Raw genomic sequence first — 72089 nt, forward strand, 5'->3', positions numbered from 1 at the left:
ATTGATGCCTTTCCTTTTGTTAGAAATAACAGATGAAGCACATTCCTTAAAGTCAATGATCATGTTATGTCTTATTTCGGTCACATTGTACTTTGGAGGATTTTGTTTTGAGTTTTTAATCCCAAGAACCCAATCTTTGGGACTGTAAATTTCCAAACGTTCTGTAGCATTTTCAAATGTTGTGTGAACAGAGTCCCCCTCCATTTGGGAGTGACCTCTTTCAAAGTAATTGTGTGTAATGGTTTCGATAGGTAAATTTGTGACAGAGTACAAAACCATAGTACAAAACTGGATATTTCTCTGTTGTCCAATGCCACTATCAGAGTAGTAAATGACTTCCTCTTTTTCACCTGCGCTCCTGTTGTGCTTAAGAAGACATGTTGCGATTTCACAACTGCCTCGTTTGGCCTGACTCTCATCCCAGACATAGCAGTCTACATTTCTGCTGTTCAAATCGTAGGTGGTAAAATTATATGTTTCTACTGTAGTAAGCATCGCTTAGGTGTCACAAACACCTTCTGTAAATCAAAATTAATTACTTGTATATTCTTATCAGTCAAAGAGCGCATTTTGTCTTTAGCTTTCTGTTCTCTAGCATTCTGTTTTCTTTCTAGATGTTTCTCGTGTTCATGTATTTTTTTCCCTTGTCCTCTGGGGATATTTTTTCATACGAGTCACAGAATGTACAAAAATCTTTTTTTGGATGATGGAAACCAATGTTGAATTCATTTCCAAATATTTTGTCGTATAGCCAGTACTCTACTGGCGTTCTTTCTTCTTTCTGACATTTTTGTTTGTACAAATCGTACATTTATTAATTGACAAATCTTTTTCCAAGTATTTTCTAGATGTGTTTTTCCTACAATAATGTCATTCAACTGTAGGAAAAGGTTTACTGTGTTCTCTAACAAACTGCCTGTCGTCCTTCGAGCTTATTTCGTCTTTTTGTGTCAATGTGTATACTGTTTTTTCATCAGTGCCCAACGTTTTCAAATAAAGGTTCTGCATACTTGAACTGTTTCGTTTGAAAGCCTGTATTGGCAAATATTTTTTTCCTGGAATTCCGTTGTGTTGTTTTTCGGGATTTTTCTTTTTTTGGTCACATGGCGTTTAATAAAGTCTCGTTGACTACTGTAAATGTTCTTCCAGTAATTCTGAAAGATAGTTTGCTGATTTTCTTCTGAAATTTTATCTGCACATTTATACTTGCATTTACAATTTGGTTTTGCATCTTTCGTCTTGCATGATAGATACTCTTCACCAGCATTACGTTTCCATTTTCTTATATTTTGTTTCCATTTTACTGGATCTTTCTTGTGACGACGTGATCTAAACGGACTTTCTTCCTGCTCCGATTCCATCTGAGAAGTGTCTGTGTCATCCTCATTCTCGGGTTCTTCATTTTCTTTATCACTTTCAAGTGTTGAGTCAGTTCCGGTGGTCAAATTCTCATCATGAACATTTAATTCAGGCATAACTTCATTTCCAAGTATCATGTAGAATTATGTGTCCGAGGCACTTTCTGGGATGTCAAACAATGGATGCAGTACATCAAGGTTGAGAGAGACATCATATAACTCTTGAACTTCATCATCAACAACATGAGTCTCATTCATGTCAAAAATTCCGTCACACTCCATTGATTCAATGTGGTTTTTGTTGGAGACAATTACAGATAACTCAGTGTAGACACTGGTTTCTTGAGAAGTAGCATAGTTGACTTCCATATCACCATTTTCACATGTCGATCGAAAATAATCTAAATGATCTACAGTATGAACACTAGCTTGTTCTTGTTCATCAAAAATGGGGTTTTTTACTAGTATTTTGATTGGTTTGATATTCTTTTAGAGTGGTTGCCAGTATATTAAGAGGGATATCATCTTCAGCATCACATTTATTGTTGTTCGTTACTTTGTTTTCAATGTACTTAGTGTTAAACTTTCTTCATCATCTGAATCCATATCTACAACTGACATTTTGCGCTATGTTTTTATTAAGATGGAGCCTTATTTCCTTGTTTATTTGTTTTTCTTTAGATTTTATAATGTCTATTCGATTTTGATCATTAAATAATTGTGTTATCCACAAATTTCGAATGTATGGATGTACATCATCCTGATGGATTGCATCCCTAGATCGTTCAAAATTTTGCTCAATAATACACAGTTCCTTTTCTAATATTTACAGCTTGTCTTTTGTTTGTGAGCAGTATTCACAGGACAAATCTAAAAATTGAAATAATTTATGTAAAGTGTATCGTTACAAAACCACACTACATTGTAAATAGTCTTTGTGACCGAAAAACACTTTATTTTTTAACAGTCTCTTAATTATTCATCTTAGCAATATTAAAAGCACTAAAATGGCATTGTCGTCAACAAAATTGTAAGTAAAATTTGATTTGAAAAAGTATACAATTTATTTTGATTTTAAAAAGTAATAGAACGATGTTTTGAGTTATTAACAATTTTATCAATTTGCATATCAACATTTTACATGCTCCTGAATACCTATAAATTAAATTACCTATAATTAAATATGACCCCTGTAAATATTTATATTTTATAGTTTAGAGATGATCAACAATTGCAATCAGTGAGTACTATATTCTGAAATATTTAGGCATTGTGCCTAAAATTTGATTTAAACCATTTATTGTTTATTTGCAAAAAGCTTATTTTGTTCTTATTGCTTTTAATGGTCTCCGTACAAAGTTTTTGCAACAGAGTTATCTAAAATACTTGTTTTCTTTAAAACTTTATACAATATACCTATTGCTATACATAAAATGTGCTTTCATAAAAATGTAATATTTCACTTACCATTCATATTTTTTTTTCTTCCCCCCCCCCCCCCCTCTTCAGCAGCACGACATGTCAATGTTTTTTGTGATTATTAATTATGAATCGTCGTAACTGTCACTTATGACGTAAATAAATTATAGTTTGAAGCGTTAAAAAGTCGTATTTGTCACTTACAACCTTTCATTTCTTTATCATACAGATACGACCAAACTTAATGTTATTTCCCCGTAACCATGGTTATATATAGAATATGATTTTATTATTTTGATATACCTTGACAACTTAAAGCCTTAAAAACGTTTAAGAAAAATCGACAATAGAGTGTTGGCTTTTGAATAACCGTTACAACAAAATTCCGCAGTTTGTACAACATGTAATATATTATTTTTTTGGTTAAAAAGGTCAATCGTCGAATTTATATTAAAAAAATGTCAAAAGAAGAGTTTAAGTGTCTTTCCAACAAATTGAACTGCGATCAAAAATTGATATAAAAATCATGTCTGAGTTATTCAATACTCTGCTTCTCGAGGTCCGCCCGTTAATATATGTTATATACAACATATTAAATATGGGCTTCGTTCTGTTTTCCATCATATGTCGACAATTTTGGAGGAACAAGAATGTGTGCTTGTGTCTTGTCAGATTGACACCTGTTGCTTGTGTATATATAATTTGGAGTAATGTGATTATTCTGTGAAGCAATTTCTTTATGGTCAATTTCTCTGTGTTTTAAACGCATTCTTTCTTTCTTTTTGTTTGCCTTCCACTACTGGCCTATTTTAATTCTTTTTCAAAATTGTGTTCTCATCTTTCTTTCTCATCTTACAATCTGATAATCTCTTTTTCATTAATAACTTTTTATAGTTTCATATAATATGTTTTACGGTGCGACCGTTGGGGCGAGCACAGCATGTGATCAAACAATGAATTATAATAAATTAATAAAATAAAATTAACAACGTGAAATTTGAATGCCAAAAAATAAAACATACCTATTTTTCAGTAAATTTTCATTATTCATAGTTTATAAGATTTGTTATAATTTATTTATTTATATGTAGAACAATAGTTTAATCTCAGATACAATGTTGTTAAATAATAAAGATTTTAATATATAAATATTCATTGCACTGCATCTCCTCTTTTAAAGTGATTGTGATTATGATTGATTGATTGATTTCCCCCTTTTTTTTTTGCAGTAGACATTTTTTCTTAAACTTACATATAAAACTTGACTCATCATAATAGAGCTCCCCCCATGCTAAAATATTTTCATTTTTGTCAATTTATACATAGAAAATCGACTTACCATGGATTTGCCCCTCCACTTGAAAAAAAATAATTAATGTTTAATTTTATTTTTAATTTACGCTTAAAATATTTGCTTATCATGTTAAAAGAACTTGGTGTCCCCCCCCCCCTCCCCCCCGCATGTAATAAATGGAAGTGAAAATAAAGAAACCATTGAACTGCTAAAGAGCTGAAGGATTAGAATTTTCATGATTTATTTTTCTTTTTGCTTGCAAAGATTTTTTGGATGAGGCTGCCATCCACCCACCCACCCCCTTTAAAAAAAGGCGCTGCTACGTATGACGTTACGTTTCAGGAAATTACCGTAATTATAGTGAATAAAATATTTGTGAGCATTCATCCAAATTAGTGCAATTTACAACTGTTTCCTGTATCTGAAGAAATGTCCTTATTCGTCAGCTGTTCTTTATCTTAGCCTTTGCAAGATTTTAAGAGGATTTTGGTCATTTCAGCAGATTTACAATAACTTCAATTAGAGTAATTTCCCCTTATCAGTGCTTATTGTGACGTCAAAGCTGACGTTGGTTAAGTGTCGTCTTACTCTTTAAAACTCCCCTGAGAAATAAAAGTATGCGAAGTATACTGTTTTATTTACTTAAAAAGCATGATGTTCTTAAAATTACACATCTTATAAGCTTTTCAAAGGTTTTACTTTGATTCTCGGGAGAACGTGATGTTGGAACGTGAGGTTGGAAACCATTGGTACTATGAATTGTGGGTCAAAATTTACTGACTCCGAAAAAAAATATCGGATCAATGTGTAAACGTTTGTGACGTCACACGATTATTTTTGATTGAAAGTGTACTGAGGTGAACTTTAAAGGTAACATTGACTGTATGTCGCTTACATCGTTATTGTTTTTACTGTCTAAATTTGTCTTGCTGATTCTCGTGAGAGTGTGAAGTGATAAAAATTGCCATGATTACAGGGAACTACTGGGACGATTAAAACGATGCATTACTGGTCCGATTTACTGACGCCAAAAAAATCCGTTGAATGAATGTGCAACTAGTCCGAATTTTCTATTCACACATGCCTTGCCGGTAGAGCTCGCTTCGCGCCGGCGCTGCGCTCGCTATAAATCCATATACTCAATCATTCAAATCGAGCTCTGTGTTTTTCTCTTAATTTTTCCTGTGTACTGTAAATTATCTTTCTTCATCTTATCTATACTCACATTTTTCTCTTCGATCACTTTCTCCATTGCTTTTAATGTCTCTTCTTTTTTTTTTATCTCTCCACTGATCTCTTTCAACATACTATCTTTCTCTCATAATTGATCTTGTAAAGATTCAATTTGAAGTTGACTACTAAGATCTTGTGTAAATTCGTTATGTTATTGTTTGATCTTCAGGGTGGTATGATGTATCAAGACTATGCGAACCTGAAAGTGAATTAGTATCCAAAATAGTTCTAAAATCGACGGTTGCCTAACCATTCTAAACAATAAAATAAAAAATTTGAGCTCAAATCGTGTACCAATAGCTGGTAAATTCCAGCTATTAAACTTGATGATCCCCATGAGTCATTTCCACTTCAGGCGACACAAAAATAGGCCTTATCAAACCATAGGTTACACATTGCAGGTTCATATCAATATTAAGAGTTCGCAAATGGATTTAAAATACTGTTCACTCAAAAGAAAACCTGGTTTCCGTCATATCTATAGCTTTTCTCTTGGTTTTTTTTTCAGCTCATCTAACTTGTCTATTCAATGACTTGCATATCTTAAAACATGCTAAAATCTATATTTGTCCTTCTATTGGTGCGAACTACTTTATCTTTGGTGTAAACATTCTACTAGCCATTGTTTTTTGTTTGTGTTGCCAACGATATAAGCAAAGGTGACATTCTCCTATCTTAAACGCTGGAACATAGCTTTTCACAGTCATTAATATACTTGTAATAGAACGGGTAGGGTCAGAATCACACTCTGAAATATGTATACCGTTTTCTATGTGTTGTAATTTATTTCCCAGGTTCTTTATGATTTGAGATTCTGCTTGGTCTAAATTTTAAGTTAAATAATATATATTTCACCTTTTGACACCGTTCAACACACTGTAATGAAAAACACCAGCTTCAACAAACAACAATATTTATTTACGACTTTATAGAAAATAACAAAAACAAAATAATGATAACAATTGTAAATTCCTGCCGAGTATAGACCAAAAAAATGTTACTATCAAAAATTCCTATCAAAAATCCCTGTGAACACCACCATCAAAATAATCATCAAAAATCCCCCCCCCCCATCTTAGCCGGGGGAAAGGCCTAGGTTTAATACAAAAATCCCTTTTAATAAGAACCTAACACCTAACTTTTAGTTTAAGGGCCAAAAATAATTCAACAGGAGCAAATGACGACGACAAAATGATCAAATTATTCTCCTAACGGGTGCAGCCTGTTAAATATCTAATAAACCATGTTAGAGAAGTGAGAAACTTACAGCAAATCAATGCTTAACAAGTCCCCCAGAAACTACGAATTTTAGGGCTTTATATAGCAAACCACGACAATAGAAAAATATAACGTTAAATCTAGTGAATAGACTGTAGGGGTATGACCTTTGACTGTATTTAGCACCACCCGAAAAAGGTTACTTCCGGTATATTAACCAATAGAAAATATATAAACAAAAACTGGATATTTCCTATGATGATCGAACACGTGTGAAGGATTATTATCTATCTATATGTCGAAACAAACCTATTTATAGTAACCACGGAAGTAACTATATAAACTAGAAACTTCCAAATATTATTAGAAACAAAAGTAGGGGCAAATAGGGAATATATAACGTGAATTAAACCCATTCCTACTACGTACTTGTCACTTATTTTCAGAGCTTTTTAAGATAAAAATCGTTCTTGTTTTCTTCTACAGAAAAAAGATTTGTTTAAAATCTTTACTCAGTTGTCAAAAGCTAACAGAATGTTTTTCCAATGACTTTTTGTTACTGTGTTGAAAAAAATATAGATTCTTCACGTTCTGATTGATACTATAGTATAACTTTTTGGGACAGAAAAGAAATGCTTCAAATTTAAATACAAACAGTTGAATGATTTGAATTGGTATTCCGTTTTATGGATTTATGGTTGACGGTTTGTTGTCATTTTCATTGAAATGCTCAAAATTTAAAATTAGTCAGTTCCCGGTCTGTCTCAAAACAAACATAACAAAAAATGAAAATTCTGCTTAAAAGTGAAAAACACTATATGCATTTATTCATTCATTCATTGTTTTAGAATATCGGCTTTTGATTTCGATCTCACTTTCTTCCCCTCGTCATTGATTTCCTCGTCGTTTATTTCTTCAGGCTCGCCTACATTTTATAATTTCGGTTTTTGTTTTATTTACATTTGATTCAGTCAATTCTCCTTTCATCTGTGGGGATAAAAATTGAAGGATTTTTTGTTTTCTGTTACTTAGGCTGTTGTCCCCTGACAAAAATACAGATTTGTTTAAAAACGGTTTAAAAAAACAATATATGATTGTACAAACATTTCATTTATTATTCTTTGGTTAACAACACAATGAGTGACAAAGGAAAGTTAGCGGAAATAGGCTTTGTCCCCCCCCCCCCCCCCCCCCCGGAAATATGGCCACCACCACCCTCCGTCTTTCAAACACACATCCAAATAATGCTGGTTCAACACGCGCATTAATTAATAACAATGTTAACATATACATTTGCATGAAAAAAATATATAATATGAATGTATTTACTGTAGACAAAAGAGATACACAAAGCAACAGGCGCAAACCCCGTGTTTATCTAAAGAGCCCTGGAAGGAGAGAATAGGATGAATTTTGACTTAATAATAAATGGATAATTATCTTATTTCATATATAAATACTGTATGTATAAACGACATTTAAAAGTCTAATTATTGTTTAAAATATACTTTTTTCCATGTGCTTTTAATTTCAGAAAAAGGCCAATGTTTAAGATGAATCAAACAGAAAAAATGATAGCCACGTGCTATCTAAAAGCTCAATGGGACCATGGGCCGTCACTGTCACTCACAAGAAGCAAGATGTGCCACACAAGGACGCAGACATAGTCCTCCTCAGCGGTTCAGGAGTCTACACGGTGAAAATTTTGTGGAGAAGGGAGGAAAGATACAAAGGCTCTATGGATTGGGTGCTCGCATGTCGTGTGAAACATACATGCGAGTAGTGGGCTCATGCCCTGTGCCCTGGCATTACAGCTAAAATCAATGCAACTCTTAGCAGAACAGGATGGAAATGCCCTCACAATTTCATGATTTCTAAGGATAAATATAAAAAAGGTCAATGAGTTATTGTTTTTTATGCCCCCGCATTGTCATTAACCGTTGCACAGCTCAACAATTTACACATGGATGTATCTTATGAATATAAAGGCTGAGTTGGAATTTGGTTTTGGTCCGGTGATTTTTGACAGAGTTATGCTTTTTGAACTTTGTAAAAACTTGGGAAACGCTTAGTTTTCGCATTTTAACTTTTGATGAAATGCATACATAAAGCCGATAAATGATATGTAGCTCAAAAAATACAAATCAAGTTGGAATTTTGTTCCGGTCTGCTGATATCTGCCCGAGTATTGCTTCTTAAACTTTGCAAAAAATGGTAAATCTCCCCCCCCCCCCCCCCCCCCCCGATGGTAAAAGACTATTTTATGGTTAATTTCCTTATAACTGATTTAAATTCAAAAAATTATGACAAAATCAATTGATAAATAAAAATCAAAAAAAAAATTATTAATTCATTTACAGGCATATATAACAGTTAAAACCAGATATTTACTCAAATATTGCTGATTCAGGAAAAATCAGCATATAGTCAAATGAATTTTCATTTATTGTTTGACGGCAAAGTTTTTTTTTAGATCAAATACATGTATCTAGAGTATGGATATTTAAAATGAGTAAGAGTTTTATGAATCATTGCTAATACACATGTATTTACAAAAAGGCATATCAAAAAGACATACATGTTCATTGAAGATTGATATGTTGCTTTTAGCATCATTTAAATGTTATTCAAAATGAAATGCTTTGAGATCACTCATCATTTTCCGTTATTTAAATGTTCAACCAATCTGATAATTATATATGCAGACTTAAGGATATAAAGTCTAGGCTGCTTTAAACCAGGAAATTCAGCGGACGATTCAAGATTGCACCAAATAGAGGACCTAATAGTTAACACTATATGACCGCACACTGCAGCAGCTTGAACAATATCAGATGTCCTCACTGAGTTAAAAACTCAGGTGTTTGAAGTTTTCTTAGTAACATCTTCATTTTACCAAAGTGTTCATACCACATCTGTTCTTTACTGTTAGGAATTGACAAAACCAAGTTTTTTCATTGCCAACAGTGTCAGAAAAATGAAGTTGCGTGCAATTGATTCAGGATAAATTCATAGGTAATCAGCTAATGTAATGAACTCCCCAATCTGCCTGCTTTTTCAATAACATGTCTCTTCATGTGTTTCTCCTTTTGTCCAATTCACAAAGAATGATTGCATATGATCATGATGATGGTCCGACCATTATCAACTTGAGAACTTTTAGCCTACAATTAGACATAAACATGAATGTTGATAAAGTCTACAAACAATTACGAATTTGTATAAACTTAGTTTATTATGTATAAAGATTAGTAAATAGATATGTTCCAATACATTGGTCTAATAATGATACAAAACAGACATAACATTTCTAAAGTTTATTTTTGGTCTTGTTTTCAGAGTTTGACGTGTAGTAGTTTTAGGGTTTTTCATATATCATCTAGCAGATGCTATATTTGCCATGGAAAAAACCGAATGCGATTACACATTAAAATATCATAAGTAAAGGTTTTGGCCACATGCAAGTGCAAAACCATTTGGTATTGACCTTGTATCGTCACAGTGCTGTCCCGTGAATTGCTATCACCCCTTGCTTTATATATACGTTGGTTCAAAAAATATTTTTTACTTTCTTCTCGAACCGAGTGTTTTACATATATAACGGGTTCTATTTCGCGCAGTGTAAAAAAAATCTATAACGGTAAATTCCGGCTTCCGGTTTAACACGAGTAGGCACCTACTTTCATAGCATAAAAAAGTTTATTATATTTCAGAAAACATCATAGGATATAACATTGCAAATACCTTTCTAATTTCAGCTCAAAATCAGCTGTTTAAAGTGGACACCCCTATAAAATAATTCAGACTTGTCCATACAGGTGAATAACACACCTGAATGACCACCCATCAATGCTTTTCAGTTTTAGCTCTCGGAGTGCGTGGACGTGTTCCACGTTCTCTGTCCTATTCCTGGGTAAGTTATGGCACAGTCAGCTTTTTACACCCGAAGCTACCGGGAGACATGCGCCTTCTTCAGATAGATTGAATGTTCAGGTAAATTTGTCAGAAAATAAACGGATATCCGACTTATCTTCGGAGGAAGAGTCACACTCGCAAATTCAGGGCACACATAATACGCCATTACAAAGCAAAAAAATGCCAAGACAGGGCAAAGATAAACTACCAAGCGTATCCTGCGTACAGGGTCACAATGAATCTTCTTCGGGAGGCGAGGAAAGAGAATGGCTCAACGAACGATTTACTGAAAAGAAAACGTACGAGTTAACTAGAATGTAAGTAAGAAGAAACGTAAACAAACAAAGATCAGATTCAGGGCTACGTTCAAGATTGTAACAGCTAGCCTAGCCTCTAGGTCGTAGATATCTAGGTCTATTGAACGGAACGCTAGGTTAGCCGATAGGTCTCAGATTTGAAGTTTGAAATATTCAACTAAAGACTAATTACATCGACAAATTTGTTAATTTCAACCGGAAATATACATGTTTAAATTTTTTATACCTTAAGGGATAAACAAAATATCACGAACTAAATAGATTTCATGTTTGTTATAAAGTGGTAACGAAGGTGGTCATCTGAATTTGATGCTTAGCATAAAATATTAAGGCAACGAATATCTACCTAGTGGCTAGGCTAGCTTACCGTTCAACTACGTAGCCCTACCTAAGCTACAATCTTGAACGCAATCCAGATTCTAATTCAGAGTCAGACAGTGGTGAAGATGATGATTCAGAGCTCTCCGGCTCAGAATTGTATAATCCTTTTTAAGTTTTGCAGAACAAAGGAGGTGAGAAAATTAATCGCAGAATTTCCAAGTACATAGAGAAATTTGCAAACGGTGGAATCTCTAAAACAACAAGTTTTAAAAAATTACAAAGGAGGTGAGAAAATTAATCGCAGAATTTCAAAGTACATAGAGAAATTTGCTAACGGTTGAATCTCTAAAACAAGACAAGAAATTTAAAAAATAATGTAAAACACAAAACGGCGGAAATCAAAAGAAACAGATCGATTCATTAAAAAACTCTATAGAAAGAAGTTTAATACCCCAATGTCAAACAAGAAAGAGAAAGTTATCATAAACACACAGAATCGAATCCTAGATGCTACTGGTCCATTGGCTATTCTCTGGCAAGAAACTGAAAAACTCAAGTCCGCGAATGAAGGCATTGACCCAAATGATGTTATAAACATTGTTCAAAGAGCAGTAGTGTTAATGGGGAATGCCCATTACATTTATATGTCAGATCGTCGTAAAACTTTACTCAGCAAATTGTTCCCAGAATCAGTTGATTTGATAGATGACAGTTCTGGTATAAAAGCCTTACGTTAATCAAAGGACAAACTCTTTTGAAATAAATTTAGAAAAATTAATTGCTAAGGACAGCAAGGATAACAGAGTATTGTCAAGAAAACGTTTTAAATTTTACAAATATGCATCTGATAAGAAAGACTTCTTCAGAACTGGTGACAAATCTCAGCAGTCTTTTTCGGACAGGGCCCTCGAAAAACAGATTCCAATTTTGGGGCCACAATTACAGAGGGCAGTTCAGCCAGAGAGGGAGGGGTTACAGAGGAGCCTCCAGAACTGCAACAATTACAAGAGAATAACTAAATCAGGTAAGCTTTTTGAGTTCAGTGTCTTACAAACCAATAGAGGAAAATATTCCTGTAGGGTGTAGAATGAAACATTTCATTTACAATTGGGAAAAGTTATCAAAGGATCAGTGGGTATGAGGAACAGTAAAAGGACTCAAATTAGAATTCATCCAGATTCCTGCAGTCCAAACAAATTATCAAATTGTCATATAACATCGAAAGAGAAACCCAAAATAGCGAGAGAAGAGATAATATCTATGTTAGAGAAAAAAGCCAATTGCGAAGTAAACCAACTTAAGATCAATTCGATGTAAGAATCAATAATTTATAAAAGGGTCTGGCCACGCATAGTCACCAATTTTCCTTATATTTCATACATGGACACACCTAGGTGTAAAACGCAAAAAACCACTAAAAGTTGGTTGCTGGGGGTAACTGTTGTCATGGTAATCGTGGCTAAAGATGGGAAAATAGCAAAACTTACCTACATTGAAGCCATATTAGGTTTTGCCCACTAATGTAAACTATCAAAGACATAAAACAGCCTTTGTTCTATTTTCAATTATTTAATTATATAAAAAAATTGATGGAGAAACCAATACTTTTAAAATGTTACCATGGAAACCGTTACAAATTTTTGAAATCAGTTTTCTGCGGTTTTTTAATAAGCCCAAATGGGAAACTGTTAAATTTTTACATCCATATCAATGTCCATGAAATATATATTTTATCATGAAAATTGACATCCGTTGCTATGGCAACAAGGCCAAAACTTAAGGAAAACTGAGAAAATGAAGATTATTTTGATATGCTTTCATTCCTGATTTTAGAATTTATTTGCAATTGTTTTAGTTTGAACTTATAAAAATATATCTAAATTTTCATTATACACCACAAAAGTCTTTGTTATGCAACAGAGAAGTGTTGTTGCTATGGAAAATTAAGTTGCGTAAAGAATCACACTGAAATTCTTACTTTTTGAAAAGTCCATAGCAACGGCAGTTATTGCACTTTTTATTTTAATTAGATGAAGAAAACAGATTTTAAAATTTCTGTTTAGTAACCATGGAAACGCTCTAAAAATATGCGTTTCTCCATGAATTTGTTTCTTTCTTTTGAAATATGACAACTATTTGTAATAATATATTCTACCCTGGAAACCCCAAGTTCTTAAATAAGCATTAAAATGTCATTTTTACATCTTTACCCTCGGTTACCATGGCAGCGGGACCACATAGCAACAAAAAAATGTTGTTAGGCTTTTTTACTCACCAAAGTCTATCAAATTGTCAAGCATGAAGAAAATCCGTGACTATGCGTGGCCACCGAATTTTGATTCTTACATAGAATTGATCTCGTCGGAAATCGGCTTCATAAGCCCTATTTTTTTGGTAGAGAAAAAGGGAGGGGGCACAGACCTATCATAAATCTCAGGGATCTAACACTACTGGCTCTGAAAAGTACTGAAAGTGCCAGTTTTTACTGATAATTTCTGATATTTACTGATATTGAACTGTCAGTGCTGAGAATTGCTGATATTTACTGATAATTTTACTGTTGTTAGTGATAATTCCTGTGGGTTCTGATATTTACTGATATTTACTGAGGCTTTTGCTGTGAGTTCTGATAATTGCTGGTATTTACTGAGAATGGCTGTCGGTACTGAGAATTACTGATAATTACTGATATTTTTTCTGGGACCAGGAGAGGTAGAAAAATGCCAACAATATGATATTTTTATAGATAAATGTACATGTACATATCTATTTTTCTTTATGAAAGCAAAATAATTACATTTTACTACTTTAGACGACACCACAGACACTAAACACTTTATACATGATTAACTATAATTTTTAAAACAACTCTTTGTGCTATTTGACAAGTATAAGGATTTAAATTATTTTCTTCATTCGTTAATTATCGGTATTTATTATTTATTAGCAATAAAGATCCTCATATTTTCTCCAATTCACCTGCGATAAATCATTTTGATCGGCATCGGAATACCGATAATTAGGCTTAAATAAAATAACTGTGAAGGCCGATTATCTATCAATATTTATTTCATCTATTCTTTCTGAATCACAAAATTGCCAAAATTCATTAGTTTTCACACTAAGAGTAACTGCGTACAACTTGGAAATTTGATTGATTTAGACTTTATACTTTTATGCACTAGTATTTTAACACAGTAGTCTGTAAACCACTGCGCCCCTCTCGAATGACACTTATATTCTGCAGAAATATTACACATTATGTTCATTAAAAATTTGGGTTTGGTTTTTTTTTTGACATATATAAATAATCATATCCATTAATTTCTGTACTTTCTTTACTTTGATGACCAAATTAAAAAAAAGGAAAGCTCAATCATCCAATATTATGAATATACGCCCCTGATCCAACAGCTTAATGATTAATTTTAAATACCGTACAACAAGACTCTTTCAACAGTTTTATTTATACACTTTTTGTTGTCTATGATGTTTGAAAATCATTGCCAGTATAATTTTGATTAATGTTGTTTCCCTGATCAATAAATAAAAGAAACGAAATATTATAAGTGCTACTTATATTAATTTTTATACTCCATATATCTAATAAATAACATACATGTAATAGAAAACATCACGGTACGTGTATCAATTCTCTTACAGCCAGTATGAAATCAAACAAGAAACAGAGAAAAAAACCAAAACAGAAGACAATCATTTTAAATATAATGCAGCAAGTATTTGAAAAGTATACTATTGCGTGAATAAAAAGTAAATAATAAACACTTCATTTGTAAATGGCTGTGGTACATAAACTATTCTTAAGTTCTATGATTAGCAAGTATATGTACACTATCAGAAAAATGAAATCAATTAGAGATGGCTGAGTCCTACCCATGTAGAGGGCATCTCAACAACAAGATATGGCGTACGCACCATCACCTAAATTGAATTGCATTTTTCATTTTCACTACGTAAATGTTCATTCAATAACTGTAAAGTCACAGTTGGTTTACCTTTCAAACCCTTTACTTATGAATATTAACATGAGTAAAACATTATATTTTCTGTTGTCTTATGTAGTTTCACACTTCACTTTAATTGTTTTTCAAAATTGCATTTCCTAAGTGATGTTATATAAACATGAATATTTTCCATCTAGACACTTGTGACATTAAGTAAACTTTATATTTAATAAACATCATTTGTCTGAATACATTCATGTACCTACCTACCTACATACTACATTGCTGCATGTAAAATTATACATTAAGGCTTCATTTACAGATTTTTGATATCGGCATCATTTAACACAGATACGAAGTTGTCTTTTTGTACATACACTAGTGGATCACTAATCAAGGTAATGTGAACAAGTCTCTGGTAGAGAACGGTATTTTGAAATTTGCACAGTCCATCTTTCCTTTCCCCCAATGGGAAAACATCTACAACAGCCCATGTCTGCAATGTACAATTCACATTATGCTCGAGAAACATCCTCACTTCCCCGAACTGGAGGTGGCCACTTAACTCTTTCACAATAGAGGAATTTTTTCTTGAGTTGTGATGTTTTGTACAAATCTTTCGATCTTCTGAGCTGTATGAGTATTTCTCGCTGGCATATTCATTGAAGAAGAAGATGTTGATTTTCATTGAAGTCTCGTAGAACTTTCGCATATGTGCAGACATAGCCTCTGTAAGGATGACATCCTTGTCCTGGGATTGGCTGATCTGAAAAGTGGTGACTTCAGGGGAATGTTGGGCTCTGTTCATCACTTTATCGGCACCATGCGGAGGCTTGTATTTCTGACTCATCACCATGTACATACACCAGTCATACACCTAAAATGCGTATTGTAATGTGTCAATGAAACAAATCACATTTTTGCAGCAAGTAATGTATAATGGAATCACCATTATCATTCTGAATATTAGTAGATAAAAAGCTTACGAGATACAATTTACCTCTGAAATATATAGAAAAGCTAATTTGTTGAAGAGGATGCAACTCTCTGGAATTTGCATGATTAGAATAATCCAACTCAACATTGTCAATGAACTCTATTAACTCCTGTTATATTTCAAATAAATAAATCCTCTTTAATTAAACAGAGTTCTAATAAAAAATAAAGAATGCGAAAAATGTTCAAATTTTAAAGCTAAAATATTGTTTTTCCTTTTAACTACTACATAATTTTTTGTAGAAAAATTTACATTTAGATTTTATGAATAATCAGACAGATAATTTGTTGACATCCAGCCTCCTTAATACTGCAATCAAACTGCTCTCTCAATAATGAACACTCATCCTGCCTTCATAAAACTTGGAGGATCAAAAGTCTGATCATAACACAAGTACTCACAACATATGTCTCCATCACAGTTGCTTCTTCAGCTCCTTTCTTTAAACACTGTCTACTAATCCATCCATTGGCCCTTTCATAAGGAAAGAGCCATCTCCCATACAGAGGACCAAAGGTGGGGAAGCCATCCACGACATGATGCAGCAAATGAGTGACCAGATTCTGTTCAAAACAAGAGATTTTAACATTCAGATCAGATGTATATTATTTTTTTTTCCTCGTTAAAAAAAATTAAAACAAGTACTGAAAAAAAACAACGTAATTATTGAATATTCACAGGAAAATAATCTTTAGTAAACCTTTAAAATATTACCTGTATGGAAAGGGGGAAATCTCGTTCAAATAGACTCAAAGCTGAGTGTGCATCTTCCTGCAACTCGGGAATATCTTCTTGTTTCAACTGCGGTGAAACCATTCTCTTGATAATATTCAAGACCAATAGCAGGGTTTCTTCTTGTTGCTTGGGTAAAAATCCGTTGATACACCAAGCAAGAGCACTACTTGTTACAAACTACAATACAAAATACCTACATCATTACACAAACTACAAAATTTCATAGAGGTACACTTACGTAACACCTTGAAGTTGACATACACTCTTTTAAGTTTTTATCCATGTAAGAGTTATTAAATGTTTTCTTTCACTTTTATGTGTTACAGCATAGCACTATATGTATACTTTTAACTATAAATACCTATATTATATACAAGTCAAGAATTTGAAATCAATGGTGCTTTTTTTTTATCTCAACAAGATATTAAATGTATTTTATGGTTACTTATATATTGTACAATTTGAAAATCTTGAAACAAACGGTATTTCATATTAATGTAGTCAGACATATGAAATACTAGTATCCTACATTACACAGTTGAATCAATGATCATGAATAACAATCCACAAAACCTGAATTTAAAAAAAAAAAACTATATCTATTTAGAATCTGTTATTACAAATACATAATGGTTATTCAATTGAAACTATGTTTAAAAAAAACCTGAAGTTTTGCATTCATCGTCCGTAGTGTCCACGGCTTGTCCCGGTGAAATATTGTGAGCTATGCTGTAGGTGATTGACGCTGCTCTGGCATCCGCTGTCTTTATTTGTTCCTTTGATAGGGACCAAGGTGTAGGGTGCAATACGATACTTTCCTCTGGATTCACATTTTCTTCATTCAGTCTTCTTTTTTTGTTTCGTTTTGTTCCCTGGGATGGCAAGGCTTCAGTAACTGCTGAATTTCGCTGAACCCAAATTTCAGGAAATCGGTTGAATGACTTTTCACAACTTTTTACATTGACTCCATCATGCTTGCCAATCAGCATGTCCATCACGTGTGAAATGAAATCTGCAATAGTATGCATTCCGTCCGGCTGCATTTGATGTAATCTGTTGTGGTAGGGGAGTTTCATGAGTGCATATGTGCCCTTCAGTCCAGTCTCCTTCTGGTGTTTTTGCTTCTGAGTTTTGTTTGGCAATCTGTCATACTTGAGTCTCATTTGTTTTTCCTGCTCATTCGATATTGTCGTTGGATATTTGGTTTCTCGGTCCTGCAATGCAAAGCCAGTCCCTTCCCTCATCTTGTCACCAATTGGCAGGAAATGTCTGTTGGATACATGTATGGTCTTCTTTAGAGAATGGCAGTAATGTCCAACTTCATTACAATATGGGCATGATCGAAGAGCTGAGTGTCCAGAGAGATGAAGAAGTTTTGAGTAGGCGGGAATGTCACAAAGGAACTGCAACAAGGCTACTTTAACTGTTGTTGGTGCCCCAATGTAAGCATTCTGTAGTGGAAACTCTGTCAGATCTAGGAGCTCTTCAATAAGGATTTCTAGGTAGGGTTCTAATGTCTTTGGTTCACATCCCTTTGGACCACTAGGAATGATACCCATCAAAAGCATAGGTCCCATAACTTGGCGGATAGTTCTTGGCAGGTTGATCCAGGTAAGAATTAGTGGCCACATGGATTTTTGGCTGGAAGTGTGCTTGTTCGGATTAACTCCATCCGTAAATAAGGAGAGTGGAACACATGATGGCTCCTCTGTAGCTTCGAATACACCACCAGTTTGAAACCATGAATTGTATAGTGATCCATCTACAAAGTCAGTCAATGTTCCCCTCACACTGATTTTTTCTGCATACAGAAGCTTACAAAGGTTGAATGTTCCAAACCATCTTGCTAATCTAGGTCCAAGGGGCATATATATAAATGATTTTCTCACTTTGCCATTGAAGTATCGTGGCTCCTTGCACTTAGGACAAGCCTGTAATCCAGCAAACTCTGTATTGTCTCTATACACAACACAGTCATTAACACACACATCATATTTATATAATGGAATAAGGAGATGTTTGATCAAATCTTTCGCCTCCTTATATGATGCTGGCAAATTATTAGGTTGTGGGAGAGTCCTTTTTTCAGTCTTCAGTACATCTGTTAAAGCACTTTTCGACATCCCGTGATTGGTAGAAAACACATGTAAATGTTGTGTAACAGCTTCCAACAGAGTAGTGTTCGCTCCCGAGAAAAGAGGTGAAAGGAGATTTTCATCCCTGTATGCAGCCTCATCAAACTGATACTTTGGAAGTAAGGGCACTGTTTTGTTGCTGAAGACTTCATCTGTGTGGCGATGAAAAGTTCTCTTTGGTACCCACTTGCCATTGCATACTCCACACTTGCAGTACCACTTGGGATCTGTAATAAGATAAAATCAAAATAAGTAAATCTAAATAAATCAAAATAAGTAATCTAAAAATTGATTTTGCTTTTTTTCCCTACTTACAAATCATAGTTAGTACATAAAACTTACTATTAGACTGAGTGTTTTCAGCAGATGAAAACATTTTAAGTAATGTCAAAAATGCAATACATAGTATTGCTCCATTACAGATCTTGCTACATGCTGACATTGAAACCTAACTAACAGCAACCTCTGAACCCTGTCTGTCCCCAAGCACTGCGATTTGAGTGGGGGTGGCTTTGTCTTAGCTGATTGGCTATTTATCATTAATGAGCGATTTCATAGGCAACAGATAGTCTACCACATAAATTCAAGTCATTTTTGTTTTTATCATCATTAGAATTGACAAAGGAATAAAAACTGTTAGACACTCAGACCCATGTATGTTACATGTATAGTTGCAGTTTTCAACAAGAACAATACATATATATTTGATCATAACATTTTAGCAGTGGTTAGCCCGATATACAATGTATCTTAAGAAATGATGGATTAACAAATATTCTTGAATAAGATTAAAAAATAAAATATTTTTGCACATTGACCACAAATAAATAAACTTATGAGTTTAGCTTGTGCACATGAGTATACTAGACATACATATATTAGTTACACATGAGAAGTTAAGTTTCATTTTAATTATCAGCTTCATAAAAAGGGGTGATAGAAATCTGTTGATAAATATCTGAATATTCATAAACACTATATATATGTATAATGTTAATTTAGAGAGTTAATTAGTTAGCTCCTTTGGTTAATTACTTGTAAATCCAACTTTTTCAACCTTTAATGCATGTACTATTGTTTGTAAGACTACATTTGTTAATATTCTCCACCCAAAAATGCATGCATGCAGTTCTGAGAATGAAGAATTTTGCAGTCAATTATTACATATTTTAACCACTCTTCTTTCCATATGGAAGCTAGTGTAAAAGTATAATTATCTTAATTTAACTGCTATCCAATTAAAGATCAAAAATAATAGACCTGATAGATATGATTACAAGGTAGACCTATGTGACAATTTAAGTTTGCCAATTATTAAAACAACAAATAATTTGTTATAATTAGGAGTAGTTAATTGATCATGATTAATGAGCAAATTTTTAAACATGAACATGTTACATATTGGTCAGAGTGTGCAAGGACAGTCTGGAAGTAACAGTGTTTTGTATTAACTGACATCATGAATTCGTTCAACTACCAAACTTTGTCGTTTAAAAACGCGGACTACAGCTATAGTTCAAATGGATCTATGCAGCAGAGTACATCATATTTGCCCCAAAGCGTTTCCAAGACTTGTGACTATAACTGCATTTGTTGTGCCCGTTTTCACGTTGGAAACCCTTGCCCTTGTAATACACCGAAGACATCCATTGGGACCCAAACAGACCTTGAAGTTCCCCAGGGACTTGATTCTGAGCGTTTTTGGAAACGTGGAACCTATGAGCATAGCATTTTACAGGTAATTTTGTAACTGATATTTTTTTATTTTACAAACCTTTATTGTCCCATATATCATTCCAAAAAAATGAAATGTTTTCTCTTATAATATGGATATAGTAGTTAATTCATATATTATGACAGACATATGAGGTACATTAGATTATATACATACTTGTTTGTATATTTAAGTTTCTCCTCAAATGAAAATATAATATTTTTAATGAATATCATACAGTTATGAGTGTAAAATATAAATATTTAATTTACAAGTACATGAAATGTGTATTTTGTGAGAAAGTGTAAAGTACGGTACATGTGTTCTTAATATAAATTAAATACATATATACATGTATAGATATTATATGTATATTATTCTTATATAAGCCATGAATTTAATTGTTAAATAAAATAAGATGATTGAAGCAGATGCAATTAAAAAATTACATGTGGGCCAAGAACCATAGATTGATAATGTTAACAAAATGTCGATTTAACTGCATGTCAAGTACATGCATGCATTTATGTAATATATTAAGATAAATGTTCATGTAAATGAGATATCTATATTTATATCAATTTGTTGGGTAAATGTACTAAAGAGCCCAGAACATTGGATTTGTTGTTTTTTTTATTCTATATCTTATTATAGCAATTTACATGTAGATGTTAATATTGCCCATGTGTTTCTGATAGAATGAGCTTATATATATATAAAAATACCTAACATTTTTTGCTTTTTTGTTAATTAACCATGGAAATGAAAGTCTAACATAAAAATATGCAAATTACATGTACATGCATGTACCTAAAACACCATCCAATGCTATGATTATGAGGATAACTAATGAAGAATAGTTTGATAAAAACTGTTTAGGTTAAGAAGTATTTTATTCATAATGTATTATGATATTAGTTAATACAGTTGATATGGAGTTATTTAAAACAGCTGGCAAAAGTGCCTTTATAAGTCCTATTTAGTTCTTTTCATTATAAGGTACAGATGTAAGTTAAACCTACAATAGTAATCTTTGTGTGTTTGTTGTTATATATACATAGATTTACCTTAATAATAGTCATTAACGTCTCAAGTATATGAAGGCAAATTTATATACATTAATAGTGCAATGCATGTTTCAATACACCCAATCTCTAAATTTGTGTGTGTGTGGGGTGGGGGTGGGGTTTAATCAGCTGGTACAAAATATCTTCACAAGTATATTTTAATTATGTAAACATAAGCAATGTGTGTTAAAGCACTTTCTCTTAAACACAAGTATGATTTTGAGTAATTTTTTTTTTATATAATTTTATGTTTATTTCATTTGTTTTGGAAATCCGTACATGATGTTGTTCAGAAGTACCACCTCAGTGGGAAAGCAGATGCTAGTTGGGAGCAAGCAACAAGTGAGATCATGATTTCATTTACAAAGGGCATGCCAGAAGAAAGCGATTTATTGGCTTAAATTCTATGGGAAGAAAAAGTAAGTTATTCATGTGTCATTTTACTTTTTCAATGTATTAAAAACTTTAATTATGTATAAAAGTCATCATTTTTTTAAAATCTTGAAAAATATTTAGGAATATTGTTAGACAATCACATTCTGTAAGACCTTAAGGTATTAATTTGATTTATTTTGATTTAACAATTAATCCAAAAATTTTCCCCAAGTTTTCACACACATTTATTGATCTCGCAGGTGTCTGGGGGGTCTGTATATTTACACCTAACAAATGTCTGGTTAGGACAATAGGTGTGAAACTCTCTGAGCTCCACTGGTCGCTACAATTCGCACAGAATATACAAGAAACTAACAGTGACTGACCACACAGACCAATCCAGAATTCTTTAAAAAACAATTAATGACAACCACACTTTCTCCTACTGTTTGTTCACCACTTTTTATGCTATGAAGTATTAAAGAAAAGAAATAAAATTCATGTTGTAAAATAAATGGTCAACAAAATATTAAATTTGAGCAGTGACATTTTTTTATATGTTAAATGACAGTCTTACTTATAAGTTTACATGTTAAATAAAATATTAATGCAGTTTTTAATTGTACGTGCTGTACTTAAGCATTTGCAATTTCGACTATTTAATCAATTAGTTATTAATATGATCAATTGTCAATGATACAATTACCAATGACTATTGTATGCTAAAAATAATTCATGAAAAAGAGACACGTTAGTTTTGTTGTTCAATATGCACAATATGAGGACACATAGTAACCTGATTAAACCACATTCACCACTTATAGTTTTCACTTCTTATTTTTCATGTATTCAATTTTCTCAACTTTATTTCAGAACTCAAGCCATGAAGGATGGGCAGAAGTCGGTTTTTCGATTCTTGTGCAAGTCTAGCAAAGAGAAGTCTCAGAGCACACCAGCTGCAACCAGCACATTGTTTAAAGATGCCCATGATATGCAAGTGATTAGAATCTGTGGTTTATTGACTGTCATGAAAACCTAGCCTCTTTTATTGCTTTTTAATATTTGTTCCTGATAATGACATTCACGATATATCAATATTTCAACACATTCTTGCATTATAACTAAATGAACCTGATATTTAAATTATCATTATAATTATTTGCGAATTGTCTTCAATTTTATTCGTCAATTGCTTATTCATATTGAAAATTGAAAAATTTGTGGCCACATGGATGCTTGAAGATACATTATGTGTTTTAACATGTTTAAATCACGTGAAGTTACATACGTCATGTTACCAAAAAATGTAAAACAAATATCAATTCAAAAATAGATGGAACTAAGAAGTGATTATAAAAAAGAGAAAGAAATGTCTGAATGCTCCCCCCCATCTCCTCTCCACATGAAAAATTATTAGTAAATATGACAAGATCTATTGTTTAATTCATAATTATAATTGAATGAATTACTGACTTAAAAACAGACATGATAGACTTATTAAAAATTATGCATATTTCAGAGGAGCAGACAATCGTGGAGATGACACATTAGAGGAGATGATGTCCACACCTCCCTCTGAAGATGATGACAGCTCCGACAGTGATGTCCCATTGTCTACGTACATCAGGAAAGGAAAGACAAAGAAAGGACAGTAAAGATCACAGACATTATATATGTGTGATGATATTCCAGTGACCCCATGATTGTGCGCAAAAGACTGATTCACTTAACTACAAGCCTGTATCATGTCTATTTACTAAGTTCTTGTATGGGCCTATGTGTATTTAAGTGTATAATTTGGCATGTTTACAAATAAAATGAAATAAAATCATATGAAAATTAATGTATCATTTTTGCTGAAATAAAGTCACCATTCTCTAAACTTAAATTGTAGAGATTATAAAGATGTTGACAGGAATAATTTGCCTAGGAATACATAAACTTCTGTTTCACTCATGGTTGAGGAAATTCGAGAGTTCTAACGTTAAGAGTCTCGAATTTCCTCAGCGTTGAGTGAACACCAGTTTCACGCATACACGTGAAATACATCAAAATTAATGTAAAATTACACATACCTGCGAAGACTATTACAGTTCTGTTCAAGCCACAGCTTTAGGTTTTCAAGTTGTCTTCTTCTTGATTGATTCTTTGAATGTACACTCGAAACAAACGATAGGCTATCAGTACTCGTGCTACATGTTGTATGGTTTACGTTTAGAAGCCTTTTGAGCTCCATAGCAAGCATTCTGTACTTTTATGGCTAATTACAAATGCTCTCAGTAAATGGACACAATGTTCAAAATAATTCACGGTATCCGTTGCTGATCTGAGGCACTTGCAATATAGTACATTTTGAAATGCCATGTATTTTCGAGGTTCAAATGAAATCGACGACAGACAATTTCGGCACCTGCTGAATAATTGGCCCCTTTTGAAAAAAGTTAAAAATGTAAAAAAAAAAATGATTTTATCTTTTGACAACTCTTTACTACTATATAACACAATATTCTATTTGAAAGTTCCAATTCTTTTTGCCATACTATGTACCACGTATTTGTACCGCCTACTATTGAGTTAGGCCTACGTACATGACACCCGGGTTAATTACTTGCCGTTAAAAACTTGTACAGAATTAGATTTGTATTCATGTTAATTTTCAGAAGACAAATAGTTGATATATATAGTGACATATGATTTTCAATAGAAATGAATCATATTGAATCATTCTGTTGAAGATTTTTTTATTTGAAATCTGTGTTAATTAATTATAGTATCTTTTAAAATTATCAAAATCTACCAAAACTGAATAATAATATATTTAACTACGGGGGTGGGGATCTTTAATTAGCCACTTTTTACATCTTCAAGACCAGGAAAAATATCAGTAATTATCAGTAATTATCAGTACCGACAGCCATTCTCAGTAAATATCAGCAATTATCAGAACTCACAGCAAAAGCCTCAGAAAATATCAGTAAATATCAGAACCCACAGGAATTATCAGTAACAACAGTAAAATTATCAGTAAATATCAGCAATTCTCAGCACTGACAGTTCAATATCAGTAAATATCAGAAATTATCAGTAAAAAATGGCACTTTCAGTACTTTTCAGAGCCAGTAGTGTAATCGGTTTCATGGTTTACAATTTCAAGATGGAGGGCATCAATCAGGTAAAAGACATAATCCAACAGAGAGACTGGTTAATAAATATAGATCTGAAAGATGCTTATTTTACGATTCCATTTTACAATGCAGATCAAAAATACCTGAGATTTCCCTGGGAGGGAAAGATTTACCAATTCCTCTGTCTGGCCTTTGAGATGACTGTAGCTTCCTGGGTTTTCACAAAATTGATGAATGTCCCAATAAGCTGTCTTCGCCGATTATGGTTAAGAATGGTGATTTACTTGGAAGACATACTAGTTTTGAACAAGACAAGGAGAGATGCAGTGTTAGATGGCATAAAAGTGAGAGATTCTGGAAAGTTTGGGGTTCATGATAAATTTCAAGAAATCAATATTCACACCTGTTAAAGTAATAGAATTTCTAGGATTAAAAATAGATTCTATGACAATGAAAATCTTTCTACCACAGAAAAAGATGAAAAAGATCATAAAAATGTGTCAAGAGGTCTTAAAGACAGACAGAGTGTCTGTAAGAAAACTGTCAGAGGTCATAGGGTACCTAACAGCAAGTTTGCAAGCTGTTCACCAAGCCCCATTACATTATCGCCATTTACAAATGGCCAAAAGTCAAGTGTTGAAGAAATTTCAGAATTACGATGCACTAGTTTTTCTATCTCGGTCAATGAAAGAAGATTTAAAATGGTGGACCAACCACCTGAAAGAGTCCAAAGGCAAGAATATAGTTCTGTTAGTAGATCAGAAGTCAATAATCATTCCAACCGATGCCAGCAATTTATGGTGGGGCAGTTTGTCAAGATCTAAGAATAGGAGAAACATGGTCAGAGAACGAGAGAACTCCTTGTAATAACACATACACTGAAATCATTTTTAAAATAAAAATCAAATCATGTTGTGCTAATTCAAACAGACAACAAAATAGCAATGACCTATGTGAACAAAATGGGGGCACAGTGCGTCTTTGCAATCAATTAGCGTTTGACCTATGAGAATGGAACATTTTAGTGAAGGCAGAATTTATTCAGGGAAGGGAATATGTTTTGACAGATTGGGAGTCTAGACATCACCAGGACTCAAGCAGTTGGGGGTTAGATCCTTACATATTTCAGATTTTAATGAACAGAACAATAGATTGCAATGTAGATCTTTTTGCAAACAGCTTAAACTCAAAACTGGAGCAATTCATCAGTTGGCTCCCAGACCATGAAGCAATAGCTCAAAATGCCCTGTTACATCAATGGAAGGGAAGAAAGGGTTATGAATTTCCCCCATGTTGCTTAATATCCCAGTGTCTAGCAAAAGTACAGAAAGAGAAATCATCTATCCTTTTAGTAACGCCAGCATGGCCAGCCCAGCCTTGTGATGCAACAATACTGAAATTCTGCATTCAGAATCCAATTCTCCTCCCAATACTTCCTCATCTTCTGTTATCGGACAAGGGTGATCCCCACCCTCTAGTAATGAACAATTCTCTTCAACTAGTAGGTTGGGTTGTCTCAGGAGATCCATTCAAACAATGCAATTATCAGAAGAAGCTAAAGACCTTATCTATAACTCATGGGGGAAGGGCACAAAAGCTTCTTACAATTCAGCCTGGAAAAAGTGGGGTAGATGGTGTGATAGAAGGGAAATTGATCCATTTTCAGCACCTGTAGCTCAGGTGTTAGAATTTTTGACTTGCTTGTTCTATGAAGGTTTTCAGTATAGAACAATTAATGTACATAGATCAGCTATCTCTTCTGTTCTTCCCTACGTTAAAAATCAACCTATAGGTGAACAGAACATCATTTAGTTAAGATGCTAACTAAAGGGGTTTTTAGAGGGAATCCCCCTTTATCCAGATACAAGGACACATGGGACATAGATAGTTTTTTTTATCTCTCTTCCAGATAACAAAGACCTTTCACTAAGCTACTCTTAATAAAGCTAGCTACAATTTTAGCCATTACAGCTTCTAAAAGAGTTTCAGAAATAGCTAGGTTAGATAAGAAATTTATGAAGGTGACCCAACAAGGTATAACATTCTACTTACCTGGTCTTTCAAACACAAAAAAGACAAGTCTTGTGAAGTTTTTTATGCAAAGCATGAAGAAAATCAAAAATTGTGTGTTATTGATTGTTTCACGGAATATTTTGAGAGAACTCAAGCTTTCAGAAATCCTGATCATTCGAATGATCCATTATTGAGAACAATTATTAGACCTCACAAAGGTTTAACTAGCAATACAGTCTCAAATTAGATTGAAGATATGATGACCCTCTCTGGTATAGATACCACTAAATTTAAAGCGCATTCAGTAAGAGGGGTCAGTACAAGTAAAGCCTTTAGAAGTGGTGTTTCTGTTGATGATGTTATTAAAATTACCGATTGGAATAATGCTGGAACATTTTTCAAATTTTATTGCAGGTTAGAAGATGGAACAAATAAGTTTTCAAAAGTTTTTCAAGAGCATTGAATTAGGTCAGTACACATGTAATAATTGTAGCTTTGAACCTGCAATGTTATATCTAATGATGTTTTCTGAAACATAATTAGAGATTTAATGAGGGAATATTTGCCCGAAATGAAATATAGATTATATAAAGAAAACTCATACAGTACCGATCAGACCCAACCTAACAGAAAATAAACCTGGGTTTACTTTCTGGGTTTACTCCGGGTTTACAAGAGTGAACACAGAGTAAACCCAAAGTTAACCCAGAGTGGACACAGAGAGTAAACCCAGTCAGAAGAATACCCCTGAAAACAGACGCTAACTGTGTATTCTGAATATACAATGGGCAGGAGTTACAGGCAGTAGGCTGCTAAAATAAAAGACAGGTCTGCTTCACACTTCATAGCGTACAGTTCACCTCAAAAGCAATTTCCAAGTAAATCCAAAGTAAATCCCGAGTGGACCCAAATTTTCAAAAAGTAAACCCAGAGTAAATCCCAAAAGTCAACCTGGGGTTTAGCTGGGGTTTACTCTGGTTGGGTGATCGGTACTGTAAGATATAACATTGCAATCCAACCACATCCCTCCCATATAATGGAGTTTTATGGGATGTTATTATATACCCCGCAAACGAATTTTTATTTTATTTTGGGGGGGGGGGGGTATATAGGAATCACATCCGTCCGTCTGTCTGTCTGTTCAATTTATGTCCGGTCCATATCTTTCTTATGGAGAAACATTGGAAGTTCTTACTTCACACAAAGATTGCTTAAGACCTAAGTTTGTGTCATAATCTGAAGCAAGGTCATTTGGGCAAGGGTAAGGTCACTGGCAGAAAAAGTGCAAAATCATGTCCTGTCCATATCTTTTTAATGGAGAAACATTGAAAGTTCTTACTTCACACAAAGTTTGCTTATGACCTAATAAGGGTTTCTCATTACCTTGACCCAAGGTCATTTGGTCAAGGTCACTGGCAAAAAAAAGGGCAAAATTCGTGTCTGGTCCATATCTTTCTGATGGAGAAACATTGGAAGTTCGCAGTTTACACAAAGATTGTTTATGGCCTAAGAGTGTGTCGTGACCTTGACCCAAGTTTGGGCAAGGCCAAGGTCACTGGCAGAAAAATGCAAAAATTATGTCCAGTACGTATTCTTAATTCACACCAAGATTGCTTATAACCTTGACCCAAGGTAAACTAGTGGGTATTGTTTTTTTTACAAAAAAACTCATGTCTCCCCTTCTCCCCTTCTCCCCAAAGATTGTAATATGGGGCAAATTTAACGATTGTAAAGAATAATGTCAGCTATATGTTACCCAGACCCATCTTTTTCTTAATTTGACCTTGAGAAAAAAATGTTCAAGGTCATATATAAATCAATAGTACACCTAAGTGTATTATTATTGTTCTCTGTTTAAAGTTTGAAGTCCTTTTGTCAAAGTATATTCAGGAGTTGAACAGTGAAGTTTTTTCTAATATGACCTTGAAATAAAAATTTTAAGGTCAAGGTCAAAACTTTTGGTAAGGTTCAACTAGGTTATATACCATCTATCTATGATACAAGTTTAAAGTCTGTATGTTAAAGGAGTCTTGTGTTATGGTCCAGACAATATTTTTCATAAAAAGCTTGACCTTGAAGAACAAAATAGGTCAAGGTCAAAACTTTTGGTGCCGTGCACTCCTTCCCAATACCATCTACCTATGTTCTAAGTTTGAAGTCTTAATGTCAAAGGGTATTTAAGTTACGGCTTGGACAAATTTGGATGAAGAAGAAGAAGAATAAGAAGAACTAGAGCAAAGCTCGTTGCAAAGCAACGAGTGGGTCTTCCGTTAATGTCAAGAGTAAAGCTTGATGTTCCTGCAAGAAGCAGAGTGTTTAAATCAATAACAAGAGCAACTTAAAGTAAAAGATAAAAATAAATACGAATGATACTATGTACGAATTAACAAAAACCTTAACGATTCTAAGAACGACTTAACAAAAAAGTAATTCCGAAGGTGTCAAAGTACTTAACAAAATTCGAATTATTTTTGGTACGAGTTTGAACTTTACGCTATTTTGAAACCAAAAACGCAGAATTAAAATTTCTGAAAAATCAGTTTTTAAACCCCGATATCTGTTATGCATCGTCCGATTTAAAAACGAATTTTAGTTTTGTACTCATCATGAAAATTACCGTAGGTTACATATGTTTAATTTTTAATATTGAAAAACAATGAAAAACTAAAACAAGAGGCAAATGGGCCACATCGCTCACCTGAGGAACAATAGGTATGATAAAATCAGCTTAATGGGGTCACAATACAAACTACCTGGACAATGTACAATAATACATGTAGATCCTGTATAAATAAAATCCATTTTCCCCCCTAAATATTCTTATGTTTATAATCATTAGTTTCTTTTCTAAAAGGATGACTTTATATTCATTTTAAAGTCATATCGCATGTTGAGTATTGCAGTTCTCAAAAAGATCCTTAACAATAGTTTATATATGGGATATAAACCTACATCAAACTCTGAACCTTCTTGTGAGGCCAAAGAACTGTCCTGGGGCCAAAGTCTTAACAATTATAAAGAATCATCTGGCTGATTAGTTTCTGAGAAGATGATTTTTAAATATTTACTCTATATATTCCTATGTTAAACTTTGACCCCCCCCCCCCACCCACCCATTGTGGCCCAAACCTATCCCCGGGGTCATGATTTTCACAACTTTGTATCTACACTACCTGAGGATGCTTCCACATACATGTAAGTTTCGGCTTTCCTGGCTGATTAGTTTCTGAGAAAACGATTTTTAAAGATTTTCTCTATATATTCCTATGTAAAAATCCATTCCCCCATTGTGACCCCACCATACCACCTGGGACTATGATTTGAACAAACTTGAATCTACACTACCTGAGGATGCTTCCACTTTAATTTGAGCTTTTCTGGCCTAATAGTTTTTAAGAAGAAGATTTTCAAAGATTTTTTCTATATATTCCTATGTAAAACTTGATCCCCTCTTGTGGCCCCTCCCTACCCCCGGGGACCATGACTTGAACAAACTTGAATCTACACTACCTGATGATGCCTCCACACAAGTTTAAGCTTTTCAGGCCGAATATTTTTTGAGAAGAAGATTTTTGAAAAATACCAACAAATTTTCAATAATTCTCAATTACCTCCCCTTTAAAGAGGGTGTGGCCCTTCATTTAAACAAACTTGAATCCCCATCACCTAGTGGTGGTGCTTAGTGCCAAATTTGGTTGAAATCTGCCCTGTGGTTCTTGAGAAGAAGATGAAAATATGAAAAGTTTACAACAACGACAACGACAAATTGTGATCAGAAAAGCTCACTTGAGCCTTTGGCTCAGGTGAGCTAAAAACAAAATAAAGGAAACATAATTGCATACTTTTATTGAAAAACAATTTTTCACAGCTAACAATTGTAAATTACTTTGAACAGCCATAATTTTGTTTGTTATAATTTCTTATCAAGCACAAACCACAACAAGGCATGATGCTTTCTTAAAGTTCCATTACAGTAACTGTTCATGAATTATCCGATTTAATTTGAATTACTGGTAAATAGTCTGTAGTACACATTAAGGAATATGCATGTAGGTAGAGGTGACAGGTTAACCTCAAGAGCTGAAAAGAATCAACAGGTAAAAACCATGTGGCCACCAATAGCTGAAATTAAAACAATAAATAAGCTGTGTTAATACATGTACCGGTACTAATAATAGCTGTGTTTACATTAACATATGCATAGTATTTCTGAAAAAAAAAAATACACTGACCATGCAGTGTAATTAGTATGACATATCCCGATACGTGACATTAGATGGCACAGGACAGTTTTTTTTTATACATTTCATTGTAGCCTGGGGACGTGTGTCTTCGGAACCCTGTAACTAGAATTTCGCATTTTACTTCTGAATCTCATGTACCTAACATATGGGGCCTACATATTGAATATCAATTTCAACAAGAGACATCCCTTTCACTAATGATAATCATTAAAAATCATTTCATGAATTTTAGCAACACTCATAAGCCTTCAAGTACAGCAACTCTCAATTTTACAATAATATTGACGGGTACTTTATCCGAAACTGTCCCTTGCTACCTTTAACTTACACTAACATTCTCTGAAAAGTCATCTTGTCTTAAACTTACAAAGCTTATGCTATTCTGAGAAAAAGTATACCTCATTTTGCCAATTCCAAAGGATTAAGAACAAGAGGTCAATTGGCCTTAACGGTCACCTGAGTAGCATATATCCCATAGACAAACTTGTCATGGAGTCTATGCATCTAATTAATTAGGTTTCATACTGGAGTAGAAAAATCATAAATTTGTAATGACGACCACATTTCAAAAAGAACTGTGAAACTAAACTAAACTAAAAGATCTGGTCTACAAAATCATGAATTCAGTTTTCCTTTCAGGTGTGTGGGAGTAAAGAAGACAATTTTTTAACATTATAAGCATTAACATCAAGGACCAACCTAGGGGGCGACTCGGGCGAAAAAGTCGCCTTGGGGCTTGAAACTTCGCCTTAAAATATCATCAAAGAGAAGTTCAAGTCGCCCTGATTTTTTCAAATCTATACTACTTTCAATGTTGTCATTAAAAATTCTAACATCTGGATTAATCTTCCGTATTAATTGCTCATTGTTGCAAAAACCGTTACGTTAATAACTTGTATCACAGCATGCCCCCGACATGTGTTTTTCCACACTATCGTACATCCATCGGAACTCCTCTAAATTTTACCTTGTTTCATAAGAAGAAGTACGTAGTATCCAATGTAAACTGTGTATACCTGAGCGACTAATGATCGCGTGTTAAGATCGGAAAGAGGGTGTTAAATCAATTGCAATATAACTTTTTGACAATCCTGTGATGGTTCACCCCTGTGATCATAAATGCCATACGCTACAAGTTTACCAGTCTCCGAAGTCTGTTTATTAAGTTTCGATATACATTTACTACAGCTGTCACGATCGGCAGTCTGCGCTGATCACTACTGGCGTGCGACCAGTTCTCGCCGAGTACCATTTCTCGCCAGTACATTGTGACGTCATTTTTCGTCTATAATTTTATGTGTTGAAAAAATGACGTCACAATGTACTGGCGAGAAATGGTACTCGGCGAGAACTGGTCGCACGCCAGTATACGTTACGACAATAAATTGATTTTATTTATTAATTTATTTAATGTCTTAAAGATAATAAATCTATTTGGCATATAATGTTTTTATTGATATGGTTAACTGTATTTAAGTAAAAAAAATCGGATGTAATAGAACACACAAGTTACCAGACAACGACACAAATGATTCTCCTTGAAAGATTCCTTTGATTGGTACCAAAAGGATTCAGAAAATAAATGGCTATACATTGAAGAAAAGAAGCGAAAGTTATTTGCATTGTGAATATTAACTGTGATTAATATGAGTAACTGTACATAGTGGTAAATAATCTCCATGAGAACAATTTTCATGCATTAAATTGCATTCTTGATCATACGTATATATATGTATATAAACACATTATTAAACAATTGCAATTAATTTTCAATTAGTTTCATTGTTTAGTTTAATAATTGAATAAGAGTAAATTGATATTGGTTAACAAAAAGATTTGTGAAGGTTGACGCAACACGCGTTTTGAGAAGTCTCCCTAAAATCTGAAACTTCTCCCTAAATTTCACAGAGGGAGAAGTGAAGTCTCCCTGAAATTTGGGTCTAGGTTGGTCCCTGAACATCTATACATCCATTTTGGCCCTGCCCCAGAGTCAAAACCTATCTTTGAGGGGACATGAAAATTAAAATTTCAGTAGAGGACTTCCTGGTAAACATAATTATTAGTCAGTGTTTTTTTTTATACAGATGTGTGAGAATAGAGAAGAAGATTTTTAAACATTATATGCATTAACACTATATTGCCTCCCCCCCCCCCTCCTCATGTCATGAACCCCTGACCCAGGGGCAATAAATTTCACAATTTAGGTAAAGGAGATTGGGGATATCATAACCATGTATTCAGTTTTTTTGCCCACATGTGTGGGAGTAGAGAAGAAGATTTTTTAAGATTTAAAACATTTTCACTATTTGGCCAATTGGCCCCACCCTAGAGCCTGAACACCTGACCCAGGGGTCATGAATTTCACAATTTAGGTAGAGGGCCTCATGGACATCATAACCATGCATTTAGTTTTTAACAAATATATATGGGAGTAGAGAAGAAGATTTTCTAAGATTTAAAACATTTTCACTATTTGGCCATATTGGCCCCACCCTAGAGCCTGAACCCCTGACCGAGGGGTCATGAATTTCACAATTTAAGTAGAGGGCTTCATGGACATCATAACCATGCATTTAGTTTTCAAAAAATATATATGGGAGTAGAGAAGAAGATTTTCTAAGATTTAAAACATTTTCACTATTTGGCCATATTGGCCCAAACCCTAGAGCCTGAACACCTGACCCAGGGGTCATGAATTTCACAATTTAGGTAGAGGGCCTCATGGACATCATAACCATGCATTTAGTTTTTAACAAATATATATGGGATTAGAGAATAAGATTTTCTAAGATTTAAAACATTTTCACTATTTGGCCATATTGGCCCCACCCTAGAGCCTGAACCCCTGACCGAGGGGTCATGAATTTCACAATTTAAGTAGAGGGCTTCATGGACATCGTAACCATGCATTTAGTTTTCAAAAAATATATATGGGAGTAGAGAAGAAGATTTTCTAAGATTTAAAACATTTTCACTATTTGGCCATATTGGCCCAACCCTAGAGCCTGAACACCTGACCCAGGGGTCATGAATTTCACAATTTAGGTAGAGGGCCTCATGGACATCATAACCATGCATTTAGTTTTCAAAAAATATATATGGGAGTAGAGAAGAAGATTTTACTATTTTACTATTTGGTCCTATTGGCACCACCCTAGAGCCTGAACCCCTGACCCAGGGGTCATGAATTTCACAATTTTGATCGAGGGCCTCATGGACATCATAATCATGCATTTAGTTTTTAACAAATACCGGTATATATGGGAGTAGAGAAGAAGATTTTCTAAGATTTAATACATTTTTACTATATGACCATATTGGCCCTACCCTAGAGCCTGAACCCCTGACCAAGGGGTCATGAATTTCACAATTTAGGTAGAGGGATTCATGGACATTATAACCATGCATTTAGTTTTTAACAAATATATATGATAGTAGAGAAGAAGATTTTCTAAGATTTAATACATTTTTACTATTTGGCCATATTGGCCCCACCCTAGAGCCTGAACCCTTGACCTAGGGGTCATGAATTTCACAATTAAGGTAAAGGGCTTCATGGACATCATAATCATGCATCTAGTTTTCAAAAAATATATATGGTAGTAGAGAAGAAGATTTTCCAAGATTTAAAACATTTTTACTATATGGCCATATTGGCCCCACCCTAGAGCCAGAACCCCTGACCCAGGGGCCATAAATTTCACAATTTTGGTAGAGGGCTTCATGGACATCATAACCATGCAACCAGTTTTTTCCTCACATGCGTGGGAGTAGAGAAGAAGATTTTTGAAAATTTGGCTTTTTTGGCATATTTGGCCCCGCCCGTGGCACCCCAGGGGTGGTAGAGCCATGAATTTCACAATTTAGATTCTTCTTACCATAGAGATGCTTCACACCAAAAATGGTAACGATTGATCTTGTAGTTTACAAGAAGAAGTTAAAATTGTAAAATTGTTAACGCACGACGCACGACGCACAACGCACGACGCACAACGCACGACGACGGACGAAGACCAATTGCAATAGGTCACCTGAGTGACTCAGGTGACCTAAAAATATGGCCATTTAAGTGAACCCAGCATTTCCACTTTCTTCTATTTAACACAGATTTATAGGTCTCTCAATAAATAAAGCATCTTTACCTAATCTTATAGAGGTCAACTGTTGTTCAACCTTCCTAAATAAGAAACCTTATTCAAAACTACATACATATACATGATATTATCATGACAAAAGCATCACATCACTTAGAAATACCCTTACATGTATACCCTCCCCCTATTTTTTGATTTTCCTATTAAGAAGCAATATTTTGAACACTTTAACCGAATATTATGAAATTCAAATGCTTCTATTCTGATCAATTGAATTTTTAAGCAGCGTGAAATTAAAACCATCGCAATTGAAACTTTAGTAAAAATCATGAAATTTTAACACGGTGGAATTAAAACGACTTACAGTATTTCATCCGCACAGCCTCAAAGTATAATTTTCTGCTATACCATTTTTTTTAAATGAATTCTACTGGGGTTTTTTTTTTGACAAATAAATTTAGCGAGGATTTTTTTCTCTTTTCTTATTAATGACAGGTTTTAAAAACAATATTATGTTTAGTATGTATAAAATTCCATAAACAATTTTACAATGCTTTGGATTTTAGTTGCACAATGAAAAAATGAGGGATTGCACGATAATACATGCTCATTTTGAAATTTAAAGCATCGTTGATTTCTTTTCCTAGATAGAGATATGCACAAAATGATGTTGCTCTGTGATGCTTTTCCAAGATTAAAAGCATGAGAGAGAGAGAGAGATCTGAGGCACATGTAGTAAAAATTATTACATACATTTGTCTTACTGTAAAAATCGTTTACAATGTAGATGTGTTCTGCATGTAAAGTTTACCTAAAATGAATCAATAAAATTCAATATATATAAAAGATAAACTAATCTCAAAGAATTTACAATGTTCTGTGAAATAATCAAATCTTGAGAAGAATGTTTTATAGATATCAGGGAACATTAACCTAAAATCTGAACTTAAAGTTCTTTTCATCTTGCACTCTGTTTTACATGCTCTTTCACAGGCGATAATCATATATAACGGCGAGCCAGACAAAAGTTCTAATTTTAAATAGACTGAATATTTACCATGTCAAATATATTTATTTAATTAAGCACAAGCCTGTCTGAGTTCTTTAATTCATTAATTAAGTGGAGGTGATATGGTAAAGATCTGCTATATTCAAATATTTAGGGTAAAGTTATCATCATGCAAACATGCACTCTAATTACAACATTCTACTCTTGTGTGCCTTTGGACCCCCACCCCTTTTAATTGCACTGTTTTACAGTGTGTGATGTGTTGTTCAATACAAAATAAGACATACATATACATAATAATAAATAGAAATTCAAAAGAGTAGCGTGCAAAACATACATGTGAAAATACATTGGACAGAAAATATCCCGAGATTTCTCAGACTCAAATGCCCGCTTTTATATTGTTACGCACGTCAAAAGCGGAGGTTAGAGTCAGGGGAATGTCGGATTAGATTGAAAAGTGCACAAACACTTTGAAAAGAAAAAGTCAATACGACATATCCTGTATTGAAACATACCTTTATAATCTGTCATACGTTAGTTGAGCTGAAATTTCCACTTATCGCGGTCTTGCAGGCCATTCTTCTTACACACCTCTATCAGCTGTTGTTCGCGGTCAAAACATGGCGACTTGACATGGGGAATCGTACGATAATTATTTCGATTAAAACTGATAAGACTAATAAAAACTAACAACATAATTATCGATCGAAGTAAGGAAATCGTTTCGATAAACACTCTGATTAACTATATAAAAAACGAGTTCAGTTTTATGAAATGTACGAAATCTTTTCAGCGGGAGTTACTTTCAGTGGGAAGTTTGCACTATTTTTTAAACCAATAACGAGGAATCAACATTTCCAGAAAAATCAATATTTAAACCCCGATATCTCTGCAATGCAGTATCCGATTTTAAAACGAATTGAAGTTTTGTATTTAGCTTTGCAAACTATACAATATGCATATAATTTTATGTTTTTTATAAAGTTTTATGATCAGTACGAATTGTTACAGTAGAAGTTACTTTCAGTGTGAATTTTGCACTATTTTTGAAACCAAGAACGCGGCATCAAAATTTCCGGGAAAATCAGTTTTTAAACCCCGATATCTCTGTAATGCATCATCCGAATTTTAAACGGTTTTCAGCATTAGATTCAGCTTACAAAGCTCTACAAAATACATATACGTTTTTTGTCTGATCAAAAAATTCAATTTTTCACAAAATTTGATTCGCTTCCACCGGAAGTGACAGATTTTTATTATATAGCTTCATTACAGAGGTAAATCGACCAAATCATAAGCATTGAAAATTTCAAGCCTATATCTTAAAGCGTTTTTGAGAAAAGTCCCGGACAAAATGACTTTTTTAAAATTTTAAAAATGACGTAACGTAAAAACGGAAGTGACGTTGTCTTTAAAACTGTAACATCTTTGAGGGACGATAACTTGCTAAAATCTCTGGAAGTTTCATTGAAATCGGTTGAAAACTTTTTGAGTTATGAAGCAAAAAAGGAGTCAGAAAAAAAAGAAAAAGTATAATAATAATAAAAAGAAACCGAAGAAAAACAAAAGGGTCTTCCGTTGGAAAACGGAAGACCCTAATAAGAAGAATAAGAAAGTCGTCAAAAACAATATGTCTCCCCTTTGAAAGGGGAGACATAATTTAGGAAGTTCAAGGTCATTTTTTTAAAAAAACTTAATTAAAATGGAATTTAAAGAATAGAAATTGGTCTGTGTACTCATATTAGCATTATCAGTTTTAAAAAATAGAGCAGTTATTTATAGAAAATGGACGGTGAAATAGATTCATCCAATATTTTCTATCATAGAAAAAAATACATGAGTTATGATTTTTTCTTAGCGGGGGGTATCAATTGTGAGCTTGCCCACAGTACCTCTAGTTTAAAATTTAATTTTTAAATACAAATCATGCAATTGTTGCATATTCTTTTTGTTGCAGAAAAATCTGATGGATGATGCCAGTTTGGTCTCTGCGGGATACTGTTTTTTGTATATTTTCCTGATTAAATAATGTCTTATAAAGTGAATTTTGTGTATAAGTGTTCTCCTTTTGAATACGGGCAGAAATTGAAAGCATTGATGGGTGGTCACTCAGGCGTGTTAATCACCTGTATGGACGAGTCTAAATTATTTCATAGGGGTGTTCGCTTTAAACAGCTGATTTTGAGCTCAAATTAGAAAGGCATTTGCAATATTATATCTTAGGAGTTTTCCATATATAATCTATATTTCATTTCGGGCAAATATGTCCTCATAAAATCTCTAATTATTACCTGTTGTACTCATAAACGAGGCCTCTGCTCTGGTGCTATTGAAGCCTAAAAGCTTGGCGACTATCTCTAAGGATAGCACCCCAAAGCAGCCGAAATATGGTTTTTGTCATATTTATCACATAATTGTCAAGTCCTGAAATTATATTGTTCATGGTTACCTGACATAACGATATATTTTTTTATTATTGCCTGATGGAAAGAAAACAGAGTTTGCTGATTGTATAAAATAATTCAACAAATTATGTACAAGGTACATGTAACATGACAATGTTGTACTATCTACACTAGTCTGTTAATGTTTTATAACATGGTCGTAATTCTTAATGTTGTCCTTAAAATCTGGTTCATCCATGATCTTCTCGCCACAATCTGGTCAGGTAAACAGGTTCTCTACAAAAAATAAATTGCAATGTCAGTTTTGATTTCGTGTTATTTCAATGTTTACACCATAATAATGTAATTTAATTTGCGACAAACCGATGGTTCTTGATAGAGAGTATACGGGGGGCCGCTACACCCAACCAACGTCCACTTTCTCGCCTCAACCACCTCCGCCTTCTCCCGAGTGTGATCTGAGAGCGTATAAATTTAAAAAAAAAATTAACAAAAGCATGTAATGATTGACTAATAGATCGATGGATGTATCGATGCACGACTTACAAACCTTCTCAACTGCCTTGTAAGAGCAAGGGTTTTTGAACATGATCCTTTTATTATGACGGTAGTTGTTAGACCATGGTTTGATTTAATTAAAGAACATCTATAAAATTAACTTTTTCAGCGCAAATAAATTATGCAATTTCATCAAATTTTAATTTTGTATAGAAAAGTTTGTTTATTTAACAGTAAAAAAATTTTTTTACTCAGAGAACACATAGTACCTTTACTGCCTGGACGTTTAAAGTGTATCATATCAAACTCTTTAATTTTAATAACAGTATCTAGTTTGCCATTACTAGTGTATGTTATCCTCTGTCATGGCGACAGTTCTGGAATATGGTGGATATTGCTCTCGCTGTCAGATAATAAGTATGATGGTGGTAATGACATTGACCTTCCCTTTGTTATTTACCTATGGGTGCAACACAGGAAATTATATATAAAAATTACCTAGACATTATTCGATATCATCTAATCATTTTTTTTAAATGTAAATATACGTATACGAGTATATGTTTCTTTTGAAGGTACTCAGATAAGTAGTACTCTGAGGGAGAGAGACAGAGAGAGAGAGTTGTTTGAATCAAATTGCATGAACATTTGCTCGTTGCAACTTAATTTCTTATTTATTATCACCTGAATTTTGTCAAAAGGTGTTACAACATCAGCGTTATGGGAGCATTCTAGATCTATGACATCTCTGCTCTGCTCTGAAATCCTATTCTAAACGGTTGAGTAGGACCCAGATGGGTTGCCCTTTTACCCTCTCCTCAAAACCCATTTGCAACCCGTTATGTAGAATCTAGGTAAGAAAAATAGAAATATTGAACTATTTGAATAATTTATAAATACATGTAATTATTTAAACACACATCACATACACAGTACTAATGTGTAAATTGAATTAAATTCGTATAAATTGGCTTTAATTATTTAGTTATTACGTGAACACGTGTGTGCGTGTACTCTTAAAGTATCCGAGTAGATTTTAAGGAAAAGAGTTAAAAAGACATTGAGGAACCAAAGGAATTATTTTTACACCCGTAGATAGACTCCACAGTCTTTGCTAGTCGAAGTTCGTCACAGGCTACGTTGGAGAATTAACTATAACTTGGTTTCTTTCCTGGAGTCTGAAACGATACACAATTTTTAAAAAATATTATTACAGTATTATATATAACCATAATTAATCAATAATATAACAATGTGTATCAGTGTGCTTTTATTATATATGATTAATTTATTCACCCTTCATATTGAACATTCTAAGTAATCGATGTCTTTGTACTAGATCCCGGAACTCACGGTATTCTTGTAAATTGCTCTAGTTTGTGTTTTCCCTAAAGTATGAAATATTCATTATATAGCAATTCATAATTCTCCCTTCAAATATGTATGAAGTGTTAATTAATGTGTTCTTCGAAATTAAAAAAAAAAATGTATTTCGTCGTTGCTTGCAAAATATTTAAGATGTTAATTGGAGAATACTTTAAACGTATTACATTTGGCTTTGTATTCCATTTAGCGTTTTTGGCGGAAAACGGCGTCCGGTAAATCAAGTACATTGTCAAATGTAAAATATAGATAAAAAGGTACATTCAGACATGCGCTTAATCAAATCCACGCGACCCTGTTGTAAGAAATATTCCCCTAAATATCGTACACGCCAAATATATAATGCGTTTACAGTATATTACATATAGCATATGATAAGACCGACAGCTGATCGTTTTAGTGTATTGCTGGACACTGCCTCAAGGAAATCTTTAAATTACTCCACATTATTGAACTTTTTCTTTCTAGCCGCCTCCTCGGTCTCACATTCGTGCTATAGACACTGCTCAACAAATTTCACGCAAAGGCTACATAAAACTGTAGAATGAGGAAATATGTATTCCCTTTTCGTCGAAGAGTTAATGACTTTAACTGGAATACTTTTTCTTGATTCGAAAGGACGCAATTTCGTTAGTATCAAATTCTACATTTGTATTTTGTAAATAAATATTAAACATATGCTAACATATACGTTCGTGGGGGATGTAAATTCGTTGGCAAGGGTTATCCACGAAAGCCACAAATATACATGTAGGTCCCCCACGTTCAATGCTGATACCACAGCAGTCTTTATACAGTCTCCTCGTCGGTCAAACAGCGTAACTTTTCAATTGGACTATTAGTGATCACATGATTAAGCAAGCACTTCAGTCAGGCACACTGAAGTCAGGTTTTCTAACAGGTAAGAGTAATAATTTCTTAATTTAAGTTTAAATACAAGTAGCCTTATCAAGGAAAATTTAGTTGTAAACATAAAAGGAACTTACTTTTCACATTGTGTTTAGCACCCCTAGATCTCCGTCAGTGAAGGCTATGAGAGCCGAATTGTCAGCTTCCTTAAACATAGGTCCCATTAACAATCCAGATCCCTTGCAAAGAAGCGTATTTTGGAAAATCTACTGCAAAAATATACCGCCAAATTGTATGTAACCTGTTTTTTATATATACTGTAATTTCCTAGCTCAAAATGCCATGTGCACAATATACAATAGTGCGTACTAGCTTCGATAAAATACTGAAATTACTTTTCTAATAGTTTTAAAAAAAATGTACGGTAATATGTTCATTACATATCACATATGTTTTTCAATTTTCATTTAAATTGAAACCGACTGGCTGTAAAATTAAAAACACCGTGAAAGGTACTAACACAGGAAATGAAATTTTAGACACGTGGAATTATAGACCTTTTGCAGTATTTTTATAGATAGCTCGTTTGGTCATAATTACCTGTTTGGAATATTCTATCCAATTTGGGCGATTGATGCCAACCTTTTTATACTAGGGTAGTGATACATGTATATTATAATCAAATTGCGAGCTTAGAGGGTCTTGCTAGCTGCAATAACGTAGCCCTCTCCGATTTTCTTTATATCTGATGTTTACTGGAGAGGGCTACAATTTCACAGGATCTACGTAATGGTATTTTTTTAATGCGGCTGACATCGGTCTGAGAAGATCAGCATGTTTACCAGTCGTCTTTTCCAGCAGCCATGACAGTCCTCGCGTGATTTGCACTTGAAGTTTTGATGGGCTTGATACATGTAACATGAATGTTAGTGTAAAAAATCGATCTTACCTCGTTCTATCTCTAAAACATCATTAAAGGAAATGATATGAAATTGAAAAAATTAATATTTACAGCGTTAGTTATGTTTAAAAATAGGGGAATTCCTATATTCAGTTCAAGATCCGCTCCTGAATTCTTATTGTTCCAAAATAACACCGGTCAAGGTCAGTAAACATGGCGGACAAATTCAACTTGCGTTGTTGACATGCCCGCAAAATAACCGATACATGGACTGTACTTGCTATTTTTAAATTAATATATGCCATAGCCATCTACAACGTTTGAGTTCAGGTAAGAAATGCAAATGTTATTGTCATTTATATACTATTTCAGACAAAATTCCAATCCAGAGAATATATGGAGTTGTAGCCCCCCCCCCCCCCCCCCCCAAAAAAAAAAAAAAAATTCGGGAGAATGCTACAGTATTGAAGCTAAGGGTCCTGCAAACAGTAAGCGAATGATCATTCCACAATTCGATCTTAACATCATTACCGTTTGGTAGATATGTGCTGATATAAAAAATCCGGACAAGTTCAAAGAAAAAAATGAAAGAAATTAATGAATTAAATTGAACGACTGCATACTGCGCACTGATTATAAAAGATATGTGACATGTTCAGGTTAAAAAGGATAAGAAGAATTATATTAATAGATGTAACAATCGGTTAGAACAAGGTCTTCTGATTGAAAAGAACTTTGACTTTGGGTAGTTGTGTCACAGAGCAATATGACATAGGCCTGTCTTTTTCATTGTCTGACTTTTAACTAAGACTACGCAATCTATGCATATTTCACTCTAGACCAGTGTTTTTTTAAACTTGTTTCGATTTCGTTTTATTGTGTAAACGTAAACCAAGAGGAAAAAATCAATCAATGATTTTTCTGGCAGATATAAACAGTTTCAACTATAGTTTCCATCAGTCGTAGAAACTAAATTTTAAAGGCACTGGGTCTCTGTTCAAAGTGAAAAAAATAGTAAGTCTTACTGTGTGACGTCGTTCTCACCGACAATTTGCATTAGGATGGTTTTTAAGATTCATCTTTTACTGTTGTTCGTAACGTGTGCTGATACAACTGAACAAGTTATTTGGTCAGAAATTAAAGAACTGAATGATGTATACACCAACCTTCGGGTGATGCACCAAAGAGAAAAAACCGGGTGTATAGAATGTGGCACAAGAGCAAAAATGATGAACGGAGAATCATTTTCTTGTCATAACGCCGATCAGAAGTGTTTGGTTCATGATACATGCCACCTGAAATTCAATCTCCAACACGAAACTTTGATAACGGCAGTAGGATGGAGGCATTTTTGCAACAGTAAGTACATGTAACAGTTTACATATCCTTCAGTTCATGGGTTTTTAGATGGGGTTTCACCTGGGTTTTTTTTTACCTCTGCTGTTTTGAGATTTTTTTATTTAAATGTAATATATTTTTTTAAAATATGTTTTTCATTGGCAAACATGAGCTATAACATACCGCATATCCGGGTTTTTGCGTGTCGAAATTGGGGGAAATGTGTATCTTTTTTAATTTGCGCAAATCATTCGTTTGCGATATAAAAAAAATATAGAATATAATTATAATTTTTAAAAAATTGCAATTTTCAAGACATCGCGAAAAAAAGCGAAAATTTAGATCATCGCGAAAATTATCGGATATACGGTATTAATATCTACCGGTCCTTTTCTCTGTGAATTAAGGGCATATATCAGATTCTTTTCTACGATTCGATACTGTTTGCAAGTTAAATCATTTTTCAATAGAGCTAAAACACTCAAGGAATTTTGAATTCTTATGTAAATGTGAAGTTAATCACATATATATATATATATATATATATATATATATATATATATATATATATGAAAGGGATGGAATAATTTAAATGTTTATTTTTCTTTTACAGAGATATATAATATAACTACAGACGGCTCTTGGATTGATATTGGCCCTCTATTATTAGGCAGGTTTTCCATACAGTTTGCTGTTAAAGCCTCTAATGATGCCTACTTTGGTTTGTCCTCGGGTGACACAACAGCGTTACCTGGCTACTGGATTGTTCTTGAAGGCTTTTCAATGGCAAAGAATTGTTTAAGAGATGGATTCACTGCAGGAAGTACCTGCTTCGCCACACACATCGCACCTTACCTCACAAACACCGAGTATGTGAGGTATTGGGTCCAGTGGGACCATGGGAATGTTCGTGTTGGAATTGGGAAAGCGTTCAGAAGCGCACAAATTATGCAACATCAATTTCCAGCCGCTTACTATATCAGCAACGTTTTGCTTAAAAGCTTTAAAAATAAAGCAGATTGGATTATTTATCTTTAAGAGCAAAGATGTCGCCAGCAATGCTTTGCAAAAACCCATCATTTTCAACATTACCATGAATGATGATCACAATGTACCTATAATATACTTTACATTTGTGCATTCTAAATAAATCAGATTATTCTGCAAAGCAGCGAGTTGCGTCTAAAATTTATAAACCTTTAGAATTTAAAGAAATTTATTATAATCAAATTTTCAGTACATGTATCTAGGAATATGGAAAACTGAACAGAAGAAAATGTCACACATTTTGATGATGGTATTTAGATGTACTGTTGTTAATAAATCATTTGAATTCAACATTTACTGAAGAGTACTAGTGTTGCACAGTTTCAATTACGTAGTTTTGTCCCCAATACCCTTTTTATCGTGAATATTTAAGATGGGTATTCATGTTTCGGTAATCATCTATAGTATATTTTGTTTCTTTCTTTTTCTAAGGTTATACTAAATACTCTCAATCAAATAATCTAGAGAAACAAGCATTATGAGAGTATTGCATAAGCAATACACGTCACCTACCGGTTTTTATTATTCTATGAAAGCTTCGAAGCATATATCTTTTCCCTAATTATTATAATCGAGATGTTATGCTTTAATCAGAGATAAAAGAACAGAGGAAATTCAAATTACATAGTTGATAGTTGATATGAAATTAAAAAAAAAATGGGCAAAATTATACTTTTTATTTTATATCCTGTAATTTTGCCAAGTATTTGCTGAAAACATTGCACTGTTATGTAGAATATCATTTTTACCGTCTTCTGTGACAAACCCGATAACGAACCCGATAGTAAAAATAATACAAAAAAACCCTGTCGATTAAACACAATGCTTGACACTATTTTACAGAACTTATTTGTTTGTTAGAAACAGTAAAAGGAATGGTACAAGTAATGCACGATATTATTACTAACTACATACTTTCCTCGTTTATTCAATACACACAAAACCCGATAACGAACCCGAACATTAAAAAATTGGAATATTAAAAATTAATTTTCTCGAAAACATGTCAACCAGACGCTACAAAACTGTAAGTGATCTGCAGGTTGACATTTTGAAGCTGTTCAGCAAATTTCATATTATTCCTCAAATGCATAAAGGAAAAAAAGTGTTGAAAACTGAAGTGGGCAAGACAGACAGACGGACGCAGAGGAAAGCTAAAGTCCCTTCAGGTAAAACCGGTAGGGGACTATTAATTAAATCATCAATTTTTAAAACATCCATTGACAATCATCAAACGAATCACAACACAAAACCAATGATTTAGAAGATCGATATTTTACATTGGTAAGATTGATTTCATATTGAAGATAAAACAAAATTCTTGCTTCGATTATTTCTCGCTGTATTTAATGAAAATCGCCTTAAAAAAGAAGTGTTGTTCTAATTATATTGTTCTCCTATCCGTTTGATTGATTTTAAGTACACTAAATCCCATTGAATTTCCTTGAATTCTTAAGGTATTATTAAATCTAAATCCGGTGTCCACAAAGCTTTAATATACAAGCGAGTATACCTGAAAATGCGATAATTGTACTACAGTGTTGTTTTAGCTATAAGAAAAAGAACAAAAAGGCAATCGGAAATAAAGTCGATTAAAAATATGTAAACTTGTGAAATTCAAAAACAGATTAAGTGGAACAACGTAAGCAACGTTTTACTTAGCCAAGCGTTATTTTTGGAGCGAACGGAAATAAAAACTTTCTAGAATGACAGAAAACACTAAGTCTTGTGAAATGTGTGTCATATAAGAAAATGTATTTATCAATCTTAAAATATTAATGGATTCTGCTTTCATATTTTCTGCCATTGTAGATTTTGTGTGTAGTTTTCGCAAAGTTTTAATCACCTTTTCCCCTCCACCTCCTCTTTAAGTTTATTCCAGTCATGTTAAGAAAATTATTTTTAATCTTAAAGCTATACACGCTATAATTTGCGTCAATTTTGAATGACAGTGAAAACGCATGTGTTTGTCTACTTATAAAACTTATCCTTAATCTGTAAATTACAAGGGTGAATTCCATCTCGTTACAAAGATATATATTTTTAATTGTTTATTTTCCTGCCAGGAAAATATACCTTTTCATGAATATTGATGAAGGAAGAGCAAACCGACCTCATTGCGCATGTCCGCGGAGAACTAGGTGGTCGTTATTGTTTGCCTAATTAAATATCCAACTTGATTTTTAATATGCTTAACAGTTGTTAATTTGAAATACATACATGTATAATGAGTAAAATACGCTTGCCATTCACGATACCCTTACTTCTGCATTAACACTTATAGGATCTACATGTATAAATAGCACATAGGGGGAAAACACAGGTCTACGTCATTTTTTTTAAGGAAGTATTCATATCTACTCACAGGCTTGTATTTTTTTCCTTTTGTTTGTACTCGTATATCGGGACAAATTTATGCTTTACTGAAAATATCCTTTCCTTTGTGAAACTATCACAATTATGAAGATGTTGACCCTTCACCAGTTTTGGTATGATAGGCTAAATTTAGCTGTCGATATCACGTGATAGATTGATATTCACGAGGAGGCATTACTTTCCTGGCAGGAAAATAAATATTTTTTTATTGTTTAATATTTGATATATTTGTTACGTGATCGAATTGAGCATTATAATTAACAGAATAAAGGTAACTTTTATTAGTAATCAAACACATACATTTTCCCCTTTATTCAAAATTGACGCAAATTAAAGCGTGTATAGCTTTAAAGCTATGCATTAAGTTTGATATCCAACTTGTTCTGTTTTTGCATAATATGTACCTTAAGGTGGAAGGTACTCAATCTTTGACACTTTTGTATATAATCAGTTCAGGTAGTTTCTAGTAACAATACTGTGTTTATGATTTTTTGTAGCGAGCTTTAAGAACCAGTGCGTGCTAAAGCTACAGATTAATGTAAACGTCCCATAATGCTCTCTAATGTGTTCTCCTATTATACAATGCCAAAAATCAATGTCAAAAATGGCCAACATTTAATTCGTAATTTATGGCGCCTTGCGGTTTGAAGACACGTTTTGAGTACTGAACAAGCTTTGTGGAGACTCAAGAGATATTTTACAAGCTTACATTTCTTCGTATTGAGTTGAGACACGTAAACAAAGCATTATAGATCTTAACGTATGACGTCACAGTGAAAGTTTAAGAGTCATTCTCTGTAAGCATCAAAATTTCTTAAAATAGTGATGGAAACACACATACACTGATTTTGATGAAATTTGGTATATAGGGATAACTTGATACCCTTTCAGCAAATTTGACTGCTAATTGCTAATTTTAGGTATCGTTGCCATGGAAACGACAACCCGCCCAAAATGGCGTCCAGGACCCAAAAATCACTATTTTTACCATATTTTGATTTAGAAAAAAACAAAATTCCACGATTTTTATTGTACCAAACACTTTCTTCTAACATAAAGATTAGTTTTAGTACATCAAATATAAAACACAATACCGGCAAGCCATGAATAGGTTATATACTATTTTGTTTGTTGAAAAACTACCATTTGGATGTTTTAAGCATTTATGAAAAAACTCAGTTTTGAGCCATTTGATGACATAAATTACCAAAAAATGCATCGACTGATATTAATTAAACTTATATATTCTTTTTATTTAATTTTTTATGTATAAAATATAAAAAAAAACTGCAGATGTGTTTTTTTCCTTAATAAAATTACATGGTTTTAAAAAATGGTTGCCATGGAAATTTATGAAAACTTTATATTTGTGGTATATGTATAAGTTCATCATAATTTATAGATATTTTACCAACCAATTATCAATTTTTCTTATTTTTGAAGTTAACTTATATTGTGCCTTTAAACTTTATTATCTTATGTTAAAAAAACCAGTTGCCATAGCAACAACCCTTAAAATACATGTATGTTCAATGAAATGTTAACACTTACTACAACATATAATTGAAAGCGAAAGTTTTACATAAGACTAAAGAAACAAAAACACTGCAATGGTGCACTAAGTGAATCTAAAATTTCTGACAATCCTTATTTACTCCCTCCCTCCTACCACCTACCCCTACCCTCCCCCCTTCCCCCCAAAAAAACCAAAACAACCCAAAACAAAAACAAACCCAAATCAAATGGTTGTCACCACAATATCAAAACTATTTCATTTCATAAACTTGTCATTTTAAAACTTTTTAACATCATCATCACATCATAATCATTAGTCTTATATCATTTAATACTCTAACTTTACAAATTGCCACAGCAACTCCATACTGACGCTAACGGTCCCCTTAGAACAGGCTACTCTCAGAACTTATGACATGGTAAAATGGCATGCAAAATGAGCTTTACCTGAGTAACAATTCTTAAAATGGCAAACAAATAAATGAGTATTTCAAGAAAATTTCCTCTTTTCACAATTACATGTAGTAGTTGAATTAGTTGCCATAACAACTGTTCAATGTTTCATCAGATATGCTACCATATAGTAAAAAAAAAAGACAGCAAAGTTCAAGTTCATATGATAAAAACAATCAGAAACACTGTGAAAACAATCCTCAAAATAATTCATTGTCGTTTGTAATGAATACAGGAAACAATTTGTTACAGATTTTGATGATATTCATTGTGTTGTACTGAAAATAACCGAGTATTTTATTTCAATTTGACATCTGGTTACTATGGTAACAAATGGTGACTTTTATAATATATGCAGAAATAGTACATGAATTACATCACATTAACAATAAAATCTTGAAAATGTTTGATACTGGTATATCTGTTTGTACATTTGATTGAGAAACATAATTCTATATTTACATTCCACATATTTTTTGCATGTAAAATGTGTGGAAAACTATATACTGCAGTTATATCACTGAAACACACACAGGGTACTGAAAGGTTAAACGAAGAGTTTTATTATGACGTCACAAACGTGGAACGCTGTTAAAGTGCAACAAGCGAAAATCAAAGTTAACCCTTGTGGTTATTACAGTGGCTCTTCCATCATTTGGAACTTACCCTTAGTATTATACAGTAATTTAAGGTATTAATAACATTTGCAGACAAGTCAAAAAGTTAAAAATGTTTAAAAAAATATAAATATAAGCATTGCATGAATGTTTATTGTTGTATATTGTCGGTCCTATAACACATCAAGCCGTGCAGACAAATTATCATACCGCGCTAACGCGCAGTATTCAATTTGTCTGCATGGCTTGGTGGGTTATAGGACCGACGACAACCCAAAATAAGAATTAAATGCTTTTTTCACAGTCTGCAACAATTATAGTGTAAATATGCATAACTTAAAATGCTTATAAAATGACCTGACAGTGCATCTAACAATACATGAATCAAAGCATGTTGTGAATACTGTCAAATAAAGACTCGCTGATTGCTGATTGGGACTTTTTGCACATTCTCGAAAAAAAACCCTGCAATTTTCTGTGCTGTCAGGAGCTCTTCATATGCAAAGACCCTTTCTCCATCTTAAGTTTTCAAACTTCTCATTTCCTCGAAAACTGACACAGGATCCTCTTTTCGACCAGATTTTAAGCCAATGTTGAATTTGTTTTCAAGATATGATTTCTGCTTTTAACTAAATCTTGCACACTTTCTTCCTTCTTTTAGCCCCCAACCCTTTTCTAAGATATTGTCACCTGTCCTTTCTCTACTGATACAGCTCAATGTATAATGCTCTTGGTTTTCCTCCTGTAATATTTTAGCATATTTCCGGATGACCAAGTCATTGCTTCTCTCTTTTTGCAATTTCAAGTGACAGTCTCCAACTAACAGATGTTGATCAAGTTCTTCTGCTCTGCAAAAGGTTTTCACACAGCCTTCATGTGTACATGTGAAAATGTTTTGTTCCTCCAGCTTGGTTGTAGGTTTGCAGAGAAAGGCATGGAAATGGACATCAGAATTATCTTCCTCCCATATTTTCAAGGAATATGGAATAATGTTTTGCAACTTTGTTCCAGGAATGGTACTACCTGTTATCATGAAATAGAATTATAAAGTTAAACGAGACTTACCTGGAAGGTGAAGTTTGACTGTAATTTTTCCACCATTGAGAGACGTAGGGATCAAATGAGATGAAGTTCAAGGTCACGTAATCATAATTCAGAGGAGTATTTATAATTATTGGGGCATTAAGTAACAGAAAATTATAGAGCGGGACTAGAAAAAATCCCTAGGGTTGGGCATTTGATCCCTACGTCTCTCAATGGTGGAAAAATTACAGTCAAACTTCACCTTCCAGGTAAGTCTCGTTTAACTTTATAATTTTTCCCCATTGAGAGCCTCAGTCTCAAATGAGACTTCAGAGTTGATGACCCAATAAACATCATTCCACCATTAAATAAATGAGATTTAAAATTCTCAACACATATTTGAGTTGAACATTTTTTATTTTACAATAAAAGAAAAATCTGTTCACTTAAGTACATAACATGCAGCATTATGCTATGCTTAATGAAAACTGTCCAGTAAAGCATTACTAAAATCACTGCAAAGTTTCACTGGTTTGTTGTAAAATTTTCTGAAAGTATTATCACTTGTCCATCCTGCGGTTCGAAGAATTGTATCCACAGACAGCTTAGCATTCGCTGCAGCACTAGTTGCTGCTGATCTTGTACTATGTGGTGCAAAGCACTTAATGTATATCCCTGCACTCTTCATAATCCCTTTGATCCAACGACCAATAGTGTCTACAGAAACTGAATTGTGAGGCTTTTGAGTACTTATAAACAGTCTAGATCCTGAGCCTCTCAATTTCATAGTTCTTTGAACATATTCCATGTACACATTAACTATACATAAATCTACATCATTTGGATAAGCAGCAATACAAATTTAATCTAAATGATGTCCTGGCTTTGATTGTTTTAACAAATCACCGTATCTAATGATCAACATATCATCTCTAACTGAGACATTTCTAACATCTAACAAATGTAAACATTGTTTTCTTTGTCCTGACAAAAGAGCAAATATCATTGCCAATTTCTTTGACAAATCTAACAAAGACAAATCTTGTACAGGTGACAAAGTTTTCAGAAACCCTAGAACCTTATTTACATCCCATGTAAATTGATGCTTGGGTAAAGTTGGTCTGGACAGAAAAACACCTTTCATAAACCGTTTAACTAAAAAATGATCACCTAATTTCGTATTAGACTGACCTGACAAAGACAAAAATGAACTCAATGAGCTTCTTGCTGTGTTTAAAGCACTATAACCAAGGTTTTTCTTATACAGTTCAGTAAGAAAATCTAAAACTAAATTTATATCTGCATTAAATGGATCACTCTGTTTTTCACAACAAAATTGCAACCATTTCTGTTGATAACCCCTATATTGTCTTTTTGTGGATTCCCGCCATGATCCGCAGATAATGTTGATAGTGTCTGCTGATAACTCTCTACCATGTAAGCATTGCCGGACAAACTGAACGCACCCATCTTCATCTTGGTCAAGGGATGTTGCCGCTTCAGATCTTTCGGCAGCTTCAACAGGTGTTCTGTTTTTGGTAGAAGATAGCAAGGACCTGCGACTTGGTGCAGCAGCTGCGGGAACCATGCCTGGGTCTTCCACACTGGAGCTATCAACAATGCAAACTGTACTTCCTCCTCCTCGATTTTCTTCAAGACACTGCTTATGACACTAAAAGGAGGAAATAAATAACAGTCAATATTTTTCCACGATTGTGCAAATGCATCATCTCCTATAGCATTTGAATCTTGAGTATAAGAGAAATATTTCTCTAATTGATGATTGTCTTTTGATGCAAACAAATCTACATCACACTTTCCACACACATTAATTAATTTTTGAAAAACCACTTCATCTAGTTTCCACTCCATGTCAACATTTTTTCTGGATAATGAATCAGCTATAATATTTGTTGCACCCTGAACATGTTCTGCACTAAGCCAGATGTCTCTATCTATACACCAAAGCCATAACTCATGAGCTAGATCATTCAATGTTGAGATCTTGCCTCCTTGCTTATTCACATAAGACACAGCTACAGAATTATCCATACACAGTCGAACATGCGAGTCTCTTAAATTCTCTCCTGGTCCTTTTATGGTTTTAAACCCAGCTAAAAGTTCTTAATAGTTTATATGTGATTCACAAGTGTTTTCATCCATAAACCACTAATAGCTTCACCTGAATCTTCATTTACCCCACCCCAACCAAACTTCGAACTATCACTTTTAAAAACAAAATTTGGTGGGTTTCTAACTAGTGATTTGAAAGATTTACACACATTAAGGGACCACCAGTTGATCAATATCCTACTTTGATTTGAAATTTTCATGTGTGCATCAAAATTCCCTTTATTGAGTTTAAGAGCTACATCTTTTTCAATTTCTAAATTCTTATAATACAATCTGGCAAATTCCACTCCTGGTTCAGAGGCTACAAACATGTCCACAAGTTGTGCTACCTGTTTTATTGATACTTCATTCTTATTCAAAATCACTTCACAAAATTCTTTGACAGATTGAGCTTTATCTGCTGTCAATCTAACAGTCATTGAAGAAGAGTCCAAAATAAACCCGAAAAATACAATACTTTGACTTGCGTGAAACTGAGATTTGTCTGGGTGAATGGTAAAACCAAGACTATCTAGTGACTTTATAGTGGCTTTTAAATTATCTTCACACTCATTTTTTGTATTGCCCAGTAACAAAACATCATCTATGTAGATAACATTTAAATGACCAAATTTTCTGAGTTCAGAAAAAACAGGTTTCATGATTTTAGTAAAAACACGAGGAGCACTTGCTAGTCCCATAGGCAAACAAGTAAACTGATATGTTCTGTTTTCCCATCTGAACCTAAGAAATTTTCTACTATCTGGATGAATTTTCACCGAGTAGTACGCATCTTTAATATCTAGTGCACTAAACCAACAATTCGATTTGACCAGCGACAATACAGACTTTAAAGTCTCCATTTTAAAATGACAATTGTCAACATATTGGTTTAAATTTTTTAAATTCAAAATTATTCGAAAAGATCCGTCTTTTTTGGGACGAAGAAAAATGTTTGAATAAAAAGAATTTTTACGCTCACATTCATCCATATTGCAGACTCTTTCTACAATTTGTTTACACAAAACTTATCTAATTCTATCTGAGCTGCTTTGTATTCAGATTCCGAAAATGTTAATGGTTTTGGTGAACACACTTGATAAGGTTCTCTAATAAAGCCAATTTTGTAGCCTTTAACAACATCAAGAATCCAACTATCATGAGTTAATTTACACCAATTATCAAAATAATTTTTGATTTTGCCAGCAATAAAATTTTTAGGTGTGTTCACCACAGCCATTTGATCTACATTTGTGTACATATGCTCAGGCATGCAAGTACTAACCTCATCTGTTTCTATTGATTTGTTTCCCCCTTCTTCTTTTTCTTGTTGAAGCTGAACTGCTTGGACAAAAAAGAATTATTCTTTCCAGCTCCATGCCTTGGCTTTTTCCCATAATTATTTGAGAATTTGGAATTCTGTATTTTCCACTGTAATCTTTGTTTGATATCTTCTGTGCAAGCTTCGTTGCTTCTAGCACGTTCTTGACCTGGCTCCCTAAATCATCTCCAAAAAGGTTTTCGGATGAGCTTTCAGCGGAGCATAAGCTTACGAATTGCTTGTTTCTCTCTGGTTGAATAATTTGTTCCCTCCGTTTGAGGGACAAATTGTGAAAAACACACATTTTTGAAACTTCAAAATGTCGCAATTGTTTTGCTTTCTTCACATCAATCGCTTTCTTAGCATTGGTGTTGATGAGAATATCAAACAGTCTCAAAGTGGGGATCATAGCTTTACCCACCAGGTTTTGAGTGGTTTGAAGTTTAATGTCGCTTGCCCTGTTTTTTGCAGACATATTTTCCCATATTACTTTGTTTACTTTTGGTGCAAAGACATTGTTGATGTTTTTTGGCCTGTCATATTTGTTGGAGATTTATTTTATTTTCTCCGAATTCGTTTTTGATGTGAACATTTTTTCCATAATTTAAGCCAACTCAGGGCTTAATGGCTCGCTAGTTTTGTCTTCATCGCCAAAGAATTCTGATAATTCGTGCAAGGCGGATGCTTCATCGTCGTCCGACGAGCTACAATTTTCACCCTCAATAAGGGAATTCAGTGCGTCCTCAGCGTCCGATTTATCTGAAGTCTCTTCGTCAGAGTCATCATCACTGAGTTCGTGAAACGATCGATTACAGCTTTTGCTCTGTTTCACTGTTGTTTTCTTAACAGGGGGAGGCGAACTACGAGTACTCATACTCCGCCCGCGTTTTCTCGATGTGTCCCCTTTACTTTGCGATCTCAAGTCCTGAAGTTCTTTCTGAACTTCTGTGAGCTTGCTCATGAATTTTCGACTTGGATTGCGTCGTGTGCCTTTGCACGTTGCGTTCCTCATCCTGACCTGCATCGTCGTCAACCTGATCGACAATGTCCAAACTGTCGGACTCTCGCATGTACGACGTCCCCGGCTCATTAGCCATGTTAAAAAATACAGGTTTAGCGATAAATCAATGTTATCTGAGTTTAGGAACTGCGTATTCTTTCACACCACATGGCATGAAGAACTTCAAGAAGCAAAATGGCACCCTGTAGCAGTGACGTCACTGATAACAGGTCCAGCGCATCATGATCAACACGTGTTGAACGTAGTCTTATGTGCTAAAAAAAACCTCCCAAATGGGAAAATCAAATAGAACATATGTTCTACAATAGCAATGTTGCTATGATAACTCACCGGTAAAGTTTCCAGTGAAAATTCATTAGAAAAATCCAAAAAGAAAAGACATAAAATACCCGCGTCTGAACTATTGAAAGACACAAACTTCTATGATTACGTGACCTTGATCTTCATCTCATTTGAGACTGAGGCTCTCAATGGGGAAAAATTCTCATTATGATTTATCTTTAAATGAAGTGTGTAAAGATGTAATGCTGTAATGGGATAATGCAGCTCATACATGTATATTTATCCATGTAAATGACTCAAAAAATCTTACCAACTCCAATGCCATAATGTTTCCAAACTTGCAATCTACCAACAAGGAACTTGAAATTGTTGAATGTTGATATGCTTGGGATTGGTTTGAATTTCTGACGCTCTGTGGTTTCCACTCCAACCACCTTCACTCTGTACTGTACATTCTTACTAGTTTTCTCTATTGCCTAAAATACCAAAATATGTTTGACATTATCCTATTAAATCAGGTATGAATTGTCAAAAATGTTCTGAACAGAATTTCTTCGTATATTTTGAACTATTTCATAGCTAATATATATTAAGTACCTGCTTCATATCCCTTGCTGTTACGAGATCATGTCCTTCATTGACAAATCTTCTTATGTTTGCTTTTATTACAGCAGCTGTCCTGTCACATGCCCCTTTCCCATCCTGTGCCTCACAAAAATCAAATGAATGAACTGCCTTACAATGGTGGTAGATTGTTGATATTGTTTCAGAGCTTTTGTAACAACCTGCATTATCTGACCAAAGATGAATGGTGGTGATATCTGGGTACTGATGATTAAGACTCTGTACCACATCTAGTATGACTGCTGTTGTTACACTGGCATCTTGGGAGATTTGTCCATCAAATATGTGTAGATAGGTCAAACCTTTCAAAATTTCATCATCCTTTGTAAATACTACTGCTACATGCCATGATATACCTCTCTTCCCACACCAATCCTGACTGTCCTCTCTATACTTGCGAGGCAGAAATTACATGGCCCAGTCCAAGACGATGCAAGCACTTGAACTTGATAAAGACTTGAATACTTCCTGTTTTGCCTCTTCCTGATTTTTTGCTCTTAGTAGATGTGATTTCCAACTAGAAATGCCCAATTCAGCATGCATCAATCTGAATATGATGTCATCTCTGTCATCCCTGTTTGTAAAATCAAACTGATTGACCAGTTGCTTGACATCCCTGACCACCTCTTTGATTTGTTCACAGGACTCACAAAAATGATAATGGCTTTGACTGCATTGCAAAGAAAATAGAGTGGAGTCATCACTAAGAGCATGCCTGCGACAATGATCAGCAACTTCTGATGTTTCTGCTACATGAATCTGAGATATACAAAAAAAATATCCAAATTTCAATATTAGTCAGTAATATAATACATTATCTCTGTTATTCCTTTAAATTGACCAGAGGAATTTTTTTAAATTAATATAACAAAATGAAAAACTGTTCCCTTTAAGCCACTCTTGACAAAAAATGACCGTGGGGAAATATCTTCCAGAAATGGTAATGCATACAGTACTGACCAGACCCTACACAACCTAGTACATGTAACACCAAGGCAAACTCCAAAAGCTGACTTATTGTTCGCTATGTGTCTGCTTTTGGTCTGGTTTTTAAAAATTTGGGTCCGCTTTATGAACTAAAGTGTGAGCAGATCGATCTTTTTTTCTTACCCTATGTAAGCCCCACCCTTTGTATATTCCAAATATAGGGTCTGCTTCTGAAATTTGGGTCCCAGAACCCAAGCAGACACAGAAAGCAGATCTGGGGTTCTGTTGGTCTGCTTTCTGTTAGGTTGGGTCTGGTAAGTATTGTACTAGTTATTTTTTTCTCTACTTAAGAAAATTGCTTGCGATTAATACTGAAACTGATAGACTGAAATCTACCTGATCGATGATCTGTCCACATATCCACACATAGAAACAGTCATGTACATAAATAATTGGGAAACAATTCTGAGAGAGATGTTAATAAAGACTATATTAATGTATTCTTTAGTGTTTCATACAGGCTTTGAAAGCAGTGAGCATTGCAATTCACCTAGCTGTATCAAAACAAATTTCAAATCGTGTAAATACACTCCATTTTAGCAGAATTAATGCACTTGACCATGTGCAATGAAAACTAAAGTTTGTCTGCCACCTTAAAAAAAAGTGGTTTGACATAGTAAATCAGATGTATTATTTACCTTGTAATCAGTTTAAAGATATCTTTTGGCAGCAAGTAGAACATCCTGTAAGTGTTTTGCACGCTCCTCATCATTTTCCAATTTGTGGACAATGTCAATAAGATCTTCAAAACTTCTTCCGCCTTCTGCTAAATAATAGTCCAAGCCTTCAAGAGATTTACGGATGGTTGCGGTGCAGTTTTGAAGAATTCTTATCATTGTAATCCTCCCTAAAATATCATAAAAGATTCAATCATACGATTGTTATTTGTGTTATGGTTGTTAAATCATGGTATACAACATTTTTTTCTGTTTAGTAGTACCTTATTTATCTATATCTTAATTGACTAATATACAGTCCCTGAAACGCTCTACTTTCCCACTTGACCCTGGAGTGAACGGTGAGCGCACGCTGAATAAATTTGGTGAGCACCCATGAATGGTGAACGGTGAGCGAATGCAGAGCGCAAACATAACTCAAACGCAAGCGCAAATTGAAAGGTGAACGTGCAGTGAACGCTTTATGAATGCAGGATGAATGTTTTATTCCGAGAGCCTTGGGAGTTGATCTTAAAATGTGTTTCGTCGGTAATCAGGAAAAAATAACAAATAAACTTCATGTGTGTTGTTATCAGCCTAAATATAATATTATCTGACTGAACGATAAGTGAACGCTGAACGAACGGTGAGCGCAAGGTGAACGCACAGTGAGCACATGGTGAGTACTTCGTGATCGGTGAGCACGTACGCAGCAGAGAGCGCAAGTGAACGCACTGTGAGCGCACGGAAAAATGGGAAAGCTAGTAGAATGTTTCAGGGACTGTAGCATATTTGCCAAGAGACTGTATATTTATCAAGTGGTTCTATTTCTTGCTCTCTGCAATATTGTTGATATTAATCAATGATTGCTTGTGGTGCCATGCACCTGATAATGTTTGGTGTCTCTATTATCTTTCCCTCTGAAGTCCGAATTTTCTTCTGCCCAAATGGTAGGTCTTTCACTATGTGAGAAGATGTAATGAATTCTAGAAAATTATCCAATTTAGCTGGATCCATTCGCTGACGAACATCATCCTTTTCTGGTGGTGGTAGGCAGCACCCCTCAAAGTTAGCATGTTTTTTGGCAATATAGTATCTAAAGATAATTTTAAAAGTGTTGTTCATTGAATACTTCCATTACTGAGGGCTGACATCACTTTTATAAAGTTTTTTATATTTACTTATTTCCGAAAGCAGATGATCTAATATATATTATTAATAATAGTAACCAACTTGATTTGTGCAGGGGTTCACTAGAAACTCACAGTTGCCAATAATTGTCTTTTTAAACCAGTCTAAATGGTTGTCTTAATTTTTAAAAGAAATTTTACATTTAGTTCACTTAATATCATGAATATTTGTCACTGCTAACTATTTTATCACTAGTCAAATCATAAATCAAACTTGTTTACTTAGCATACAGAATACATGTAACGGTACATTAATTTGTACATGCATATTTATATATTCATACCTTCACTCGGTGACATCAGGAATCAAAATCTTCATTTCCTGGTAAGTTCTGGACACACAGAGTACTGACAAAATCTGTCGTTTTATCTGCCAAGAATCAGCTTTCTTGTAGGACTCAATAAGAGCATCTGTAGTATCATCACACACAGCAAATGAGACGTCAACTGGATCTGAATTGCCTACTTCTCTATAGAATTCCCTCACCACTGTCTCCTTTTCATTGTTAAACAGAATTTCTGCAAGTCTTGCCAACATGTTCTAGAGAGATACATTACACATTGCTGAATACGATATGTTTTAGTCTTCAATTTTGAATACAGAGTTTCAGGGAAAAATCAATTTTAATTTCTTCTTTACTATTCTATAATATTTATTATTACATGTATATCTGTTATGCTTATTATTTAAACACAGTTTATCCCATTATAGTTCAAAATTTAGACTGTTCAACAGCACTAAATGTAATAGTATGATAGAAAATACAATGGATTTGAGCTATGAATATTTGGATTACTAAATCCCAGACTGGCTGATGCATAATTATCATATTTATGCTTCACCTATTTTGATAATTTTTCAGTTACTTTTTATATTTGGCAATATTCAGTTGTTAATTTATATCACTGATCATTACAATTTTTCAAAATGATATAAATGTACCTGCATTCCTTTGAAGTATTTATGTTTTGTCTTTGCTGAGTAGGTGTGGAAAACTGAATGGTTCCAAATCAATATCTTTTAAAAGTTGTTCAATCTATCAAAGATATCAACTTTTAAGGAACCTTGTGAACTCATTTCTGTTTACTCTGTTGAAGTGGTCTAAAAATAATTGATAATTTAAGTAATATGAATAAGAAAATAATTAAGCAAACCATACCACTGGCATTAGCTGAGTTTCAACTCCCTCAGTGACATATGAATAGTTGAAAAATACCTTGTAAGTGATTAATGTTTGTTTATTAAAATAGCCTTTCGAGCTACAGAACACAAAAGTACAAAATTTTCACCTAATCTCATGATGTTAGGCAGGGAACTAACTTTCCATTTGACTCTATTGTGCGAAAGTCCCCCAATAATGGCTACAGAAAACAATCTTAAATGCTCATGAAATTGCTCATAAAAATTAAAAAAATCTGCAAACAGACAAATGTCAGATCATAACAAAAATGTTAAAAAGCGAGATATAGTCATTGGGAAATTTGTTTGGAGATGGTATCCCCCTCGCGCTAATTTAAAATTAGGACTATGGTGGACGGGCCCATATCTGGTTGTTCGGAAAATTACTGATCTGACGTAAAGAATTCAATAGTCCCCAATATCAGACATCATCTCTGTCCATATAGACCATCTAAAACTATATTTGGGTATAAGAACCCCACCGGCATGGAACAGGCTTGATACAAGGGAAGTGTCTGTTGAATCCAATCCAACATTATATTCACCTGTTTAAAAGATAATCATTGTCCCCCACAAAAAAATCATCCCCCCCAAACCGAGTTAAGAAGTATGGCAGGGTGGCTGATTAAGCCAAAACGAAAATTCAGTCCCTCGTAATTTAAGTTGTGATTATCCTGTGTTGGTTTTTGTTCATCATATACATGTACATATATAATCACGTATAATGGAAATGAACAATTTCCAAATACATGTTACATGTGCTATATACTTCTAATTTATGTACGCTGTGTATTGTTTGTATGTAATTACTGGGGGTTTTTGAAGTTATGATGGATGTGCTAGATCTGGAGGTTTCAACGGAAGAAATCCAAACTTTATCAAGGCAGAGTACAGAACGAGTACGCACGCTTCAGTGTAGATTTTCAATTTCATATAGTCGTATAAGTGACTGGTATTAAACTTATTTAATATTGTATTTTAAAAGGGCATGGTCACGATTTTGGACAAAAATTATTTTTCCAATATTAACATTTACAATGCTTCAGAAAAGCATTTTTAATAGGCAACCGAAATTTGAGCGTCCTTTGTTGAATTATAAGCGAGTTACGGAGCTTGAAATTCTTCGCAATGTAAACAAAGTGTTTGTTTACATTTTGAACGTTGAAGTAAAAATTTCAGTTTTAAACCTAGAACGAATTTGTTTAACGTTAAAAACTGTTTATATATGCTTAAAATAAATGAAAAAATAGACAAATAAGCTATAAAAATTTTTTTTTACTGGTATATTGAACCTATGTAAACAAAAACAGGGCACGAGCCTTGTTTACATGACAAAGAATTGTGAGCCCTGTATCTTGCTTATAACTCTACGAATGACTCTCAAATTTTATTTGATCATTAGAAATGTATTTCTAAAGCGTTGTAAATAATAAAATCATAAAAATGGAAATTGAATAAAATCGTGACCATGCCCCTGTTAAATGCATTTAATAATAAATACCATGTTATTGACGCATAAAATGATGTCTTTCATATTATATGGGATATTAAATGCTTAGTTTTGCTTTAAAGACTTTATGACAAGATCGACCGATTTCTGGCATTGTAAACAAAAGCAGCAAACGTCAAAACATGAATCACCCAAGAGATGGTCTTATTAAGAAGTCATCATCAGACCACCGCCAGAAACACATCAGTGATTTGAACAGGGACAGTTTTATTCCTTTACAAAATAACTCTTCTACCCCAGCTGCTGGCAGCGCTTCATACCTTGATCATTCATATCAATCATTACAATGTTCAACACAGCCTTCTTATGACGAAGATTCTTTTGAAACTTTTATTAGTAGAAAAGTGAAAACATGGAATTCTTCGTGTTTTGTTGTCGATTTACATATTTTGTGCATGAACATGAAATGTCTCAACTGCTCGAGAAATATGCAGTTGGGGTTTTACCAATAAGGGTGTCTGGCTTTCTAAAAGCAAGATGTCGGACGTGTTCAGGTTTTATTCGTGTGGCGATGGATAAAGGACCTAAAGAGCTTGACGTAAACACAAAGCTGGCTACATGTATTGTGTAGTTGCATTGTGTATAGGTTTATTTAATATTAAAATAATAAGCAGACTAAAAAAGGGCAATTATATCCATAAGAAAAGAAGGTTAAAAATAGTTTAAGGGTCTTGTTGACAGTATAAAAGTAAAAACATTGTAAATTATAACTACTGCTGGCGTACGACCAGTTCTCACTGAGTACCATTTCTCGCCAGTGCATTGTTTATGCAGCACATTTGGACAATTTTTAATAAAATACACATACCTGTGAAAGAAGTGAAATTGAAATAGTTGAAAGGGATGATTTCCAAGATAATTTCATTGACACATTATCATCTTTCACTCGGAAAAATTAACAGGAACGAAAACAGATTCCTTACGGAGATTTATAATGGGAATGTTTACACCTTTTTTTCCATTCGGAATACATCGTGCAATTTTTCAGCGTTAACATCCGGGCTTGCTGCAATGCAATATCCCCGTAGACATCATATTTTTTAGCATTGTTTTGAAATCTGATAAGCTAACAGGGGCGTTTCGACTGAGAAATCTTGGAAATTTTTCATACTTTTGAATGAACATCGTTTGATACCTGAGGTATTTATAAATATCAAACAATTAAGCAAAATGTGAATCGAGGATATCTTGGGACAGAGTATGGGTCATTTTTCGTCAATAATGTTATTTGTTGATAAATTGACATAACAATGCACTGGCCATAAATGGTTCTTGGTGAGAACTGTATGGTTGCACGCCAGTATAAAGTCATTTATTCTTTGTACTTTAATTACCATCATATTTAATTTTTTTAAAGTTATGCTGATTGGATAAATAAAAAAAAATTATAGGTCAATTTGCTTGTACAAAATAACATGTTTTGATTTTACAGCTATGTGCCATATTGGAATAGGCCCAACTCAGATGAACAACTTTTTGTCGGTTATTAATCTGCCCACACCCAGTACAAAGACAATTCAAAGAAGGTGTGTAGAAGTTGGCTCCAAATTAGAGGAACTAGCCAGTGAGTCAACTGATTTGGCACTCCTAAGAGAAGTTGCTCTAACAAATGAAGGTACATTTAAAAAACAGTAGTTAAAATAATTAATGTTTAAAATCATTCCATTGGTCAACTTTTAGCTAACGTTTATGTAGTTTTAAAACAAAGATATATATACAGTACCGATCAGACCATACCTAACAGAAAGTAAACCCCAAATAAACCCTGGGTTTGCTTTCTGGGTTTACTAGAGTGGACCGAGAGTAAACCCAAAGTAAACCCAGAATAGACACAGAGAGTTAACCCCAATCAGAAGTTATAATACCCCTGAAAGCAGACGCTACATGTGTATTCGGAATATACTAAGGACAGGAATTACAGGCAAAAAGATGGTAAGAAAAAGGCGGGTCTGCTTCACACTTCAGTGCGTACAGTTGACTCCAAACGCAATTCCAGAGTAAATCCAAAGTAAACCCCGAGTGGACCCAAAGTTTAAACAAAACGCAGAGTTAACCCCAAGAAAATCCCAAAAGTAAATCCATAGTTAAGGTTTTGTTGGGGATTATTCTGTTTAGATTCGGTCTGATCAGTACTGTAGTTATTATTCATAATTCTTACATATAAAATTTAAAACTACTGATATGTTTAGATGTTGGACACTTTCCCCCTTTTCTTTTAATTCTCTTATTGTATTGTAAATTTTTACAGTTTTCAAACAAAATATTGTAGTTGTTCCATCAGCGCAAACCCCTGAAGATAGTACAGATCGCTTGCAACACATTGGGATTCCCGCACCAGGTAAGTACATCAAAATACCTATCGAATTCGAATATATACCATTATTATTGTGCATTCATTATTGTAGTTGTGGTATTATTTTGATGTTGGACACACCCCCCCCCCCCCCTTTTAATTCTTTAATCGTATCAACCCGTAAATCTATAAATTTTGACAGTTTTCAAACAAATTATTGTAGCTTCTCCATCGGCGCAATCCTCTGCAATAAAGTGCAGATCGCTTGCAACACATTGGGATTCCTGCATCAGGTAAGTAAATCAAAAATTATTATCGATTTATGATAAAATTAATCTATGTATTAATTAATGTTAATTACTTTTCGCTCTGTACTTATCTTTATAAAAGATGTGTAATTATTTGTTTTTACAAGAAATAAGTTGATAGGTTTCATTAAAAGTTTTCCTTAACCAGATACAATTTAGAGCATAACGTGTTTTTCCAGAACAGGATGTGATCCTCTTGCGCAGGTGAAACATACTTGTAACATCGCAAGTCACTGGCGTAGTTGAAATAAACTCGTAAACTTGGCCTGCTGCATATGGCCTGAGCTTGCTATGTTTTAAAAATTAATGAAAAATGGGTCGGATTTTACTATATGCATATAAACAAAGAAACATGGATCACCAATTATTTTTTCTAATTCTAAGACCCCTGGAACAAACTAAGAGGTAAAAGGTTTTTTTTATTTGACCATTTGATGTCTTTTAGCATTAACTTTCATATGTAGAACAGAAAAAAAATCCCTAGGGCAGACAGTAAAGAAAAATGAAAAAATAATGTGCGAAATTGACACATTTTAAGCAAAATCCCATAGGGTCGCACTGGCGGATTTAAGGGGGGCGTGGAGGGCGCACGCCCCCCCTAAAATTTTCAAAGTATGCATGACTGTAGATGATTTGATAAATTTTACATAGAAAAGTTAGCATTTTGTGTTTCACTTTATTTATAATTATGCCTGACTCAATGGTACACCTCATTGATACACTAACTGTGCTATGCTGACTGCAATTCTGCTGCTCTATAAACATCTGATCCTAATGCATGCTGACAGGTTCTGATAACAAACCAATTTATTAAACTGTGTTTAAAACAATTAAGCAGTGTTGGTCATTTCATTATGGTGGCTGCATCAAATTCCCCAGAGCCCTGAACTTGGGGCTTCGACCAAGAATCGACTGGAAATCCCAGCAGTTTTGTTTCATGTGTAGACTGCGCTGTCATTTCCCTATTGCGATGCAAGCAAAAATTTCTGAATATTTAAAAGCTGGTCGAAGGTAAATATATAATTGCATTTAAAACCAGATGGTCTTTGTGCAATCATTAATTAATTACTGTATATTTTTTGAATTTTTTCTAGGTAAATAGACTATCTAATTTTAATATAAGAATACTGAAGATTTGATGCATCAGATATTTCTAACAGCTAATAAGGGGTTGGATACCGTAACGTCATTAGAATGTTGTAACTTTGATAACCTGGTTAATTTTGGGAGCTCATAAATGCCTAAATATTTTGTTTTTAATCCAATACATGTATTATAGGTATAAATAACAATATGTGTCAAATTGTTATATATGTGTTATAGGCTTTTGTGTAAAGGAAGTAAACACCAAGGGGAAATAGTAGATGGCGGAAGTCAGTGCTGCTGTATTGCCTTGACATATCTGTCTTCGGACATCCCTAAATCATCGGCCGATGTTGATCATATTTTAGAACTGGGGACATCACTTTATCGCCAACGTTGTCAACATGGAGGGTATATGCTTATTCAAGAGTTGGAGGGAGAAATGGAGATCAGAGGTAGAAAGCTGCTGGTATCTGTGGGAAACCCTAAGTGTGGCACTATTATGCAGACACAAGACAACAATGATGCGCTTGCTTTCACATTGGAAACAGCCCTAGAGCATATTAAAGAGGAATCAAGCACATTCTTTTTAACCATCGGAAATGCACCAGGATCAACAATTGGGGTAAAACATCAGATGTCAAATTTGATCGTTATGGATTCACATAGCAGAGATGATAGAGGAATGTGTTGCCCCAATGGAAAATCCGTCGTAATGAAGTTTGAACATATATCAAACTTCATTAAATATGTCCGTGAGATGGCGCAATCTTTGTCCTCAAATGATGTGCAATTTGAAATAACGGGTTTATCATTACACAACAGTCCTAATGATCCGCCCGTTCAATCCAGTCAACAGCAGTCAAACCTACCTGTGGATGATCAGCATCAAGAATCAAACGAACAAAATCTGCCCATTCAACCCAGTTTACAGCATTCATCGAGTACAACAAACCTACCTGTGGATGATCAGCATCAAGAATCAAACGAACAGAATCCGCCCGTTCAACCCAGTCAACAGCAGTCAAACCTACCTGTGGATGATCAGCATCAAGAATCAAACGAACAGAATCTGCCCATTCAACCCAGTCAACAGCATTCATCGAGTACAACAAACCTACCTGTGAATGATCAGCATCAAGAATTATACGAACAAAATCCGCCCGTTCAAAATTGTTCTGCTACCGACATTTCAAGATATTTGAACAATTCAGATTTACTTACCGATGAAATAAAGTATTCCCTCATACAAAACAGAAAACCGGTGGCTGATTTCACATTTCCATCGCGCATTTATAAGGATAAACGTAGACGCTGTGGCATCATTCACAGACGATGTACCATGCAGCTCTTTGATACGTTTGATTTCATTACATATTCTGAATCAAAAGATGGGTTGTTTTGTCTTGGTTGCGTGCTTTTCCCAAACATGTCTCATAGACGACCAAAGAAACTGATCACAGAACCATATTTTAACTGGAAGGATGCACGTGAAGATTTAAAACAACATAATGTTTTTGAATATCATGTATCCTCCATGGCCCAATTACATGCGTTTGTGAAAACACACACTGAACCAGGGAACAGAATTGACATGACAATTCGATCTACTGGAACAGAGAGAATTGCAAAAAAAAGAAAAATATTATCGTCTATCATAGAGTCACTCATATTCAAACCATCCGGAATTTCTTTGGATACATGTCTGGACTTAGTAAGAAATTACAAGGAAGCAGCTTGGATGTATTGGACGGATACAGAATGGTCGCACATGTGCGCGAGGTTATATCAGGGTTGAGGTCAGATGATAATGAATATGACAGTGTCTTCCATCGCATGGAGGAGATGGCTCAATTAACAGACGGTGTCATGACTGTCCCTCGTCAATGCTCAAGGCAATCTCAAAGAAGCAATGTTCCTGCGTCATCAGCAAAAGAGTACTTCAAGCGAAATACCTACCTTCCATATTTGGATTCTTTAATACAACAACTCGACTTTCGGTTTTCAACCTTGGCTCAACAAAGTGCTCAAGCATTGTGTCTGGTGCCCTCAAATCTCTCTCGTTTGAACCAGGAAGTTTTACATGCTATAGAAACCAGCTTTGGGTCAGACATGCCAGACCAATCTTCATTTCTGCAAGAGTTGAACTTATGGAAGCAAATGTGGAGTCATCAAACAGATCAGCCAGACACACTTTCAAAGACACTTCTGGACGATAGAACATGCCGAACCATGTTTCCAAACATCACCAAAGTTATTCATTTACTACTTTTAACGTCAGTAACATCCAGTTCTGTGGAGCGGGCAAATTCATCTTTAAGATTTATTAAGAGTTATCTGCGCTCTACGATGGGAGGAGAGCGATTTAATGCCCTTATGCTTTTGTTTATTCATAAAGACATCAAGGTAGATGTCAGTAAAATCATTGACATTTTTATTTCCAGAAATCCAAGACGGATGTTGCTTGAAAATCCAACTGGTTATTAAAAGAAATGAAAACTTTATCTTGTTTGTTTATTTTCATTGCTTATTTCATCTTTTAAAAGTGTACATAACTGAAAAAAATACCACTATTTTGAGCCTGGTTTTACCTTCAAAATACACAAAAACCCAGGAGCTTCCGGGGCCTTCGCCCCCTGGGCCCCCACCAGGGCTTTGCCCTGGACCCACAGGGGGCCTCAAGGCGGCCCCCAGACCCCCTGCCTCAATAATTTTATCCACGCCCCCCCCCCCCCTAACTACAAATCCTGTATCCGCCCCTGGGTCCTATGTTAAAAATTTACAAACTTTAAGATGGTCCCCTAAAAAAACGACGTGCTAAATGCCTGATTCTTTTTTATCTTAAAATAATATTTATATCATTAGATATTCATGAAAAAAAATTATTTCAAAATCAAGGGCAGTTAAAATTAGACCCGGCCTCGTTAAATGAGGATTTAAGACCTGCATGGGATATGGAGGGAATGACCTGCCCTGTGGCAATTGTAACCAATTTAAAACTTTTAGAAGCTACATGACCCATTGGACAAAAATGCATGTTTCTACTACAAAGTTGTTTAAATGTTCCTTTTGTAAAACAATTATTCATGCCAAACATAAGGCCCAACATGGAAGGCAACACACTGCAAAAATTGAATTTAGTAAATTATGAAAGTAATCAATAAAGAATATATTGACCCTGAATCTTGTGTTCCAAGAAAACTTTTAAAACCAAATACAGAAGCTCAGCAAAAGCCAGTTGAATCCTGAGGAAAATTGCACATAGAAAACTAGAAGTTCAAAAATTGCTTTAAAATACCACATTTTTATCTGAAATTTTGGATCCAAACATCAAGAACTCTTGAGACGAAAAGTTGTATTTTTTAATCCGAAAAAAAGCATCGTTACTTATAAATATCTTTGAATTCTATTATCTTATGAGAATTATTTAGGACAAGTATTTATCCACTTTTTAAGAGTCAGGCATATATTAATGTCCCTGGAAAATATTTATTTTACAACTTTTCCCCTGAATTTTTTTATTTATATTTCTAGCGAATACTCAGATTTTTTATTATTATCCGTTTTCATCCGTCATGCTTTAACAATTTTACATTTCAAACTTCTTCTTACAAACTACAAGGCTGATTGTTACAATGTTTGGTGTGAGGCATCTCTATGTTAAGAGAAACTAAATTGTGAAATTTGTGGCTCTATCACCCCCGGGGCCAAATTTTCAAAAATCTTCTTCTCTACTCCCACACATGTGAGGAAAAAACTGGTTGCATGGTTATGATGTCCATAAAGCCCTCCACCAAAATTGTGAAATTCAGGGGTTGTGGCTCTAGGGTTGGGCCAATATGGCCATATAGTTAAAATGTATTAAATCTTAGAAAATCTTCTTCTCTACTTCCATATATATTTGTTAAAAACTAAATGCATGCATGATTATGATGTCCATGAGACCCTCTACCAAAATTGTGAAATTCATGGCCCCTGAGTCAGGGGTTCTGGCTCTAGGCGTTGAGCCAATATGGCCATATAGAAAAATTGTATAAAATCTTAGAAAACTTTCTTCTCTACTCCGATATATATTTGTTAAACAATAAATGCATGCATGATCATGACGTCAATGAAGCCCTCTACCAAAATCGTAAAATTCATGGCCCCTGAGTCAGGGGTTCTGGCTCTAGGGTGGAGCCAATATGACCATATAGTAAAAATGTATTGAAGAACATTATATGATAAGGGCCAAAAGTGGCCCCCTTGCCAATATTGATGATTTTTTCCCTGTAGGTAGAGTTAGTGGTAATATGTATATATACATAGTTTGTCTTGTTAACATGACCTTCAAGGTCATTTTAAGGTCACCAATTGTCTTAAGGTAACGAGGTTGCATTAAATTACACTTCTTGGTCCATTTTTCTTTTTTTGAACCTTTTTTTCAAAACAAAACAATTTTGCTGTAAAATATATCTGCAGGTAATAAGCTTTATTTAAAATTGATTCATTGATATAAAGATATTTAGCATTTTATCTGTATTTGAGATTTTTGAAACAGCGTAGCACCATTCCTGACTAGTTTTAATGAGCCAGCATGTCATGACGTCATTATTAAAGAGTAAAATCAGATCATATTTACATGATCAATCATTATTAAAATGTTTTCTTTTTTAAAATAAATATCATTGAAAAATTATTTTTGTACACATTGTTTTTAACTTGAACAAAAATTAAGTTGATCGGAGGATATATATAAGGATATGAAATAGCTTTGGCACGAGGAAACTTGACACCGTCTGGTTCATGTAAACATGGTAAGGCGAAAAAGAATTAATGATTTGTTTCTCAGGCACTGCCGCATCAGTAAAATCATCGCCGCATCAAACTTTTTTATCGTTATTTTTCCGGATTTTTTTATATCTTATCATAATCGGTTTTCTCTATTATGGAATCTATGTAAACAAACGATCAGAACAAATGCTTGTCTCTGTCAGTGAAAAACGTTATTTTATCTGAAACATCTACCTAGTTACCAACCTAGGGGGCTACCTGGGCTAAATACATCTTTATGTAAATATAATTACTCGCTTTGTGGTCGGTAACTTCGCCAGAATTTCCTCAGAAAGAGAGGTTGAAGTTGCCCTGTATTCCAAGTTCACGATCGTGAAAGTTAACTCCAAATGCAATAAAATGATTATCATCTAATTCAAAAGACATTTTTAAGTTAACCCCTGTTATGATTAATAACTAGCGACTGTCTTATCTTCAGAGGTTATAAATACGGTTGATGCAACCACATACTGTGCACTAAAAATTACAACCGATGTTTATAACTTTAGGTGCTGATATTACAATTAATTTGTAACTTGTAATTAATTAATAACTCTGCATGCCAAGTTAGTGCTAAAATAATCATGAAACCGTTTAGTCTACAGTTATCTTTAACTAAAAAGTCTGTACAACCAACTATATGACGGTTGTAATTGGGTCAAAGGGTTGGACTAATACCTCCAAAATACACTTAAACACATAGACTGATTTTATTTGTCATTTAGCCAACACAATGACGAAACAATTTCAGCTACAAAATGTATGAATACACATAATAAATTAAATTTAAAAAATTGGATAAGATTTGAAATTTTTTAGGAGTTGTTTTATTTTCAATTGACTTGCTTCTTATCAAATTCAAATTAAGGTTGAATCTGTGTATAAATGTATTATGCCATTGTCAAAGAATGGAAGTCTACCTGATTTCTCAAATTTCTCCCTATTTTTTTGTGAGGGAGAACTTCAAAAGTGAAGTCTCTCTAAACTAAGTTTGCCCTGGGTTGGTCCCTGTTAACACAACCACTGAAATTTCTTTGTTATCTTCAGAAATTGAAGCCTCTGTGATATTGCATATGAAAACAACTCATTATCACCTCTGGGGACCGACCAGTGACTTCAATATAAGCGATATTTCAAAATATCCGATTTCATTATAACCGTTAATTTAATGCAAAGAATATGAGACGCTAAAACTGGGGATTTATTCCTATTTCAAAATAAGCGGAATTTCAAAATAAGCGACTTCAATATAAGTGGAGTAAGCTGTAAGTTTTTACTCTGACATCACCAGAAATAATACCCAATTTTTTGTGATGCCCTGGTGATTCAAGGAGAACTTTTATTCATTTTAACATCAGGAAATCCCCCCTTTCATACTAATAAAGAATTTTTCCAAGAAATATTTTTCTAATATATATAATATTTATGCGCATTATTGAATTAAGGATGACGTTTACTCAGAATGAAAAAAAAATTCCACTGATGATAATGAAAAACCAACTACCGTGTGTTATAGATCTTACCTGGTAGTGTTATTCTTCACTTTCAAAAAAGTAGGTCAATGACCTACTTTTTGAGTTTATGGCCATTGAATATTTTTTGAAAATTTAAGAAAAATCCATAAAAATTTTACACTATGAATGAGATTTTCTTAATTGTGAAAATATTACAAATTGCTTAACTCTTTAATAAATGAAATACAGTTTATGAATGGTAGTGACATTTAATAGATACAAAACATTAAGTTTTCATGA

At 34.0% G+C, this 72089-nt stretch overlaps 1 protein-coding gene, 1 long non-coding RNA gene and 3 pseudogenes across 3 annotated transcripts; 3 read left to right on the forward strand and 2 right to left on the reverse strand.

The window, feature by feature from the left end:
- Nucleotides 1-10810: 10810 nt before the first annotated feature.
- On the forward strand, nucleotides 10811-38596 carry LOC128157692 (uncharacterized). 2 transcript variants are annotated; one of them, XR_008239847.1, is made up of 4 exons: nucleotides 10811-11360; nucleotides 11978-12099; nucleotides 27616-27669; nucleotides 38509-38596. It is a non-coding gene; the product is annotated as an uncharacterized LOC128157692 (long non-coding RNA). The 2 variants fall into 2 exon arrangements; XR_008239848.1 differs by having other exon boundaries at nucleotides 10811-11266.
- On the reverse strand, nucleotides 15154-19586 carry LOC128157691 (uncharacterized; annotated as a pseudogene).
- Nucleotides 20039-23824, forward strand: LOC128157689 (uncharacterized; annotated as a pseudogene).
- Nucleotides 38597-43138: 4542 nt separating the features above from the next.
- On the forward strand, nucleotides 43139-45271 carry LOC128157685 (uncharacterized). Its single transcript, XM_052820280.1, has 2 exons — nucleotides 43139-43946; nucleotides 44539-45271. The coding sequence occupies exons 1-2, from the start codon at nucleotides 43649-43651 to the stop codon at nucleotides 44961-44963; spliced, it is 723 nt and encodes a 240-aa protein (XP_052676240.1). The 5' UTR covers nucleotides 43139-43648; the 3' UTR covers nucleotides 44964-45271.
- A 7221-nt stretch (nucleotides 45272-52492) lies between these two features.
- LOC128157683 (uncharacterized) lies at nucleotides 52493-55486 on the reverse strand (annotated as a pseudogene).
- Nucleotides 55487-72089: the final 16603 nt, after the last annotated feature.

The sequence above is a fragment of the Crassostrea angulata genome, chromosome 8 (genome assembly GCF_025612915.1).
Source record: "Crassostrea angulata isolate pt1a10 chromosome 8, ASM2561291v2, whole genome shotgun sequence".
Classification (NCBI taxonomy): domain Eukaryota; kingdom Metazoa; phylum Mollusca; class Bivalvia; order Ostreida; family Ostreidae; genus Magallana; species Magallana angulata.

Bases quoted from the DNA above. Each gene is read 5' to 3' on its own strand.
- LOC128157685 (XM_052820280.1), top strand. From the start codon at position 43,649: ATGGTTTTTAAGATTCATCTTTTACTGTTGTTCGTAACGTGTGCTGAT. The intron at 43,947-44,538 runs GTAAGTACATGT...TTTCTTTTACAG, and splicing joins ATGGAGGCATTTTTGCAACA to AGATATATAATATAACTACA.